General features: G+C 40.3%; 1 long non-coding RNA gene across 1 annotated transcript; it reads right to left on the bottom strand.

The window, feature by feature from the left end:
* Nucleotides 1-23,997: 23,997 nt before the first annotated feature.
* Nucleotides 23,998-58,496, bottom strand: LOC147916193 (uncharacterized). Its single transcript, XR_015553502.1, has 3 exons — nucleotides 58,267-58,496; nucleotides 26,935-27,172; nucleotides 23,998-25,369 (listed from the first exon to the last, which is right to left on the bottom strand). It is a non-coding gene; the product is annotated as an uncharacterized LOC147916193 (long non-coding RNA).
* Nucleotides 58,497-72,089: the final 13,593 nt, after the last annotated feature.

Genomic DNA, 72,089 nt, shown 5'->3' with positions numbered 1-72,089 from the left:
CAAGGCCAGCCGAGATTCAAGGGGCTGAGAAATGGATTCCACCTCTTGATGGGAACCGGCAGAGCTCTGTAAGCATCTTTAGTCTGTCACAATAGCTAAGTCAGTTTTATTCCACTGGGTCATTTCTTTTCTGTTCATTAGTATTTGGAGATTTGGTAGGATCCATTTGTCAGGCAGAGAGATGGACTGAATGCTAATTTAGAGGTGAAGGAAGTTTTATAACTCTACTAGCCTACCAAGAAAAAAAAGAAAGAAAATTCCCATATAAGAATGACTATGCCAATAAATAATCAGAACCTAAATTTCTGATTGTAGATAAGTTATGTCCCAGGTTGTTCACTTCTCCTTTCCCGAGTCTGTTGGTACCTAAGGCTTGTTTCCTACTATAAGACGGCATCCTAAGATATAAATCAGGAGTACTTTTATTCCTCAAGTAACAGAAAACCTAATTAGAGTGACTTACATAAATAGAGGCTTTTCTCGCAAAACAAGCAGTCCAGAGGTAAGTGGCTGTGGGCATTTATTCAGCAGCTTAGTGACATCAGAGCCAATGATGATTGAACTTTTCTGGCCTTTTTCTGGGGCCAGATGACTGCAGCATAGTCAACCATCATGTCCACTGTATGGCAGAAAGAATCAGATGGAGTGAGGGAAAGAACAAGCGATTGAATCAGCAAAGCAAAAGCTTCCCCAGGGACAGAGGGACTACTGCTTATGTCTCATCAGCCAGAACTTGACCACACGGCTCTTCCCAGCTAGAACATGGCTTTAGAGGAAGGGGCTGATGAAGGAGGTTGGGTGTGACAGGCAGCCTCCCTAGACGGCCACAAGGATCCCACCTCCTGATATTCAGGTCTGTGTGTCATCCTTTTCCTCTTAGTATGTGCTGGACCTTGAGACTCACTTCTAATGGATGGACTATGGCAAAAGTAATGACACTTCTGAGTCAAGTAATGTCGCTTCTGAGATTAGGTTTCAAAGAGACCATGACTTCTATCTTGGGCGTGTTCTCTCTTGCTCTCCCTTCAAATTGCTTGATTTAGGGTGACCAGTTGCCACGTTGTGAGATAATCCTGTGAAGAAGCCCATGTAAGCTTGGAAATGGATCTTGTGAGGTCTGCTAACAGTGGTGGGAGTGGCTTGGGAAAGGACCCTCCAGCCCCAGTTGAGCCTTGAGATGACCGCAGTGCTGGCTGACAGCTTGACTGCGACCTCCTGAAAGAATTTGAGCTAGACACACCCAATTACACCACGTCTGATCCTAGTGCACGGAAACTGTGAGGTTATAAAGGTTTGTTGTTTTAGGCTGCTAGGTTTTGCGTTGATGTGTTACACAGCAATAGGTAACTAATACATTGGGTCAGTCAATTAACCATGTCAGTTATATTTATATGTAATAACATTCCAAAAAAAAAAAAACCCAAAAAACTTCTTAAAAGCTTATCAAAGGTTTCTTGAAAGCTTAAATAAATTAAGTACACTAATTCGCCTTGCTCTCATTATTTATCTCTTCAAAGAATACTAGACAAATAAAGCATCATATAAATTTTGTGGAAATTATGTTATCACCTAACAGGAATGGTAGTTTAAATATTTCATGGGTATGTTCTCTACTTCTAATATCAGTGTCCATGTCCAGATTCTGATTTCTTTATTCACAAGTCTCTGCGTCTTCAGGAGGCCTTCTCATGGGCGGAAATTATTCTGACCATCTTTCAGTCATGAGATTTTTGTAATAATATGTAATACCTTTCTTTTCAGCACAGTTTAATCTTCTAACATCCCAGTGACTGCTGTTTTGGCCTCAAAATTTTATGCGTCTCAATTTCTTAAATATCCAAAAATAATTTTTCTCCAATATACTTGAGCCAGGCTGATTTCCTTCTTCTTTCTAAATATGCTCTCTGTTCTTCCTTTAGGCTTTTGACCATTTTATACTATCATGTAAATTTTCCTTGCATACCAATCTCCTCTCCTCTACAAATCTCATCCAAATCTTTTAAACTCACCTCCAAGGCATCGCTAATCATATCCGTCCATGCTAATCTGTTCCCCGACACGCATTTGGCCCTCAGCCATCCTTCCTGCATATAGCAAGTACTGAGTATTTTGGAATTAAATTTCAAATTTTTAAAGGAGTTCTGGAACATTCTTTTTTCGAATAATATTAATCTTTCTACTTCATTTATGGGGAGTTGGGGTGAGAGGTATTAGTGCTTACAATGTACCCGGTATTCTCTGTACCTTGTATAACAACCTATTACAAAAGCATTACACTCTCCACCTTACAAATGAAGGCAGTGAGGTGTATAAAGGTTAAATAACATTCTTAAAATCACTGTGATTGGGACAAGATTAGAACTCAGGTAGTCTGAATCCGAAATCCTTGCTCTTTCCTCAAAACCACACTTTCTTCTTTTAGATATGAAGATTGTGCTAATACCGTTCTCAAAATAAACCAAAATTGAGAATTAATTACCTCTGTTCTTTCCTTTTAATCCTTGAGCAAATCCTTTGCACTTAGGATCAAAAGTAGTTCCTCTGATTCTCCTGTTGGACTTCTGCCTTTTTCGGTTTAAGAACCTTTTATTATTGGTTTCACAGTCCCTTGTAAGGTGCTCCTTGAATTCATCTTTGGCATACTTAATTTCTAGTTTGAATTTGGCATTTTACACTTTGTAAGTTTTGCTGTTTACACTTGGGTATTTTTTTTCCCTTAAAAAAACCATCAGCCTTTTTTTTTTTAATTGAAATCTTAAACTAATGCATCATTATCTCATTGATGAATTTCCCGTCAACATCTCTTTGTCATGCTTTAGGAAATCTAATAATATTAAATATGTTAAAAAATAATTTTATTAATGCTCGGAAAAGGCTATTCAACAATTATAAGAGAATCAGATTTGAGTTGCGTCAATCTGAAATTGGTTGACAGCTTTTGCTTGACACTCTTACTGCAGAGCAAGTCACTGGGTTGTAAACAGGATGACCAATTTTGTTGAGATATGTGTTCTTGTGCCTAGACATAATCACAGTCCAGTTATTTAAACTCTCCTAATGCATATTATTAAGTGAGAAAGGAGAAAGTTAAGGGAAGGTCATATTTTCCAAAGTAAGTCGTGGGAGTTGATGGAAAAGAAAAAGCATAGGAAAAATTTCATCTCTCCATAAGTGGATAAAGTGAATATTAAGAAACTTGATTATTGATTGACCAAAACATTCATTAGTGTAGGTGTCCTGAAATTTTCACTCTAGGATGCTTAGCAAGCAGAGGTTTTGAAAAGTCAAAGGGCTGGGAAGGATTCTGACAAAGTTCTAACCTACTCAAGTGAATGTTTCACAGCACAAAGCACTTTGAGAGAACTCCAGGGAATGTGTGGTACAGTTATGTTAAGAAAGTATTGTAGCTATGTTTGGTTCACATTGAAATAAACTTTTCTAAAATTGACAATTATCCCAAAGAAGGGATTTGGGTTGGGACTTGTGAAGAGAATTAGTGGTTACTGAGGGTCTACTATAACGCACTTTGTCAAGAAAGAGTACGGGGCTCTTGTGAAATGCAAGAGTTTAGACTGCCTGGGTAAACACCTGGCTCCGACATCTAGTAGCCACACGACCACCGATGAGTTTCTTAACCTCGCTGCATCATAGCTTCCTCATCTGTAAAAGGATAATAATAGTACCTGCCTAATCAGCCTGTCAAAAAGATCAAATGAGTCAATAAACACAGGCACTGAAAATAGTTCCTGGCACATAGTGAGCACTCAATAAATGTTAGCTATTATTCACAACTATTACATCATTTAATCCTTCCTTAAATATTGTCATGTCAGTATTATTATCCAGAATTTACAGATGAAGAAACTCCAATGCAGAAAGAAAAGAAGTTCTCCAAGGCCACATATGAACTATTAACTGATGGTTTGGAGCTTTGAGCCAAGATTTGTCTAATGCCAAAGCTCGCATGTCTGTTTAAAGTTTGTGAAAAATGTTTTGACAATTATAAAGTACAATTTCAATTTTCTAAATGAAAAATTGTTTTCATTTGATCAAGTGATTAAGAAGTAAATTTTCCTGAATATCTCAGGAAATTATCAAGTCAAAGATTTACCTAAAGACTGATGAAGTGGAAACCAAAAAGATTAGCCTGTATTGATGAAAGAAGCACAGTGCCTGGTTCAGTAGAATTCAGGTGTGCAAGTAGCAGACAAGTTCTCTGAGCACATGTGTTAAGAAGTGAGATGAGAGTTACAAACTACATCTACAAAGTAACAGCGATACATCACAGACACCAATTAAAATTTAGTGATTTCCTCTCTTGTGTACAAGCATCTCAATCTTTCCATTTTTACTGTTATAGGCTTTGTTTCTCAGAGGACATGGAGACAGGATGGATAATACATTGAGGTCAGAGTCAGAATCTCGAAGTCCTCAATTACCTGAAATTATTGATTGGATCAAATTAGGTTAAAAAGTTGCTCAAGTTTAGAATGGAGAATGCGGGACGAGCATTAGGGAAAGTAGGAGTTCTCAGCAAACATTGGGTCAGCATGGAGTCATCATAAAATCTGATTAGGAAACAAAACCTGTGACATATCTTAGGCTGTTTGCATCTTATCTCCAAATTTTCTTTTCGTAAAGTGGTCCGGAGCAGGCTTTGTATGACGAGATTCTAAACTTGATTGAGAATCAATCTAGTTCAGGTACTGACATACCCAACTATTGTGGATAAATTGTAGGAACAAAAAGAATAATAGACTCTTGGAGACAGAAGTGATCTCTACATCTTCTGGCCCAACTCTCTACCTGTGCTTATACCTAGTTTTTTTCCAATCTCATTTTGACAATCTCTAGTGATAGAACAGTTACTATTACACAGAAAAACATTACATTTTTCAGATGACTTAATGGCTAGAAAAATGCTTTCTTAGAGTTGGCAAAAATCTATTTTTAATAACTTCTACTATCTCTTTTCTTTCAACCCACTGAAGGTACATTTAATTTCTAATATCTCTTTCATACTTGGCCATGATATGTTCCCTAAAATGTTTCTTCACGTTGATTATCCCTATTCTTTCAAAGGTTTCTTTGTAGGTCATCTGGTTTTGAGACTGTAAAAGAAGTGGCCACTAGAAACTTTCTATGTTGTTGACATCCTTTTTAAAGTCTGTTTTTTCAGAACTGAATACTATTCTCCAGAGTTGCCTCCACTGATAATGTCAGAGTGCTACATGTCTGTCACTCCAGAATATGTTGCTTAAGATCCTGGAAGCTTTTTTGGCCCCTATTGAACTGTTGAAACTTGTTGAAGCTAACGGTAATTACAATCCCTTAAGTCTTTTTTATGACTAGTCTTGTCTCCATGGTCCTGTATCATCTGTGATTTTTTCTCTCCCTTCCGCTCTTTCTCCCTTTCTCTAGTTTTTTCTTCCTTCTTTCCTTCCTTCCTTCATTTATTTCTTTTCTTTTCTTTCTTTCTTTCTTTTTTTCTCTTTCTTTTTATTTTTTGTCAAGCTAAGTGCTGTACAGTACTTATCTCTATTATATTTCATCTAGTTCAATTTGCCCCATTTTGCCAGACTTCTAAGATAATTTAGGATTTTATCTTTGAAATCCTTCCTAGCTGCTCTTCTTATCTGAATTTGCAAGTTTGATCAGTGTGTTTCTTACATAAGGGCAAGCTATCATGGGCTGCCAACTGAGTCCCCCCGAACCCAACCCTGGAATGCGACACAGGTGAGGGGGAGCTTGATGGCTCTGCAAGATAACATTAGAAACTTGACAAAAACTGAGCCCTGGTGTAGGGGAGATAAACATCAGCCCAAACAAGGTCCCAGGATGCCAGATAGGTTAGGGGCACATTTTAAAGCACACCTATCAGGATCGCAGAGTGGTGAAACAAGAGCGGAGGGAGGTGAGCCTGTGGGAACACATGCCGTCTGGAGAGGGCAAGCACCCCGCCACGCTCAGGCTGACTGGCTGACTCCTAAGCGTTCACCTCTCCCTCCACTCTTCCGTGCCCTGGGGCGGAGCAGCCACCTATACCTAGAGAGAGAGTACCTAAACAGAGCAGAGTCAAGGTGGAAATTTAGACTCAGACATAAGACGCTCCCCTTTCTGGGGAATTCCTTCTTCCCCAAAGTCATCAGAAATGCACAAAGAGCAGCCTGGAATTTATCTCCTTCCTCCAGGTACACATTACCTTAAGAGGTGCCTAATACTCTCAGGAAATATATGCTCACAGGGGATAATAATGAAATATTTTCGGATTAAAATCTCTATAAAGGAAAGGCAACAAATAGAACAAACTATAGTTATTAAGCAGCATTGAGAACCAGAATAAGAATAAAAACAAAATATAATAAATACCTTAAAAGAGACAAGAGGTAATATGAGGAACATGAAGCAAGAATAAAAAAATCAGAAATAAGAATCATTTAGAGCTATTGAGTAAGAAAATGTAATAGCTGAAATAAAGAACACAGTAGATGAATCAAATAGAAGAATAAAGCTTAAAAATGAATTAATTGGCTGGAATGTTTTGTCGAGGAATTCTCCCAGTTAAATATCAGCAAAGGATAAAGACAGAAAATATAAAACAATTGTTAAAAGAAGAAATATGGAGAATAAAAATAGAAATGTCAAAATATAATAGAAGTCAAGAAAATGAGAAAAATTGAAATTACAACAACAGATTATTTCCCTCCATAAGAGAAGGATGGAGGACCTCAGATTGTAAATCCTGTTAGAGTGCTGTAAACTAAGAAAAACCCCACACTTAGATACATTGTAACGAAATGTGAGGATATCAAGGACAACGAGAGGATTCTCAAAACTTCCAGAGATAAAAAGCAACTCTTGTACAAAGGAACAAGGATCAGATTGATATCAGCCTTGTGAGAAAGACGATAGAGTAGCATTTTCAAATATTAAAGGAAAAGATCTTAACATCTAATTAGAATTTTATATTAACTAAACTCTCAATTTAAATGCAAATAAGTAAATGGGGATAGTCATAGGTGAGGAAAACATCAGAAATTTTACCAACTACCTTTTTTGAAAATCCTTTGTGAGGAAATATTCTAGAAAAAAGAGATAAGTCCAGGAAGGCACTATTAGATGGGAAGTAAAGACAAGATGATTGTTGTTACAATAACCAATCTTTTAAAAAAACACCCACAAGATATGCCCATAATAATTTTTCAGATGATATCAACAAGGATTGGGGGCTGGTGGCGTAGTGGTTAAGTTCATATGTTCCACTTCGGCAGCCTGGGGTTCGGGGGTTTGGATCCCGGGCGCAGACCTACATACCGCTCATCAAGCCATGCTGTGGCAGTGTTCCACAAACAAAATAGAAGAAGATTGGCACAGATGTTAGCTCAAGGCCAATTTTCCTCACCAAAAAAAAAAAAAGATTAATATCAATGGAAAGATTGAGTTGGGGGTGGAGGGCATTTTTGCAGAGCTAAGGGGAGACTGGAACTACTAAGTTATTGTCTTGTTGGGGAATGGGGTGGCGGGGGGAGCATTAGCCACTGAGAAGCCTAAGAAATTGGCAGTGGAAACTGAACAAAGTGTGACAAATATGAAACAAGAACTGAGATATCTAGAGATCAAAAGATAAGGATATACAGGTTGGATAAAAACCAAACTTTAATACTTATACAAATACATTCAATAAGGTTAAAGGGATTGAAAAAGATTTACCAGACAAATATAGACTGAAAGAAATATGTTACATATTGATAAAAAACAATAGTTTTCAAGAAAGTCTAATAAACATGAATATGTATGCATTTAAAAATTCCCTTCAAAAAATAAACCCTGAAAGAACTATGGAGATAAATAGACAAATCAGCAGTTAGGATTTGCTATATCAACAGAAAAAGTAAAGTCATCAGAGTTGAATAACTAATAGATATAAATAAATTCACTTTCACTAAATAGCGAACATACTTTCTTAAACCTCAAACAACTTTTAGAGAACCAAGATCATACACAGTACATACTCTGACTATAAATGTAGTGAAGTAGAAAATCAACAACAAAAATAACTGAGCAATCACATAAGTTTGGAAGCTAAAAGAAATCTGAATATTTGAAGAAGAAATTATAAGAGAAATTTCAAAATAGAACAAATGACACAGCTGAGATACAGCCAATGAAGTTCTTAGAAGGAGATTTATAGCTTTAAATGTATTTTTTGTTTTTGGAAAACAAGGAAGAATAAAAACAAATTTGATCAGCTTATAATCCTGTCATTGTAACAATGTTGAAGTGTACTAAACACAAGGCCAAGAGTCATAAGACTTCAAAGACCTTCCTCTGTTCAATTGATCCATTAATCAGAAATCCTGGAGTGGGTATCAGTCACAGTTCAGTCAAACTCAGGCAATAATTTTTTTATATCACATAAAGATATCATGGATATTTTTGTCAAATGACACTCAAATATCGATTTATGCTGTCTACAGCATTCTCTTTTGTCTTCAGGCAATTTTCAGAACAAGGAGGAAGACGAGGAAGAGGAGGAGGAGAGGGAAGAGAAGAAGGAAAAAATGAACTCTCAAGACATGATTATTGTGAATCCTTCCTGACTCCTGATGACTATCTCTTTACTCCAAAATTACTCACACATTATTTATTTATTAATTTGTTCAAAATATTTTTTCAGCTGAACATCAAACTTGCCAGCCTCTATAGTTTGCGTTACCAACTTTCTCTTCCTTTTTGAACATTGCAACATTTATCCATCCCCAGTCCTGCTTTTACTTGTGCTTTCCGTTAACTCTTCAAAGTTTCACAATCTTACATTTCTGTGGCAGGTAGTAAGGTGGAAGATAGGGGCAAGGTCGAGGTTCAATGAAAATTAATCACACCAGACTCTTAAGATGATGGTTTTGATTGATTAGTTATAATCATCATAAGAAAGAACTCTGGGAACTATAATTTTTTCTTTCTTGATCCTAAACACTCAGTGTTCAAGAAAGCCAATAGGTAGGATCAGGACAGATGTTGAAAATGAAATACTTAATTTGTTCAAGCAGAAAATAATTGCATTTGTGTATAATAAAGTATTGTTTTTACTCTGCACACATGATTGCCTGCTCCTACAGCATCACTGTCCTGCACGCTCCCAATCAAGAGAGGCATTTTTCAGTTATTTATTGCATGAACCACATGAAATCGCTGAAATTCAAACTGTTTAACTTACAAAATGGCAATTTCATGTGGTGTAACTTAATACTTTCAAATTTGGACATTTTTGAGAGTAAAAGGGGGCACTATTAATAATTATGTCTGAACAATAGGGCTGTTAAGGGCAAACCAGGATTTGTGGTCTCCCAACTTAGAGAGGATATGATAGATTTGTAGTAATAGCAGCTGCAATAGATGATGCCCTTTCTTGAAATTTCTATATGCTAAGCACTATAATAAGCACTGAGCACGCCATTTCTCTTGCATCTGACAACAGCCCCATAAGACCAGATACTGAGGCTCGTAGAGGCTCCCACAGCTGTCAATGAGGAGTGAGATTCAAACCCATTGGAATCCAAAGCCAGCGCTCTTAACCAGGGTGCCCTATCATAGTGGTTATAGGTGGGTGTCCTAAGAACTCAAGTTCCAGAAGTAGGGGACTCTCTGGAAACTTGAAAGAGGAAGTTTCTGGACAGTTAGGGAAACTGAGATTTTACAGAATGGCTAGTCAGCTTCAAAAAGGCATTATGCCAAAAAGTGATACAAGATGAAAATGTGAATAAGCCCAAGAACGGCTGAAAGCCACGGAGCCTGCTCAGTGACAAACGACTCAGGGAGGTCGGGAACATGGACAGAGAGCGTACAATCTTTTTATGCACATGTCATGAACACCAGCTACGACGTCTTCCCATGTATCTTGGACCAGTGGCCATCAGCCCTAACTGGCATTTTTGATGTTTGTATATATTTGATAAGTAACTGGTTCCTAAAAGATGTTAAAAGATTCACAGGATTGCAATCATTTCACTAGACTAGTTTCAATTGTCCACCTGTCAACCCTCACATCATTTGTCCAGGGCACTTGCTGTGTACTGTGAGCTTTTTTGGGCTAATGATGTAAAAAGAATTTGAACTTTCAACAGTAAATATCTGCTAGATAACAGCGGCTGGATGGATGGAGACCATCTCTGGTGCCATGAACGTCCTCCCTCCTGCCAAGCATTTTTGTCCTATGGAGCATCATCGAGAACTCACTTTACGTCCTGGAAACATTTCCTGACTAAGCAGATTTGGTCTCAGTGTTCTTATCTCTCATGTGATGAATGTGTTTCTCCTTCTAATGTGTGTTTATGTATATATGTATAAAAATGAGAAGTTGGCAAGAAATTGATATGGACTTGTATAGATAGGCTGCCTCTGTTAGTGATAATATTTATTCATCCATCTTGCCTCACTCTGGATTATTGGAACTCTCTATATAGAAACAATCCCTATCTCAAATTATAAAGAACATTTTAGCACTTATCATAGTGTGATGGAGCTAATAGTACCTCAATAAATGCTCGTAGAAGATTATGACTTTCAAATCTCTGTTTTGTGGCGTCTCTATGTGATTTCAACATAGAATCAATTGAAGTGATTTTACTACTTTTATAATTAAGTGCTAGGAAAAAGAAAAGAATTGGAATGTACGTGTTATGATACAATTTCCTGCAACAACGTAGATGTCAACTTTTCCCTTTTCCAAGTGTAAAATGGCCTGAAAGACTAATTTCACTAGGTCACAAAACTCTTTGTTCTTTTTAAATAAAAATGGTTTCTTTTCCAATAAATAAGAAAGGAAATTCACTGGCTTCAGGTTATGTGAGGTGAGAAAATCAGGGGAGGCTATCCTATTCAAAAGGATAAGAACATGTGTGCTGAAAACAGCTAGAGAGCTCAGGTTTGGGTTGGCACCACTTTTATCCAGTGCGTGACAGCAGGAAATAGGGTTGATGAACGTTGCTTCTTCAGGAGGATTGAAAAAGTACATTCCCATCAATCTCTTCAGATCATTGGATGTTCTGATTATTTTCTGACTCTTTCTACTTGACACTTGTTTTTACTTTCCAAGGAAATTCTTTTCTCTTCCCTCCAAGGTGGTAGTCAGTATACAAAGAATTCCCTAAGTCTGGGATGTGCAACTATTTTTCAAATTATCATTATCATAATAATTGTTATTACCACTTTAAAGGTATTGTTGTCCAGATGCTTTGACTATTACAACAGGGACCCTCAGAATTATTAAACTGGTGACTTTGGATCCCTATCCCTAATGAAATATTAGGTCAGTTGATTCAAAAGAGGAGAACTCCAACTGAAGTCTTTAGTGACTACAGGGGAAGTAAAAACAGAACAAAAAGAAAAAAAACTCAACAAACTCATAACCATAGAAGAAAACTCCAGCGTCTTGTATTGGTATTTCAAGATAGTACAAAATAAGTTTAATATTATAAAATCCAGTCTCACCTCCAGGACTGGTTAGTACCCACCCACCTATGAAGTTGGACAAGAAGGTGTTTAGCTTGTCTGGAAGGTTCCTAATGGTATTAGCTACTCTAACATTCAATCCTCGAGTAATTATTTAATTTTTCAACACACACACACCATCATCATCATTTCTCTGGTATTTTTTTATTTGTGGCATGAGAATAATAACTTGAAACTTTGCACAGTATTATCTAATAATTAATCCAAGACCTGAAAACATTTCTAATTAGTGTTTTCCATGAAACCTTTTAGAAGCAAAAAGTTCAATTAGTTTTTTGAGATGTGAATGTTACATTCATTTAGATCTCCTGGAAAAATAGATGTGCTATGGGCAAAGCTAACATCTCATTGATGTTGGAAAAACTTGCTCAAGTTCAAAATCTTTCAAGGAAGATAGTATATTCACTGGATGTCATATGCAAGTGGGAAAGCTAATTTTATGGGGTTGCTGTTTTTAGCTTTCCTATCTCAGACATCCCTTGGAACTAAATATACAAACTCAACATCTAGTATCATTAAAATATTTTCTTTATTACAATAATATAATTCCTCATGTAGTTTGGTTAATTGGGGTGTGGCATTAACTTCACCACTTCGAATGGAAGAATAAGATTGGTCACCCTGTCATATGACTTGTCATTCCAAGCCACCTGCTTTTTGGCATTGTCTCTCCCAGAGAGGGTAGAGTTTAGACTTCTAAAGGATAGCATATGATCCCCTACTCGTCCCTCAGGCTAAGCTCACTGAAACGGAAACCGCGTTTGTCATTTTGTCATTAGCATGACTTAGTATTGCGACCTCAGTCAAGGTGTGGCCTTGCCAGACAGTAAACCTAGAAAAAAAATACAACTTCCTTCAGGCGGGAAGTTAGCTGTGACCAAGACGGGGCTGGAGACTGAAATCAAAGCATTTGTTCGTAAGGATCTAGAAATAATCTACAGTTTTCATTATAAAGATGGCTCAGTATGCGGATCTGTGGTCCTGGTAAAATCATTTTGGGTGCATATGTGGCTCCTGGTTCTCTGTTTTAGAATTCATCTGTAGAAGATGCCCATGGTTGCTCAGATAGCAAAACTCTTCCCCTGGTAGATGAGTAGATTTCCCATTCCTGGAAGGTATTAATTTAAAAAAATGAGCAAGTAAATCAACCTTTGGAAATTCATATTTTTATCCTGAGCATAGAGGCAATTTGATCATTGGAATAATCTACATGTTTCTGGTATTCAAAGTGCATGTAATACTTAAGAGAACTTGATAGAGAATTTGACCACGCCTCTCATGCTGAAAATTTAAAATGTGTGATTAAGCAATTGATTTTAGACTTGAGATATTGAAATGTGTGCAATTGATTTTAGACTTGAGATATTGAAATGTGTAAGAGAATTTGACTAAATTCTAAAGTATTGGTTATAAATAGTTTATAAGATTTGTAAGTTGAACTTAAAGCTCATGGAAAATTGTTTTTTGCACTTTTAATTTTAATAATTTGAATATTAGCTTTAAAAATCAGGTGACTACAATTCATAGTCTGTGCACAAAAAGCTCCCCTTTAACATCCAAATACTTGTAATGACACTTTCTATTGATGCAGAAACAGAAGTCTTGTCCATCTAGAAAATGCTGCCTTCCTTCTCCCAGCCCTGCCCTGTCTCCTTCTCTGGAAGCCTTTTCCTGATATACCTGTGCCCGGCGGAGCCACTCCCCCCACAGGTCACCATTCTGCCTTCAGCCTGCCTCTATTGAGTTACTTTCTGTGCTAGACTATAATCCTTCATTTCTGTATCTATCACTCATGTTACCCAGTACTTTCTTAAGTGTTTATTCACATTTCTATGCCCTCTCCCTGCCAGAGTTCCTCTTTATTCTTGTCGTTGTGCTAGGCTCTCTAAGGTGTCATGTAGACTCTCTAAAGTGTTGTATAACTTGTTCTATAACTCAAAAAGCTTTACATTTTAATTTGGGAGCTAAAGCTCATGTGAAGCAGCCAACAAGTGGTACTATAGGGCTCCTGGAAGTTCTGATTTACTAGTTCAGAGTGGACCTCAGAAATCAGCACGTTTAAGAAATCTTTAGAGGATTTGGCTACTGCTGGGTTAGAGAGAGGTGATTAGAATCAGGGAGACCAGTTTAAAGGCACTAGACTTTTAAAACTAACACTCTGTTAATGCTCTGTGCTAATGGCTTAGCTTATAGGTAATGAGTAGAGCAAGAACATGATGGTGGTTTCCAATGCAGATCCTCCCACTCCATTCCCAGTCCTGATTTCGTGTCCTTCCTAATGGCTATTAGGGCCTCTGAGCACCCGGTGCACTGGAGGCTCCGGTTTCTGGGAATCTCAGTAGAGAGAATGAATGCAGATCTTTCCCTGCTGCGATGGGAAAGTGTCTGGAAAACCGCAATAAGGAGCCTGGGGTGAGAGCCGGAAAGTAGCAGATCCTGGAAAGAGCTTGGCTCCGTGAAATATGAGGCTGTTTCTGTCAACCACAGCCCCACGAGATTGTGCAGGGTCTCCTTGGCCTCCACGAGACCAGGAAACAGCCGGAGAGGCGGACTGGGCCTTCACCGTCCAGAGGCAGGCTAGGGACCTTGGCAGGGACTGGCGGATTTTCTGATTTTACACGTGTGACTTAGAGGGGAGTGAGCGCTTTACCTTCCATCACCTACAAGGGCACTACCTTCTCTCCTGTGCTCTGTCAAACCACACTCCCATCCACACAGAAGTCCATGTAAATGTTCAGAGAGAGGAAGATGGCTCAGAAGTAATTCAATACAAGCCTAGAGGAAAAAAAAAGCAACCTGGTAGAGAAGTATTTAAGTTGAAATATTAAATTAAAAAGAATACTTAACTATCTAAACTTGAAAACATGATTTCCTAAGTAAACAATTGATGAATTAAAGATGAGATGGTTACAGGTGAGACTCAACCTTAAGAACTAAAAGTTGAAGTGGATAAAATATCCCAAAACAGAGCATAATTATAGAGAGATGGAAATAATGAGAGAAAAAGCATTTTGGTGCAATCCATCTTTAAGAGTGAAACACTACATCATGGTGGGGGAAATATTTGGTAATTTGTTTTCAAAAAGTAGTTGAAAATTATGAGAGATAACAATGGAATAGAAAAGACTCACAAATTACAAATTACAAATTAACCAGAAGAAATTACAAATTAACTAGAGGAATTTACAAATTAACTAGAGGAAAAAGAATAATTAGAAATGATCAAACTAACAAAGCCAAGGAAAATTTAAAAAAAGAAGAAACAACAACTTGAAATATTTAGTTATCATGGAGTAAGATAGAGGACCTATAATCAGATATATTTGCCATCACGGTAGATGCAAGTGGGCTGAATGCTGTAGTTAAACATGACTGCTATGTTGCATTATAATACAAAACCCAGTGATACACTATTTATAATAATCACACTTAAAACAAATGAATAGCTTGAAAAAAAGATAAGAAGAGAATAAATGAAAAAACAAACCAATATTAAACAAGATAAAACTAATAAGACACCTACCAAAAAATCCTAAAAAGTAGAAATCTGGGAAGGCAATATATTAATATATGATATAATTAATATTGTAAAATGTTAAAATAATAATTTCTCATTTAAGGTTAAGCATTAATAAGAACAAAGGGATATTGAATAATCATAAAAGGAAAACTAACAGTCTGATATCTCTATATGTAAAACATATATGAACTAAATGTGCAAGACAAAAACTATGCAAAATGCTTTATGTGATAGGAGCATATCTATAACAGGAAACTTTAATATGCCTTCTTCAAAAATGGACAGATCTAGTAGACAAACAATAACTAAGGCTTGGAGAAATTGAATAAAACAATCAACAAACAAAATAGCTGTGAACATAAGCTTACATCTCCCAAACAGAAGCTGTACTTTTTTCATATAACTTTCACAGAAAAAAGTGTTCATTATTTAGCCATGAAGAAAAACTTACTAGAGATTGTCAAGCCACAGAGTCTGTTACGAGGTTACTAAAAACATCTTACTACTTGAGTACTAAGAAACACACTCCCATAAAATCTTTGGATCCAAGACAGAATAAAAAGGGAAGTCACAATCCCGCTAGAAAGCGGTAAGGAGAACACTGAATACCAAATGTGATAGCACACAGCTAAGCCCAGAAGAACACGTCACAGCTTAAATACCTTTGTTTTTAAGGAATAAACACTAGAAATAAAGCAACTAGGGAAAAATAAAAACAGGAAATCACCCTAAGGAATTACAAAAGGAAAAACACAATAAACCTAAGAAACTAGGAAGAGAGAATGAATAAAAATCAAAGCTGAATTTAATGAAATAAAAAACACAAAATAAAAAATTTCACAAAAAATAATTTAATCCAAAATCTGCTTGTTTTTGGAAAGACCAATAAAATAGAACTTTGCCAGAGTCCTGATTCACGAAAAAGGAAGAATAAAAAGCAAAAAATGGGCACATTTTGATAGACCATTCATTACATGTTCTCAGTTTGAAAAAACATATTATACAGAGGGAACTAGAATGGAGTATACTTTGGCCTTACAGCAGTAGACCTTGACTAAGGAAGGTTATTTAAAATAGGAGAGACAGCAATTTTTCTATGGATAAGCATATCTCTCAAAGATTTTTCTAGCTTATAATATGAAGATTCATTGACCATCGTTAAACTTTAAAATACTTTTAAACTTGAAAAATGGGGGAGTCAATCTGTTTGTTTATAGTAGTGACAGTCAGTATAATAGTTCCTGATGTGCTACTCATTCAAGATGCTTGAATAGAGCCTGGGCAATCTGTAATGTAAGGTTATTAATGTCACCCACAATCCACATTTCAATAATTTCCTTTCAGTGTGTGTTTACATTTGAAAATATTGCTAAGTTGGGAGAGAAGATTAATATTAGTCAAGATAGATATATAAAGCAGAGAGCCGTAAACTATTTAGCAATATGATAAGGATTAAATCCATGAGAGTTCTCTGATTTTAAGCAGTAGCAGGAACAACATGACTTGGAACCAGATAAACATGTACGCTATGTCACAGATGAAAGAAGCAGGTTGCTATTAACACATAGCATTCTTATTCTATATATGATGCTTATTCATCTAAAATGAAACTTGACCTTTGAAGATATTTGTATGAAAAATAAGAATGACCTTGTGTAACTGGAAAATAGAATTTAGGAAAAGAGGTGAAAAGTCTTGATTCAATTCCTTTCCATACCTTCACACTTCTTTCATAAGACACTTCATGAAGTCACCATCTAAAAGAAAATAAAACAAGAACAACATGAAAAATTTTTAAAGAAGCATAGAGATACAAATAGTAATACGTTAGTTCACCCACAGAGCATTTGACCTCAGTATCTCATTTGATCTTAAAAACCCTGAAAAGCACATGTCGCCTTAGTTTTCTGGGCTGTAGCCTCGGTTTCCACAACGTGGTGTGGAGCCCATCTCATCTGAGGCATTTGACATTGTCCTAGATAAAACACTGGCAGTCCCAGCCGAGGGGGTAAGCGTGCACTGGTGAGAGGCTGAGCTAACAAGCTATTTCTCTGATTCTTTTTTGACATTATAGTGAATACACATCCTTTATTTTTAAAACACACACACACCTGTTACATCATTTTTCCATGTGGGTAAGAAGTCAGTGTACACTACTGTAGTCTGCTCTACATGGATGAAGTAGTTCAATTAAATAAATTATGTGTTGCTGAATTTCCTGGTCTTTAAAGCATTCGCTAAGTTATGCTTTCCGCTTATGAGTTTTGAGGATGAAGGATGAAGTTTTTTGAGGAAGGGCAATGTCACTTCAGAAGAGAGAAGCTCTATGTTAGATATTTCCACTTCCTTTAGTTTGATTTCCAGTATCATTATCTGTGACTGGAACATATATATATGTATTTAAATTTACTTGAAGCACCTAAGGATTCTCACTAAATTCTTGCTGTCAAATTTATGACTCTATTACTTAAAAATTATTTTTTATTTTTGAGATGAAATTCACATAACATACAATTAACCATTTTAATGTGTACAATTCAGTATTATTTAGTGTACAATTGAGTGGTATTCATTGTATTCACAACGTTGTACAACCACCAACTCTCTTTAGTTTCAAAACGTTTTTTCATCACCCTATAAAAACATCCTGCACCCCTTAACTAATAATTTAATTCCTCTCTCTCCTATCCCTTGGTTTATGTCTCTATGGATTTGCTTTGTCTGGATATATCTTACATGATAGTTAATTTTATGTGTCCACTTGACGGCCATGGGATGCTCAGATATTTGATCAAACACTGTTCTGAGTGTTTCTGTGAGAGTGTTTTTGGATGAGATTAACATTTAAATTGGTAGAATGAATAAAGCAGATTGCCCTCCCTGGTGTGGGTGGGCCTTATCCAATCAGTTGAAGGCATGAAGACAACAAAAAGGTTGACTCATTTCTGAGTAAGAGAGAATTCTTCCATCTGATGGCCTTCAAACTAGGCCATTGATTTTTTTTCCTGCTGTTGGACTGAAACTGAAACATCAGCTCTTCTTGGGTCTTAAGGCTAACGGACTTTGAACTAAAACTAAACTATTGGCTCTCCTGGGTGTCCAGCTTGCTGATTCACGCTACAGATTTTGGAACTTGCTAGCCTCCATAATCTCATGAGCCAATTCCTTATAATAAATCTCATTTTTTAAATATATATCTCCTATTGGTTCTGTTTCTGGAGAAACTGACTGACTAACGTATCATATAATTGGAATCATAAAATATGTGACCTCTGTCTGGCTTCTTTCACTTAGCATAATGTTTTTGAGGTTCATCCAAATGTAGTATGTATCAGTACTTCATTGTTTTTCATAGCTGAATAATATTCCATTGCATGTATTTACCACAGTTTATTTATCCATTCATCCATTGATGAATATTTGGGTTGTTTCAAACTTTTGGATATTTTGAATAATGCTGCTATTTTTGTGTACAATTTTCTGTGCAGACATATGTTTTAATTTTTCTTGGGTATATACCTAGGAGTAGAATTGCTGGGTCATATGTTACTTCTATGTTTAAATGTTTGAAGAATCATCAAACTGTTTTCCACAGTGACTGCACAATTTTACATTGCCACTAACAATGTATGAGGGTTTCTAGTTTTCCACACTCTTGCCAAACTGGTTATTTTTCATTTTCTTCTTTAAAAATATCGTAGTGGGTGTGAAGTGGTATCTCATTGTGGTTTTGATTTGTATTTCCTTAACAATCAATGATGTTGTATATCTTTTGATGTGATTGTTGATCATTTGTATTATATTCATTGGAGAAATGTCTGTTCAATTCCTTTGTTCCATTTTCAAATTGGGTTGTTTGTCATTTTGCTGTTGAGCTGTAAGAGTTCTTTATGTATTCTCTACACTAGACCTTTATCAGATATATGATTTCTCACTATTTTCCCCCTTTCTGTAGATTCTTTTTTCACTTTCTTGATAACATCATTTGCAGCACAGTTTTTAATTTATTGAAATCCAGTTTATCTATTTTCTTTGGTTGTTTATACTTTTAGAGTCATAGAATCCATTGCCAAATCTGAGGTCATAAGGATTTACTCCTACATCTTCTTTTAAGAGCTCTATAGTTTTAGCTCTTAATTTTAGGTCATTGATCCATTTTGAGTAAATTTTTGTACATGGTATTTTGTATATGGTAGAGGTCTAACTTTATTCTTTTGCATATGGTTATTCAATTGTCCAGGCACCATTTGTTGAAGAGGTTATTCTTTACCCATTAAATGGTCTGGCACTATTATTGAAAAATCAGTTGGCCATAGGTGTTTGGGTTTACTTCTGAACTCTCAGTTCTATTCATTCTTTATGTGAATGTCTGGTCTGTCCTTACACCAGTACTACACTGTTCTGATTACTGTAGCTTTAGATCAAGTTTTGAAATTGGGAAGTGTGAGTTCTACTTTATTTTCCTTTTCAATGTTATTTTGGCTATTTGGGGCCTTTTGTAATTCTATATGGATTTGAGAATTAGGTTTTCCATTTCTGCAGAGAAGGCAGTTGGCATTTTGATAGAGATTGCACTGAGTCTATAGGTTGCTCTGGATCACCATTTGAACAATAACTATTGCCATATTAACAATATTAATTCTCCTAGTCTAGGAACATGGGCAGTCTCTTCATTTGTTTAAGTCTTCTTTAATTTCTTTCAGCAATATGTTGTGGTTTTCAGTGAACAAGTCTTTCATCTCCTTGGTTAAATTTATTCCTAGGTGTTTTATTCTTTGGATGCTATTGCAAATGGAATTGTATTAACTTCATTTTTGGATCCCTTAGAACAGCCCAACCACCGTATCTCGGAAGCTTGGAAAAGTACAAGTTATGACTTAGTATGAGGCTTTTCTCTTCCAAAGAAACGCTGTTCTCTCCTGGAGCACGTGTCCAAGTCAGCAAGCTTCTTGAGAAGAAGAGATAATATTACACAAATGAAATTATAATTGTCTCTAGTAAAACACACCCACTTCTTGGAACTTCCACTCTCTGGAAATAATTACAAAAAATGCCTTAATTTGTGGTATTTACCAATTTCTCCTAAGTTTTTAGTAAAAGAAATATTAACAAAATATACATTTTAGTATATACTACTTATAACTCTCCACAAGGTGAACTGCTATTTTTACTTTCTGATTATTGACAGGGAGAGATCAATTCCTGACCTAGGTCTAATAGAAAATGAATTTAAAAAGTCTGATAAAAGAGGGGGAATTTAGAGATCATTGAATTGAACTCTCTCATTTTATAAGGAGACACAAAAATGCTAATTGAATAAGAATCCAATTTTATGTTTTATTAAGTAAGCACAACTTACTTCTTAGGTCATTCTGGTTTTAATTATAAAGTATATTGTGCATTTTATTTTATTTTATTGTTTTTGTGAGGAAGGTCTGCCCTGAGCCAACATCTGCCAATCCTCCTCTTTTTGCTGAGGAAGACTGGCCCTGGGCCAACATCCATGCCCATCTTCCTCCACTTTACATGGGACGCCGCCACAGCATGGCGTGACAGGTGGTGTGTCGGTGCGCACCCGGGATCCGAACCAGTGAACCCTGCGCTGCTGCAGCGGAGCGCGTGCACCCAACCGCTTGCGCCACCGGGCCGGCCCCTATTGTGCATTTTAATATATCAAAATCACAAATGTTTTATATAAAATTGCTAAAAATATGAAATCACATCTAAATTTAGTTCTTCCCAATGAATGTGTATATATTTAAATCTTAAAAACTCCCTTGGCACATCCACAATAAATGCAGTAGACTATAATTTGAAAACAGTAAGAGTAATAAGCATAAAAGAAGGCAAAAGAATAACGACAGATTTAGGGCTGGCACATGAGAGGTCAGATGATGAGATATTGAAATAACATAGAGTCTCACTGTGCACAAAAACCCAATAATTTTGTTAAAATTTCATAACCTGTTCAGCATTTTACAGGGAAGAAATTTTGATAAAATTTCTATAAAATTAGGTCCTGCATTCATTAATTCTTTCGATAGCAAAGGTTTCACTGGAGGCAGTTATACATCTCACATGTGTGTCTCAATTAATTCCATGGTTTGAAACATTTTATCCAACTTGATAAAAATTACATTAAGTACACAGAATTAAAAATATCATAAAATAAAGGTTCATTGCAGGTATTTATAAATCGTTTTCTATTCAGTTCTGTGCCATTTGGAATGTTTACAAAATTTTATGAAGAGATAATTATATAAATGCATACATATATGTATAAATGTATTTGTACGTGCATATATAATCACACATACATCCATATATGTATATATTTTAAATTCCCTTTTCATAGAATGGGGAAAATATTAATTTGGCTTAAAGAAAATCGTAATTATCCCATGGCTCTTGACGTTTCTTTAAAGACCCTCCTGGCAGTGTGGCCGGTCTGGGTAAACCATTATGCGGCAGGAGCTTCTGCTACGCGTCAAACTGGTTCTGAAGCTGTTAAGTGAGAGGGAAGAATCATTTAATGGGGAGACTATGATTCTCAGCTTAGAGACTAGTTTTCTAGCTATTGCAAATGTGTTTCATCCCCACTTTGAGCACGCCGGGCAAGAGACAGACTCAGCACTAACAGGCTGGTAGAGCTCATTGCAGTTCCTTCTCTGAGAACGTCCACCTTTGTTTTTTCCTTCGAGACGTGAGTATGATTCCTAGGGCTCCTCTAGGAGCTGTCAACTTTTTGTTTGGGTTTACACCATCTTTGAAGCCTTCCTCTTTTTGATTCACAATTTCTTAAAAAGTCTCTGTGAATTTCTCCTTTTTTGCACGTTGGTATCCAAGATGGCAGCCAGTGGCTGGCCACAGCAGCCTCAGCGGGTGCTGGGCTCAGGAATGTGCACAGCTGCAGGAACCGGGCGGCTGCATGGAGGGGATTTTGCAGTTGCTCAGTTGTGCGATCCGATGAACACACAAAATATTCCAGTCAGAAACTAATACTGCTTTAAGGAAAACTTATAAGTGGAAGGAAAACAGGTGAGACCAGATTATCTAATCCAATTAAAGCCAGGAGAACTTTCTTTCTTATCTTCAAATAGTTTACTTCTAAACATACCACAGTCTGACTTTTTCCCTTCCTCTACTGTGACACAAGGAAGTATTTTCAAGTTATATGCACTATGAGGTGCCAAAAGATCACTACGGGAGTTGGTGGAATGTATTTTCTTCAGCATTTCCTGGGCTCAGTATGGAGCAATTTTGCTTGAGAATTGGAGATCCTAAATGAACTCTTGAAGTCTCGTCTTGGCACTTTTATAAAGTGAGAAGTGGGTTTCAGCAGAGAGTCAAACTGCAAGGGGCGCTCAGGACAAGCTGTGGGTAACGATATGGAGAAACCTGCCTCTCCGTCTTGCTGCTCCTTACCCTTGGCCTTGGCTCCAGCTCTTTGTTTCACTCCCTCTTTCTTTCTCTTTCTCCCTTTGACTCCCTTTTCTCCTCTCACGAGTTAGAGAGTGTAGCCTGTTTCTCCTGACCCTTTTCCCAGACCATTTGTGTTGCATTTCTGTATTTATTGTTTTTAGGAATCAACAAAAAATTCTGATTTAATATGTTGAATATGACTGAAAGGAAGATGCCCAAGTTGTGCTTAAAGAAGAGCAATGCTTTCTACTTTATCAGAGAATCTGGTAATTTTTGTGAACTGTATAACAATAGTATTGATATATAGTTTCACAAAGGTAGATCAAGCCCAGAGTCAGGATCCACAGCTAAGGAGGAGTAGGTGTCTGGGGAATTGATGCCATCTCATCTCCTCTGCCCTCCAGTCTGGAAGCTCACTGACTTGACAGTCTGGGAGTGCTTCAGAAGAGGGAAGTTAGGGCCTGGGCTGCGTGATACCTTTTCAATTTCCTTTTCATACAAAGTGGGGATACAAGGTCATACAAGATGGGGAACTGGTTGGAGCTGGGCAGCACTGATGACCTCTGAGCTTTGGAGTGATGCTACAGTGAAGTGAGAGTCTTGAAGCAATCTGCATGTGCAAGTTATTAGCTATTTTACTTGGTTACTATCTTATTTTCCTGGAGTGAGAAGCTTGGTTATTTTTGCTTGTTCTTGGTGTTATTACAGAAACTGGGAAGTATTTTGGACTCGTTCTTCAGCCTGCATCATCCTGTCATATGTGAATCCCATTGTGGAGGATCACAGTTGTTGACTTACATCATATGTGCATCCCATTGTGGGGGATCACAGTTGTTGACTGACTTACATCATATGTGCATCCCATTGTGGGGGATCACAGTTGTCGACTTACATCATATGTGCATCCCATTGTGGGGGATCATAGTTATTGACTAATTTACATCATATGTGCATCCCATTGTGGGGGATCATAGTTATTTGCTTACATTATATGTCTTTTCCATTAGGCTGTGAAAAGTTAATAGCATATTATTTTTTATCATGATAAGCATGTTGTCTGGTGGCAATTTTAAGGCAAATTTTAGAGTGAAATGGAGAATATAATGAGACAAAAATCCCTCAAAAGCCTCCCCACAATTTGCCCCATAATGAAGTGCTGTGATCCGAGAGTTACACAGATGACCAGAAAACCTCAGCCTTGGGGTGACTCCTGGTGGGTGGGGCTGGCAGGATTTAATAGCGTTTTGTGATGGAGGTGAATGGACAACACTGGTCATTTCTGCAAGGATGTGTTTTGTCTGAGGTTGCTGTTTCCCCTCATTGCAGGCCAGCTGTGGAAGACTCAGGTACTTCTGGTCTCAGAGGTCAGCAGGTGTGTTCACACCAGTTTTCCTGAAATTTGCATGTCATTACACAAACTCAGATTTTGTAAACTCTGCTAAACTATGTCATTTACTCAGGAATAAATACAGAAAGACCATTCAGTTTACTAACGACATTTATCAAATGCTTATTTTGCAGGACAAAGTAACAAGCCCCTGAAGATCCCCTACAACTACAGACATTCTGTTGTTCCTGAAAGCCAGCTGTGCCAGGGTTAGTATTCTAAGGCCATGAAACTATATACTATAAGCAAAATAGGTTAATAACTCAGTTTACGTACTTAGATTCATTTTCAAAAGAAAATATGATTTATTTTTTCTTGCAAACGAGGGTCCATCCAGAGAAGCATAAGTAGGATGGTGAGGGGTCTGGAATCATGTAACATGGAGAGCGGTTGGAGAATCAGGCATTGTTAGCCTGGGGAGAGAAGATGTAATAGGGACAAGAGGGCTGTCTTTAAACCTTTGAGAAGCTGTTAGATGGGAGAAGGATTAGACTGATTCTGCGAAGCTCCAGAGGGCACACATACGGTGGAAGTTTCAAGGAAGTAGGTTTGGGTTGAAATAAATTTCTAACAATTTGAGTTACTCATAAACAAGTGATGAGTTCTAAAACACTGTGGGGCGTGTTCAAGGAAGGAATTTCTGCACCAATTAATCCATGGACATTTGGATTAGATATTTCTTAAAGTACCTTTCAACTCTAAGATTCTATGATTCTTGGATATAAAAATCCCACTTTACATGGAGTCAGTTTTGTTTATCACAATCAGTCACAATAGCAAACTTATAGATGTCCCAGTGTCCAAACTTAGACATGGCTTAAGGGACCCTGAGACCTGACCGCTGCCCATCCCTACCCTCATTCAACAATACTCTCCTCCTTGTCCTCCAACAGGCAGCCTTTCTGGTGGCTCTAGACTCCTTTTTTTGGCTCAGAGCCACCACACATGCTAGTCCCTCTGCCTAGAACCCCTTCCTTCCACTTCTTCCTGAGTTCACTCCATACACCTCAATGCAGACGTCTCTCTTTCCCAGGGAAGCCATTCTTGATGCTGCAGGTTTGCTTCCACTGTCAAAAGCCTGCACAGCACCACGCATTTCCCTTTTGTAATTCTTCTCACTCCATTCGAGAATTACTGTTCCCTGTCTGTCTTTCCTGCAGGACTCAAATCTTTATAAGGGTGGGAACATGTCTCTGGTTCACGGCTGTATCATCGGTACCCTAGCACAGTTCTGAGCACAAGCTTTCCAATTAGAAATATTTGCTAGATGAATCTTATCCTGATGCATTTAAAAAATGCTCGTGTGCATTGATTTTGGATTTACTTGTAAGTTTTCAAGAACTTGTGCATTGTGTGTGGTACCAGAGTGTATCTATGAGGGGAAGGTGAGCTGTGAAAATTCAGAAATTGGAAAGCTTTTGAGTACTTTGAAGAGTTTCATATCTTTACAATGCTGCAAGATTTCTTTCACAGCAATGCCTTCAGAATTCTTGGAACTGCTCTTCTCACATGTCACCACAACTCTCCACCTAACAGGAACAAAAAAGCATGGTCAGAATTGCCTGACTTGGAGGCAGAGGGAGCCTAGAAGGGAAAAGAAGTGCTAATAGTGAGAAAAGGTGGTAAAGAGAAAAGGCAAGAAATGGCTTTGCACACAATTTTACTTGGTTTACTTTTCAGCTGAAGTAAGAATTTAAGATTAATAGCCCTTCTCCCCTCCCGTTCGACCCCAAGCGCTAATGACCTGAGAACCAAATATACAGGGAACTGTTGGGCCATGACTCCCAGAAGGGAAATTTCTAGCGCTTTATTGCCATCCAGTGATGTTTGCCGTTTTTGTTTTCTGAAAGGCTGTTCTTTACTGTCCCTGCTACTTTTGCCTTAGAAGAGTTAGTTTTCTGTCTCACAGACATTTTTAAGTCTGTTGACAGATTTTCACACCAGTTGGCACAAAAGATCACTGGTCAGTTTTCATGGTGGAGCCTGGACCCATGTTTATCGTTTACGGTTCATTAGAAGTGGTTTCCATGAACTTCTTAGAAGTGGTGGTTTTGAGACCAGATTGATAAGAGGAGTTATTTGTTTCTTTGAGCTTGTGCGACTACATGAAACCATTTTTCTCCTCCTCTCCATCCATCTTCCATTTGCCATTGCTGAAAAAAGGAACCTGATCTTGCTCTCCTGACTGTCCTGATGAAAGGACAGACAATGAAAGGCTTCATTGCCCTTTGGAAGGCAATGAAACAGATGCAACACATGGCCCAGATTCATGGCTAATGTTCTTAGGGTTAACTGCTCGCGGAGGCCTGTAGAAGTCATCTTATTCAGGGGAGAGATGGTAATCATAGTTATGACCCCTTTTGTAGCAATTGCCATTGTCCTAGGAGTATCAGCCCCAAACTGTGGCTTTAGTAGCGAAAATGAAAAGAAGGTACAGCATCTGAGCCACTGTGGTGAGTGCAGCCCAGAGGATATGCTGGACCCATTTTCAGTGGGGAGTGGATTTGGGCTGTTCTTTCCAGGACTCAAGATGCATCTCTGCTGAGTCATCCTTACTCTCAGATGGTTAGATTCAAGTCAACAAATACTCCCTGAGAAATTGAGAGGGATACTAAGATGAGTAAGGCTCTTACACCAAGGGTCTTCATGGGATTAAAGGTACAGACAAGCTGGGCCTGTGGGCATCATTGCATTGTTTGGGGACACCTGGATTGGATTTGTGACCTTAGTCCCATTAGCAAGGTGCTTAGGTCGATAGAGCCAACAGGTGTGTGTGTATAAGTCACATCATAGAATAATAAATTCTTGTGGTTGTCTTTTATTTTAAAGCAGTAACTAGAACATCGAAAGGGGAGCTTCTAGATGAAGTCGGGGTGGGCAGGGGTCGGTCGGTCGGGAGTTGATAACAGCTGTGAGGAACGTGGCTGCTACACAGCAGTTCGGCAGGGCCGAGCAGTTTAGGAGCTTTGTAAAGCACCCTTTGGATCCTGCAGTTTGAGGAACACTGCAATAAAGTCAGATAAGGGAAATAAATGAACATTGACCAGTGAGAATATTGTTAAAATAATTGTCCTTGAAAGAATAAGCAATACACCTGGCTTCTGAAGGAGCACCTCTCCTCACCGACTCCGAGTCTGTGCCGGTGCCCTTCCCTGCCATGACCTCAGAGGGCAGGCGATGCTGCGCAGAGACCTCATCCCCAGTGCGGCTCTATCCAAACTGCCGGTGTGCACCTGTGCATTCCTGCAGAAGCGCAGCGAGGCCTGTCCTGGGCCACACCTGAACACGAATCCTCGTCTCCAGGACTGTCAGGCTGTCACATTTGATGAGTCCTAGATTTGAAAAAAAAAAAAGAAACAAAACACTCACATCAAACCAATATGCAAGAGCCAGGGCTGAGAAAGAAAATAGGCCACATGACTGGACTTCTTTCTTTCTCTGTCTCTTCTCTCTCTCTCTCAGCAAAAAAAGCAAAAGTCACATGAATTCGAAGTTGGAATAAGACTGCATCCTCCACAGTGCCTGCCTCATTGAAAGCCTTGGATGTCCGTGGCTCTGCCGCATTGCTCAGTCTGGCAAAGACAGCGGGAGGTGATTCAGGACAAATTGAAGCAGTGCGGGGAAATCTGGCACTAAATTTAGCAAGATATCCTGCAGTCTGGTGGCTGGCTGAGTCGGGTGCTGGGTACGAGCCATCCACACGGCTCCTTGGCCCTCAGGGACAACTGGCGAGCGCTGGCAGAGAGCCGCATGGCATTGGAAAGGCTTTTCATCTCCTATTCTTAGTTTCTGAAGCTTGTGCACTTTTTCATTTTTTTAAAGGCTGGAAAGATTCCTTTGCTATTGACCTTCCATCACCTAATTAAAATAAGAACAGTGTGTGAGAAAACTGTAACATATAAGAAGAAAGTCTCTCTCCTCTTGGGCAAGTTGGACTTCCAAACCTTGTAAGATGTTCCCCTGGAGGGTGACTCACACTCCCAGGATTACCCCTCCCAAGCACTTCAGAGAGAATAACATTTTGTATGTCAAAGGAGGGACGTGCAAGAAGGGGTAAAATTTTCCACAAAAGTACAGCTTTCTGCCAGAGAGCGCACGTGGGGCCCGAACATTTGGGCGTAAACAACTCACGTGTTTGAGAGAGCGAGAATGAGACAGAGAAAACTGTTGAGGAGAAGGCTGAAGAAGGCAATGTATTTTTCAGAATGTGGCAGAAGTCTTCTGCGGTGATCCTACTTGAAGGAAAAATATTAAAGCTGATCTCTATTATGTTAAGCCAAATGTGCCTTCACCTTTCAAGAAAGAAAGTTGAAAAAAAAATGTGGGCAAGAAACTGGAATCCTGATCTTTCATATGACCCTGAGTGTATGATCTAAATATTTTCTTTGTTATTTTCTCAATGTTTAAATGTAAATAACTTTATGAATTATCTGTCTACCTCAATGGGGTCTCTGACGATTAGGAAGGCAAGATTATACCTGTGTCCTCCCTCTACTGTAGAGGGTGTTGAATACATCCTTTCCCAGGGGAGCAGTGAAGGGTTCTCCTGGGAGGAAAGGATGGGTCATCCTGTGACTGATTGAGACTGTTCAGACTCAGTGGGCTAACCTGGGCCAGGCGGTCAAGGGCCAAGAACAGAGTGGGAATGAGCCTGCTTCCTCTTCAGCCTTCCCGTCATAGTTTCACACTATTAACAATAGAGATATTATTAGGGTTGTCTCTCTGGAGCTTCCTATCCCCATCCCCATGTTTCTCTCTGTTTCAGCTTCTGCCTCTCTTGAATTCCCTTAGTGTTGTTTTTCTCCAAGGTGATACCTTGGCTCTTGTTGGTTCTCACTCAATCCTATGTTCTGTGGTGATGCCACGGTCCCTGCCATGGCCTCAGCTCCCACTGAGGGGTCTCAGTTCTCCACTTTTAGCTTAGATTTTCTGCTGGAGCTCCAAAGCCTTATATACAACGTCAACCTGGAGGCCTTGTAAGTGCCTCAAGGTCAATATTTCTAAAATCAAAAGTATTCATTAATTTGCTTATCAATAGCCTGCTATGTGCCGGATCTTGTGGTAGAAATAAACAGCTAAGCCAACCATCAACATATTCAATGATAAAGCAGCTTTAGCAACATTTTTAGGAGCAGGCTTTGGAGAAGGAAAGGTTGGGTTTTGTCACTTTTAAGCTGTATGAACATAGACAAGTTACAGAACTTCTCAAAACTTCAATTTATTCCTCATAAAAAGAGGATAATAACATTACAGTCTCAAAGTACCATTGTAAGAATTAAATGTGATAGTGTTTGAAAGGCATATAAACAACGAATGGTATATATTTGAGATCAGCACATAGTAGTGCTTATGAAAGAGATGTTCAAAATAAGTATGGGGACATCTAACTATTCCTTAGTGGATCAGGGATGACTTCATAGTGACAGAGGTGTTGAGATCATCCCTCAAAGATGAGAAGCAGTCAGCCAGGAGGAGGGGGAAGTGTGTTCCATTCCCCTGTTTGTGAAGGCATGAGGAGTGAACTAGCATGCCACATTCAGTGAACAGTGAGCAGCGTAGTGCTGAGAGCACAGAGTCTGTGAGGATTAATGAGGAGAGATGAAGCTAGAACATATGCAGGCATCACATCAGGAGGTATCTTGTGTGTTAAGCTAAAGAGTCTCAACTTTATCCTGGAAGCTATGGAGAGCCACTGAGAGAATTTAAGCAGGAAAATGACATGATCAGATCTGTATTTTAGAAAGAACATAGTGGCAACTGTGTGAAGTAGAAACTGGACCTGTGCCAGGCTTGCAGCAGTGAGAGCAGTGAGAAGGCAGTTGCAGTAATCCAGGCAAGAAGTGATGAGGGCCTGGATTAAGGTAATGGCTTTGGGGATAGAGAGAACGGCATGGATGTGAGTGGATATTAAGGAGGTAGAATCTGCAAGACTTGGTAACTTGACCTGAGGGTTAAATGAGAAAAAAGACTCTGGGATACCTGCCAAATTTCTGCCATGGGCAAGTGGGTGGATGGTAGTAACATTCAATGAGATATAGAACACGGAAAGAGGAAAATACTTTTATAACAGGTCCAGTTTGGGACCTAATGAATTTTCTATTAGATTAATTTAAGGACTGATGTCTAATGGAAGTCGGAGCTTTTCTTCCAGATGTAAGGAACCAAAATGCAGGAGATGATAAGTGGTGCAGTGTGTTCAGAAGAAGAATCAGGGGTCAAGTGAGAAGAGCCAAAGGCAAAGACCCGGGGAATAATGGCCATTTAAGGAAGGAAGATGACAAATCAGTGACGTAGTCTATAGGGACAAGTCATGGAGCTCAGAAGAGAATCCGGAAAGGTTGGCGTCACAGAAGGTGAACAACAGAGTGATTTACACTGTCACAGATGTAAATGTATCAAGTTAGAGAAGAGGAAGCCGACCATTGGGTTGGGAAACATGGGGCCATTAGTGACCTTGGTGAGAGCAATTTCACTGGAGTTGTGGAAGGAGTGCCAGCATGTAGTAAGTTGAAAAGAACATGGGAAGAGAGGAAGGGTAGATCTCCGGTACACTCTACAGTGTTAAGAAGCTTTATTGTGAAAAAGGGAGAGAAAGAGAGAATAGAATTTAGAAAAGAATTTGAATTTGAAGAAAGTAGTTTTTTATTTTTAGAGCAAATGTGGGAGAACACTGTGTGAGTGTGTGTGTGAGGGTGTGTGTGTGTGTGTGTGTGTGTGTTGAGAAAGAAAGCCAGTAGAAGTAGATAGATGGAAGATAAAGTAGAAATGAGTGATGGAGCACTGCCCTTTGGGGAGGTGGGAAGGGACAGGTTGCAGAGCATGAGTGACGGCAGGGGCCCTGGAAAGAAGGGTTACTTTCTCCACTGAGACAAAAGAGAATGAGGAAAGACCAGTGCATGCATAAATTCATTTTAATGGAAGGAGGAAAGAGTTCTTGCTTGATACGCTGTGTTTGTTTCTGTTAGGCAGGGGCAAGTTCATCCATTGAGACTATGGAGGAGGTAGGCTTGAGGACAGACATGGTGCTTTAAATAGCTGTTGAGAGGAACGGAAGAGGAAATAGCCAACATTTATTGAGTGCTTACTGTGTTCTAGCCAGAATTTTAATTACTTTAAATTTAACTCTTTTAACCCTCACAATAACTCTACAAGGCAGGTACAATAATCATCCCTATTTTACAGATGAGGAAACTGAAGTACTGAGAGACTTAAATACTTTGACAAATACCTTGATAGAGGAGGGCTTGACTCAAGATTTTGACTCCACAGACCATCCTTTTATGTATTAGAGTATATGTGGAGCACTGATATTTCATTTATTCATTCAGCAAATATTAATCAAATGCTTTGTTTGTGCCAAGCACTTGTTTGAGTCCTGAGGGATGCACTGACAAGCAAAATAGTCAAGATGCTTATGTTCATATTTTAATGATGGGAGACTGACAAGAAGGAAAATAGATAAATAACCCGTATAGTTTGTTGTAGGCGATAAGTAGTATAGAAAAAGGGGAAAACATAGAGCAGGTTGAGGGGCTGGAGGTGGGTTACAGATATAAGTAGGAATAGGACTCATTTGAGATGATAACATTGGAGCAAAGACTCAGAGGAGGGGATGAGTTAGCCATGCAGATATCTGAGAGAAGGGCATTCCAGTGTGTGGACATATGCTTTCATTTCTCGTGGAGAAATACCTAGGAGTTGAATGACTGTGTCAGATATAGAAGTATGCTTCACTTATCAGGAAACTGCCAGATTGTCTTCGGCAGTGTATGCGAGTTTCAGTTGCTCTGCAGCCTCACTGGCACTTCGAGTAGACACTCTTAAATTTTATCAGTTCTAGTTGACATCTAATGACATCTTGTGGCTTAATTAGCATTTCCCTAGTGACTAATGATGTTGAGCATCTTTTTGTATGCTTTTTTTGCCATCCATATATCTTTTTGGTGAAGTGTCTAAGTATTTTTTGCCATTTTTTTAATTAAGTTGTTTGTCTTCTCATTATTAAGTATAAGTGTTTTTAAAATATTCTTTATATAAGTCCCTTGTCAGTTATAGGCTTGCAAATATTTTCACCCAGTCTGTAGCTTGTTTCTTCATATTCTTAACAATGTCTTTGGAAGAATAAAAGTGTTTAATTTGGATGAAATCCAATTTATGGATTTTTATTTTATAGTATTTTTTTGGTCCTATTTAAGAAATCTTAAGCCAAAGGACACTAAGATTTTCCTCTTATATTTTCTTCTAGAAGATTTGTAGTTTTAGCCTTTACATTTGGTCTAGAATTCATTTGTATATGTTGCAAGGTAAGGGTTAAGGTTTTTTTTTTTCTTTGCATATGGCTATCCACTTTTCAGCACAATTTGTTGAAAAGACCATTCTTTCCTTATTGAATTACTTTGAGACATTTGTTGAATATTAATTGATCATGTATGTGGGAATCTACTTCTGGACTTTGTGTACATTGTCATTGATATATCTGCCTACCTGTGTGGAGGACCACTTTGTCTTGATAATAAGCATTTATATAGTACATGGAGATAAAATAAGTCTTGACATCACATAGTGTAAGCACTCCAACTTTGTTCTTTTCCAAGTAGTTTTGACTATGATAGATTACTTGCATTTTCATATAAATTTTATTTTATTTTATTTTATTATTTATTTTATTTATTTACCTTTTTTTGTGTGTGAGGAAGATCATCCTTGAGCTAACATCCATGCCAATCCTCCTCTTTTTGCTGAGGAAGACCAGCCCTGAGCTAACATCTATTGCCAATCCTCCTCCTTTTTTTTCCCTTTCTCTCCCCAAAGCCCCAGTAGATAGTTGTATGTCATAGTTGCACACCCTTCTAGTTGCTGTATGTGGGATGCTGCCTCAGCATGGCCAGAGAAGCGATGTGTCAGTGCGCGCCAGGGATCCAAACCCGGGCTGCCAGTAGCAGAGCGCGTGCACTTAACCACTAAGCCACGGGGCCGGCCCTTCATATAAATTTTAGAATCAGCTTGACAATTTCTACAAAATCCTGCTGAAATTTTGATTGGAAAAGCCTTGAATCTAGGGATCAATTTGCAGGAGATTTGATCTTAAGAATTGGGTCTTAAAAACCTTGAAAATGGTATTTCTCTATTTAGGTCTTTAATTTCTCTCATCAATATTGTGTAGTTCTTAGTGAGCAGGTCTTGCAGATCTTTTGTCAAATTCGTTCCTAAGCATTTTGTATTTTTCTATATAAATATATTTATATAAATATAAAATTATAAACATATTTTGAAACTATAGTTAATGATATTGCTTTTTTATTAATAACTTTATTTTTAGAACAGTTTTAGATATTATAGAAAAATTGAACAAATACTTCAGAGAGTTCCCATATACCCACCCTCCATATGCAGTTTATCCTATTAATAACATTTTATATTAGTATGATAGACTTGTTAAAATTAAAGAACCAATATTTGAATAATACAATAATGATGTATATTATTATTAACTGAAGTCCATAGTTTATTTAGATTTCTTTAGATTTCATCTAATGTCTTTTTTCTGTTTCAGGATCCCATCCAGAATACTATAATACATTTAGTTATGATGTTTCCTTAAGCTCTGCTTGGCTGTAACATTCCTCAGACTTTCCTCATTTTTGAGGACTTTGACAGTTTTGAGAAGTGATAGTCAGGTATATTATAGGATGCCCCTCTACTAGAATTTGTTTGATATTTTTCTCATGTTTAGACTAGGCTCTGTGTTTTTGGGAGGAAGATCACAGGGATAAAGATCCATTTTCATCACATCATATCAAGAGTACATACTGTCCACATGATTTATGAATGTTGATGTGGACCTTGCTCACTTGATTGAAGAGTGTTCGTCAGGTTTCTCCACTGTAAAGTCACTCTTTTATCCCCCCTTTCTGTACTGTACTCACTGGAAAGAAATCACTGTGCACAGCACACTCTTGAAGAGTGGGAAATTATATTCCCTCTCTTTTAGGGTGAAGTAAATGCATAATGTATTTGGAATTCTTCTGCAAAGGATATTTGTCTCTTCTCCTCCATTTGTTCATTCATTCATTCATTGTTTATATCAGTATGAACTGAAGAATATTTATTTTATTCTCTGAGTTATGGTTCAATACTAATTTATTTATTTTGTTCATTAAACTGTTCCAGCTTTGGTCATTGGGAGCTCTTACTGTTGGCCTCTGTGCGCCTTTGACATATCCCCAGCAATGTAGGGTTTTTTGTTTTTATTTTTCTATTTTTTGAGCACTGCCTTACTTTCTGGCACTGTAAGATGCCTCTGGCTCACCGTTGTATTTCATGCTCCAGTTGTAGAATCAACCATTTCTCCAAGGAGCCCTGGTTCCTTTTAATGAAAAACAGTATTAGAAACCAAGATTTGGGGACTAGGTATGCTTCTTGCTACTAGGATGTCATTTCTTTTAGATGATCTCAGGTAACAGAGCAAAGAAATATATGTGTGTATGCTAACCTATATCTGTAAATATTTCCGTCTGTAACCATCTGTTGCAATATCAAGGCAGAGATGAGTTCATACTGATGTCTCCAAGTCTAATCCATTACCATAGCCTTCTCCCATGCTTGTCTGTAAGTTCTCACAGCAACAGCAAAGATTCCCGCTCTCTGCCATTCATTTACTTAACTGTTCAATTTCAGCATACATGGATAGCAGCATCATAACTGTTAACCCCTTGCCCCATGGGGGGCAACTTCACTAACTAGAGTGTAATGCTTATGCGCAGCTCCCTTTGCCTTTAGTCCTACAGGTTCCATTTATTTCCAGAATTACTTAGGTCAGAACCTTTTCCCCCAGCTGCTTCCCTGAGATTGTTTTATATATCTGTGATATAGTTGGATTCTCTTGCCAGTCTGCAGTCTTTCCTTGAATCCCCCAACCTTCTAGATGATTTTTTAAATTTGCATGTAATAAGGTTCACTCTTTGTGTTGTAAAGTTCTGTGGGTTTTGACAAATGCCTAATGTCATATGCTTGCCATTATAGTATCATACAGAATAGTTTCACTGCCCTAAAAATGCCCTGTGCTTCACCTACTCCTCCCGTCCCCCTCTCCTGACAATCACTGACCTCTTTACTCTTTCTATAGTTTTTGTCTTTTCCAGAATGTTATCTAATTGGAATCATATAGTATGCAATGTCTTCTCACAGCTTGATAGCTATTTTCTTTTTATCAATGAATACTATTCCACTGTGTAGATGTACTACAATTTTTTTATCCATTCACTTATTGAAGGACATCTTGATTGCTTCCAGTTTTTGTCAGTTATGAATAAAATGTCATACATATTCATGTGCAAGGGTTTTTTTTTTCTTTTCTTTTTCATTTTTTTGTGTGGGCATAAGTTTTCAACTCAATTGGGTACATACCTAGCTATGTGATTGCTTTATTGTGTAGTAAGACTGTATTTAGCATTGTAGGAAACTGCTAAACTGTCTTCCAAAGTGGCTGCACCCTTTTGCACTCGCACCAGCAGTGAAGGAGAGTTCCTGTTGCTCTGCTTTCTGTCAGCATTTGGTGTTGTCGATGTTTTATCTTATAGCCACTCTAATAGGTGTGTAGTGGTATCTCGTTATTGCTTTATTCCATTCCCTACTGACAATGATATTGAGCATCTTTTCATGTGCTTATTTGGCGTTTGCATATCTTCCCTGGTGAGGTGGTTGTTCAAATCTTTTGCCCAGTCTTTAATTGGATTGTTTGTTTTCTTATTGTCAAGTTTTGAGTTCACTGTATATTTTGGATACAAATCTTTTATCAGATATGTGTTTTACAAATGTCTTCTCCCAGTTAGTGACTTGTCTTTTTATTCTTTTCACAGTGTCTTTTGCAGAGCAGATTTCATTTTAATAAAGTTCAACTTACCTATTTTTTTCTGTCATGGTCCATGCTTTTGGTACATCTAAAAACTCATTACCTAGGTTTTCTCCTATGCTATCTTCTGGCAGTCTTATAGTTTTGCATTTTACATTTGGGTCTATGATTGATTTTGAGTTAATTTTTGTTAAAGATGTAAGTCTGTGTATAGATATAGATTTTTTTTGGCATATGGATGTCCAATTGTTTCAGCACCTTTTGCAGAAAAGACAATCCTTTTGCCATTGAATTGCAGTTGCTCCTTTGCAAACTGAACTGTGTGTCTATTCTGTTGCCAGTATCATACTGTCTTATTTATTTTAGATTCATAGTAAGTCTTGCTGTTGGGTAGTGCCACTCTTCAACTTTACTCTTCTTCAGTGTTTTGTTTGCTATTCTGAGTCTTTTCTTTGCCGTATAAAATTTAGTGTCAACTTGTTGATTTCCACAAAATAGCTTGCTGGGATTTTGATTGAGATTGCGTTAAATTGATAGCTCAAGGTGGGGAGAACTGACATCTTGACAATGTTGGTTCTTCCTATCCTTGTACATGGAATATTTCTGTTTATTTAGAACTTTAATTTCTTTCATGAAATTTTTGTCGTTTTCTGCATATAGACCCTGTATATATTTTGTTAGATTTGTATCTAAGCATTTCAGTTTTTTTGGTGCTAATGTAAATGGTATTGTGTTTTTAATTTCAAATTCCAATTGTTCATTACTGATACATGGGAAAACAATTTACTTTTGTGTATCAACTTTGTATCCTATTACCTTGCTATAATCTAGGAGCTATTATTATTATTTTTGTGAAATCTTTGGGATTTTCTACATAGATAATAATGTCTTCTGTGAACAAAGATTTATTTTTTCCTTCCCAACCTGTACACATTTTATTTCCTTTTGTTGTCTTACTGCACTAGCTAGAACTTCCAGTACACTGTTGAATAGGAGTAGAGAGAGGGAACATCTTTGTCTTGTTCCCAATCTTAAGGGCAAACATCCATTTCTTCACAATTAAGTATGGTGTTAGCTGAGTCTTTTGTAGATGTTCTTTACCAAGTCAGGGAAGTTCTCCTCTATCCCCAGTGTGCTGAGAAATTTTTTTATGGAGGGGTGTTGGATTTTGTTAAAGGCTTTTTATGCATCTATTGATATATCATATAATTTTTCTTCTTTAGTCTGTCGATGTGATGGATTACACTAATTGATTTTTGAATATTGAACCAGCCTTCCATACCTGGAATAAATCCCACTTGGTCATGGTGTATAATTTTTTTTCTGTACCCAAAAATGAGTATTAGTCACATGTCATTTCTAATGTAAAGTCCTGCCTGAACCCCTGGGGAGTTAATTGCTTTCTACTTTGGGACTCACACAGCACTTCGCTTCTGCCTTTATTATAGTACTTATCATGATATAGTTTTTTACATTTTAAGTTCTATAACCAATATGGTGAGCATCTGAGAACAGAATTGTTTTCTAAAAATTCTTGCACTGTCTTTGTACCTATAGACCCCAAAGTGTTACTTTTTTAACAATAGTTATCCTTATTATTCTTTCCATCTCTAATGCTTACTGCTCTGCTTGACATGTGTAATTATTCATAAAAATTTGTTGAAAGCAGAAAACTTGACATAGAGCATGTTCCAAACACAGGGTGTCTTCCAAATCCAGCCAGTAAAATGCTGAAATATTTTAATGATATAAATCTAGTGCTGAAAATGATATATCGAAAGGAATCTCATTTATTTTTAGTGACATTTTAAATTAATAAAAATAGACTTTATCAGTAAGGCAGCTACAGATTTCTAACTGGACCCCTCCAGGCTGGGAAAGGTAGAGAAGGTAGTATTGGGACTTCATCACTCATCTGGGCCCCCAGAGACATCAACTAGATGTGTATACTGCTGTATAAACATGTGACATTGCACAAGATATTTAGGTTGTGTCAATGACCCTGTCTTGGCTCTGCGGCCAGCCTCTCTTATTCCATTTCCAAGCTGGCCCCTCCTACCTCAGAGTGGAAGAGAAAAACAGGAAAAGGTGTTTTGTAAAATCGCTATTTGATTGGAGACGCCTAAGATAAGTAGCATTGTCTCAAGTCTGTGGAATGAATCAGGGCAGGAATAACAAACAAAAGGAGTCTTCTTTTTTTTTAAAGTCCCTATGAAATCATATCAAGAAAGAAGGGACAATTTAGGCCTTTTTCATTCTCTTTTATTGCGAGTCAGAAATTTTGGAGGCCTCTAACCATTCCTACTCTCAAATGAGGATGCCAGTTGTAAAATGTTAGTCCCAACCAAAGATCATGGCCATGTTTCTAGAGTATTCCTTACTGTATGTGTGACGCTTTGAGGTCTTGCTGTTATCATTGGGAATGCTTCACAGCAGCCATGAATGAATCCTGTAAAAGCCCTGACAGAGTCAAGCCTGAAACAGACCTGGGCTTTCATTGATATTTATCAGCTATTTTGATGAGAACTTCCTCTCCAGTGTAGTCAACAGACATGAAATCTAGTCTGCTAGTTGCAGTGAATTGCCTGAGCAGTGCCATTCTTGTCTTAAGAAACCACTGCCCTTGCCTAAATGAGCCAGGCTGTTCCTTCCCGAAGAATTACTATTTTCTTTCCACCCTGGTTCCCTCCTGCCCTCTTTGAGTAAACTCATTTTCTAATCCTATTTATTGCTATTCTCACTTTAAAGCTTCAGATATACATAATTGCTTTCAAAGATAACAAAATGGTATAGAATTTTTTTTACAAGTATTTTCACTTATGATTTCTTCACTATTCCCATGAGGTAAAGGTTGAGAAACTGAAGTATAACAATATGATTTTTAAGGTCACACATTTGTTGGGGCTACACTTGAAGGCAGAGCCTCAGCTCCCTGTCTCCTACACCTGGGTTGCTCCAAGAAATGACAGGGAATTGAACAAGTGTGTGCCAGCCACTGTGCTACGGACTTTGCCTACATTAACTCATAATTGTGAGGTATTATCATTATGTCAATTTTATGTATGAGGAGATTGAGGCTTAGAGAGATAGAGCAATGTTATCCAGGTGATACAGTAATCAATTGTACCTAGAGATGATTGATTCCAAACTGAGCTATGTTATAACATCTACGTAGCTTGATCAGAGCTGTTTTTCTATGACCAGTGTCACTGCCTTTGGCTGCTTAGGTAATGCCCTGTGCAAAAGTGCCTGGCTTTGGGGATCAACCCAAGGTTTACTGGCTGCATTCATCAAGCCTTGGGCCGCGGCAAGAGGCAGTGCCATCAGGGAGGAATATTAAATTGGAATATCCAGCAGGGACTTTTTTCTACTTGGTTTGTTGGTGGGGTGCCTTTTCTACTCCATTCAAAGATGCCGTATGTGCTGGCTATGAGCCTGCTAGGATCAGTCACATACATTAGTACCTTGGGATTGATGGGGTTCAGGGCAGGCCTCCCCAAGATGTGCCACTCTGGTATGCAGATTATTTTGAGCTAAAGACAATAAAGGCTCAGAAGACTCAGAAAGAAATTTTGACGCCCCCCTCCCCCCATCCCCACTAACTGCCTAAAAGAATTTAAGATAGAAGTCCTGTCCCCAGGACAGGCCATCACCATGGATAACTCTGGGTATGGATAGACTGGGAGTGTCCTTGCTAAACCCATTCTTATCAAAGCTCTGAAAACCAAGTAAAAGTAGAAGTTACCCTTTGTAAGAGACATTTACATTTATAAGAGAAATCTCCATTTGTAAAGATGTCTCCCTTTCTGTACCAGGAAGAAGAGGAGATGACCTTATCTCTAGAAACTCTTATCAGTACAGAAGGCGAGGACTTAAATCTGCATATTAACCTTAGTCTTGTTTACTGAGCTTTTCTGGTAATCTCCTATAGCTGACTCCCCCTACCCCCAACGTCCTCCTTTGTCTTTAGCTGAAGATAGTATTTAAGATGAGAACCTACACCATTTTGTTGAGTTAACCAGTTTTTTCTGGGTCTCTCCCATGTATAAACGTTATAATTTTTTTTTTGATTTTTCTCCTGTCATTCTGTCTCATGTCAATTTAATTCATAGCCCAGCCAGAAAGGATCTGGAGTGGGTAGAGGATAGTCTTCCTCCCCTACATAATCATTACCCACCTGTAAAATAGGCCTGGGATATAGCCAAGCCTTAGGAGGAAGGAATTCCAAACTTAGTTTATAACTTTGTACCTACTACATGGGGAAAAGAAAAAGCTATTTACACTGGAAATGGTGCTATCTCTTTACTCCAGTCAGGTAGAACTCAATATCTAGGTTTGAGATTGTGTTCTTTTATAAAGAAGCTTCAGAGCTCATTGAAAATCTTAGTTACCAATTTACTACTGATGAAAAAAAGCTATACTGACAAAAAGCTATAATATTTACTAAGCAGTTAAAATATCAGCCCACAAACTGTGAACTTTCCTAATACTGATATTTGGTGTTTCTGGTGAAACTCAATTCAGTGCCTGAGAAGACACCTGGAAAGTCCATAAAACTTCAAAGATCTATAAACAAGTCAACTTAACTGCTTCAAATATCCTAACATGCCACTTGTACTTCAGCTTTTCCACGTTTACTGAGAAATAAAATTCAACTCATGTGGGAGTCTGAAGCCATGTGGGTATGTGAGTTGGGGAATTTTGAGCTTCTAAGGAGGATGTAGGATCATTGAGTTTCTGGATTACCCAGGAGAGGTTGACCTTGTAAGCTTGTACTTCTTTTCGGTGAAGGTAATACGTATTGAGGAGTTCCTTTGGATAGAGATTGGTTTAACAAGTGCTATTTAAATGGTAAATATAAGGATGGGTATGACTGCCTTGATATCAAGAAAAGTCAGGGAACTCAGTAGTTAACTTGGCCACACTGTGCATTTGCATTAGCCTGGTAAACTTAACGCCTATTGCAGGAATGGAAGATGCTACCAACACATGAGTTAACGGTTGCTGTGAAAACCATAACTTTGAATTTATTGACTCTGGTGTATTTAAGGTTTTACTTGTTGTGTCAGCATGTTCAATGTAGGTGTGCAGAGTAGAATTCATGCCTCATTTTGATGAAGACTAATTCAACTTTAAACATTTTTCTTTTCCGAGCAGTTTCTCTGGAGCTATAGAAAGCTGTCAGAGACTTCCACTCTGGTTCAATTGCTCCAGTTCCATTGGCTTGACTAAGAAAATACATCAGTCCTGTGTCCAACTCACACAATTTAGACCCAAAAGGAAAAATAAATTCCTTGTGAGGTCATCCCTCTAGTCTGAACACTATCTGGTAGACTCCTTGAGCCACTAAAATGGCAAAGATCTTGGATGACTGCCCAGCTGTTAGAGAGAATGGAAGAGACAAGGAGAGTAGCCAGGAATGGTGGCACATAAGAGCACTGAGCCTCAGCAGGAAAACAGCAGAGATGGAGCAGTGCAGCATATTGATTAGAGTTACTCATATGGGAGCAGAGAAAAGCAAATCCCGTGTGTGTGTGTGTGTGTGCGTGTGTGTGTGTAGGGGAGGGGGATTGATGAAGACCTTTCAGAGTAAAACAAGATACTTACTCATTTCTTTATAGGTATTCAGTCACAAAGAATGTCACAAAGTCCAAGAACATAGCTGTTTGCTTTTTGTTTCCAAAAGTCAAACAAAAAGTTCAAGAAATAGAAAAAAGTAAGGGCAGAGCTGCGATGTCTGTGAGTGTATTTGGTAAGGAGATCTGGGTGTGAGCATGCGTCTGCAAATCCTGCTGGGTCCTCAGTGCCCAACTCTTGCTCAGTCTGCATTCACAGCCAGCAGTCTGCTTACTGACCTTTAGAGAAAGAGTCTGCTGAGATGGGGAAATTTCAACGTTTATTAGTCAGCTCTAGGCTGAGGGGACCCTTCTTGCTGCAGCTTTGTTTTTTCAGATAGAATAGTCAGTTATATCTGAACGAACTTAAGAGGTCCAGTAACTCTTGAGTCCTAATCCTGTGAACTGGAGATTTGTTTTCCAGTAGGGTTCTTTTTAGGCATTTGAGAATATTGAGAACATATCGCCATGTTTATTTTATTTTATTTTTTCATTTTTCTAAAAAGCAATTTGATACATTTGTATTTCTCTCTGGATAAAATCATGTGAAATTATTTTATATTGCTTGACAGGCTGCATTGTTAACCCTCATAGTGTATAGTGTGTGCTGAGGAGTGTATTACACACAGCACACATTTATTGGACACGCTGTAGTCTCTTAAAATATGAGAAAAAGCTGCTGTAAGCATCAAAATATCTCTGTTTTCCCAAGAGCAGTAGATATTGGGTTACTGCCTGTTAGTTTAATAGATACAGTTTAAACACTTACTTTAAATAAAAATACACATAAAACAGAGCACATTCTGGATCACCTTTGATCTGTAAGTGGTACCAAAAGGAATAAATTTTAGTGGGAATTCACCTATTCTCTATCAAGTTGATTGACTATTCACATATTTTTGTAAAAGACAAATATTTTGTTCATCTCTTGAGATTAAAAGAAAGTTCCATACAGGTGTTTCAACGTATGTTTTCTTTTCAAAAATATTTTTCTGGCTTGCTAAAATCTTCCATACTTGCAGAATTTCTCTCTAGAGAAATTTTTCTCTCTAGAATTTCAGCTGAATACCTAATCGAAGCTGATGTCCACAAGAGAGCGTTAATGAACCTGTGAATCAAGGGTCTGTGAACACTTCCACTACCAGGGTAAAAAGCTTTGTTGGTTTAAGCTAGATCTTGTACATTATAGGAGTCACAATATGAAAGCGTTGACTGAATCTGTATTTCTAATTTTTCTTTGCTGAGAACTCCCATTAAAATTCATATTTTTGAAGATGGAAAAAACAATAATTCCCAGGTCTGGATTATGTTCTGGATATGTTCCTAAGAGTATAAGCATTTCTCTGCCCATATTGGTGGGGAGAATTAGGCTGATAATGGTTTATTCAAAAAATTATATGTCATAAAGATATTTAAAAATTACATAAATCTAAAAATATTATATATATATAGATAAAGTTGTATGTATAATGCTAAAAGCATTTACATATTTATATTCATACATGCATGAGTCTGAAAGAGGTGGTCTTTTGTTAAGAAAAATACCTTGATTGGTCATTTTGGGAGACAAAGTCAGGCTCCAGGACTGTCTACAGTGAGAGAGGACGTGAGAGCCTTGTAGAAAGCTGAAGCAAGAGTGGTAAGAACTAAGCACATTTCTAGGAATAAGTAGGGCTTCTATGCAAATATTTAAGTAGTTTGCATTGCTCTAATGTAAAGCTTGTTGTGTGTTCAAACCTTCAATAACTTTGGCTGTTCACAAGATGGAAATCAAGTAAAAGGGGCCCAGATCCATCTCATGGAGACTTAGAACCCAAGGTGCAAAGAAAACACATTTCTTACCCAAATGTGAGCTAAACACATTTCTTACCCAAATGTTGCTTTGTGTACCATGAGTAGGCTTGGTCACTTTAGTGTAAACAGACAGGTTTCCACATGCAGGAGAGAAAGGACCATGTTCCATAAAGATGAATTTTACTGGGAGGGTTCTTAGGTTCACAGATGTAGACATGTTCACCTTTCTCTGGGATATCTATAATGTAGTTGTGCATCTGTGTTAAGTTAGATTTGAAAACTTTCTGCTAGTATAACAGGTTTTAAAATATAGGTTGCTAATATTTTTTATTTCAAATTGATTTTAGATAATCAGTTCAAACTTTTTATTACTAGGATTTTTAAAAATCTCTTCTGAACAGATAGAGGTAATTGTTTTCATTAAGTATATTAGAAATAATGTATTAAATGACTTTATAAAATTGGAATAAATGAATCCTTGTTTGGGGAAAATATGTCATATACACATACAAATAGAGAAAAATTTTTTAAATTTGCAACACACACTGGGTCTATGAAGAATTCTCTGTAAATGTAAGTGTAACACTTAGTTACAGCTTCTTTTCAATAAATTATGTTGGATTTAGTGATTTCTGCAACGCAATGGGAAGCTGACACTGTAGATATCAAATCGTGACTCTGTATAGAAGGCTTCTTAATGAATTACATCATAGATAAATGCCAGATTGAGGAGGTTCCTAATCTGTGTTCCTTGGTAAGGTTTTAAAAAGTAGTTCAAAATCAACTACATAATTTTACTGAATTAAATTGATTGTTTCAATGATTGTTCAAGTAAATACAAACAAAAGAACATGCTTGAATTATTAAATAATTGAATCTGCAAAGAGCCCTTGGTGAATAATTCAGACATTTCCCCCAAATTTGCAAGTGTATTTTGAGTGGCATCCAGTAGGCACTCACAAGTTTTTGTTGACCTAATTCCCCATCTTTTGCCCCAGTTGCAGGCCGTTGTGGTGGTTCTCCAAGTGTCTGCACATTGGAAGCCCTGAGAGAGCTCTGCTGATCAGAGATTCTGCCTCTGTAGATCTGACGTAGGGCTTGCTCACTGCATTTTCCTTGAAGCTCCTGCGACATTCGAATACATAGCCATGGGTTGACAGCCACTGCATTTGTTGACTTTTTTTTTAAATCTGTTTCTCCAATTCAGCAGTCAGCTTTTTGGAGACAGGGACATTGTCATGGACTGTACTCCATGTCCCTGGTATACAGTCTGGTTCACAGTGAGCAGTCAGTAAGTGTTTGTTGGATGAATGAGTTAATGTGCTAAGTCTTCTAAGATGATTACATTGACTGTCAAAGCTACACAACTTCTAATAAAACAGCTCAGATATTAAGCTGAACCACTGAAAAGTAGAACCAGTCAACTCAATCAAACATGAAGACAAAAGAAATCTTATCAAAGGCCCCAACCAGAGTAGTCTCAGTAGAAGGTGAAGGAAGGGGCTCTAAACTCAGCACTCAAGGGCATGAGGTTCAGAAGATTCTGGAAGGGCCATCATGATCCAGAGAGCCAGGGATCAGGGAGGACGCAAGAGAGGACCAAGGAGGCACCTGTGTTGCAATGGTGTGTAGCTCAAAGGAGGAAATGAGGACCTGAGGACCCATATCCAGGCTTAAAGGAACTGAGGGTCCCCCCAGATCCAATGACTGCCCAAGAACACCCCAGGCAAGAAGCTTAAAGATATTTTGTAGCTTCTAACCCAAACAAATTTAGACCAAAACATTATCAAGACATAGATATTCATCAAACTGAACCAGGCAAGCCAAAATTTATGAAGGATTGCAAACCTGGTAATAGGCAGATTTTGTTTTTTGGGTTTGTTTTATTTTGCTTTTATAGATTTGAGCTATTGACGCATAGGTGGGGTTAAGTTACTTACCTAAGCTAAAAGAGTTATTATGTGACCTAGTTGGCATTTGGAAGATGAATGGATGATGGAAATGCAAAGCACATGCCACCTTTGCAGATCCATGTTATCTCCCCATCACATATAGGGGACAACAGAGACTCCCACAGGGCCATCTCCTCACCTCTCCCATCACAAACTTGTATTTTCAAAAAGAATTCTCTGAGGTACAAAGATGTGAGCACTCGTTAATCAGCCTAGAAACCTGTTTCTTTAATAGCAACTGTATTAATGTTGGTTCAATTGTGGTTTTTCCCCCTACCTATTAAAGTGCCTTTTCCACAAAAGTTCTTATAATTGGCAGTAGGTTAGTCTTTAGAAAATCCTCAACTTTTAACAAATACTTTAACACTATGTAAGCAAAAGATAAGGAGGAAGAGTAATTTTTTTGCCAAAAAATTAAAATAAATTTGCTTGCCTGCTTTGTGCAGATTGAGCCTGAAAATACAGGCTTATGAGATTGTTCTGTGCCCTCTGGTATGTTTCACGTGTTGATACAGTTAGATGTCTTCTATCCCACCTTCTAGCTGGTCTTCAACTGTCAAGTTCTTCCTTATCCTGTCCTGGATATTCTATGTTGAGTCTTTCTATTGCTTTTGGGATAGTTGTAGGTTTTATACAACTCATCTGAGTCTTTTCTCTTTTTTGGGTATTTTTTCTTTGAAACCCTTGGTAGCCATGAATTCAGTTTTCATTGACTGGCTTATAATTGACGGTTTGTCACCTTACGTATCACCTACTCTGGTTCTTTGATTTTCAGTTCAAAGACTATTCCTGAGCTCGGTCAGAGTTCTGCACAGCCTTGTTCTGACCCTTGACGTATTCTTCTTTGTTTTCATATCAACAATGTCTTGTCTATGAAAATGCTTGTTGTAATTTACAATTATATTTACTTTATGTGCTATAGTTTTTAGTTCATCTTCTTCGGTATTAATTACTTGATCAACTCTTAACAACATAGAAGGAAGTCATCCTGAACTAGATGCTTATAAAGGTGAAAAATATGAGTGTAATATTTTAGCGATATTTGGCAAGAGCAGCCTGAGACATTGAACACTCCCTTGGATCAGACACCCCATCCAACCTGGTCCCTGTGCAGAGAAGAAGGCAAAGAAATTTAACTTTTCACATTAACAATGGTTTCTGCTGCTGAACAACACTGCAAATTCTAGCAGGCTAGGTAGAATTCCATGGAGAACTATCTTCAACTGTCATTCTGAATGAATAAGAACAGTATGAAAGTGCCAGTCTGTCCACAGCCACCCCAGGGCTTCTCTCCCATCTTTCCAGTTCAAGGCAAGAAAAGGCTAGAGTGGATCTGCCTGTAGGAAAATCCAGAGGAGAGTAGTGAGCAAGACAGTTTGGCCCAAATGGAAAAATGAAAATGGCTTAGAAGTCTTGTTAAGATCCTTCGTGGTTGGGAGAGGAACTTGGGAAACCAAGGTATTGCTTCCCAAGCCTATCCTACTTAGGCATATTAGAAAAGAGAACTTTGAAAAAGGAGAAATAGATGATCCACTCTGCCTCATGTATTCAGGTATTCTGTTCCTCCAAGAATCAAATAAAAGAACAGAATCAAATAAAAGAGTGAAAATGAAGACTGGCCAGGCTTCTTCCTTCCTTGTGAGAATGGTTCAGCCCAGACTTTGTACTCCTTCACCTAAACACACACACACACACACACACACACACACACACTGAGAGAGGGAGAGAATAAGACATAGAGAACTAAGTAAAAGGAGATGGCTAGGCCTTCTCCCAAGGGAAGTAGAACCAACTTCTCTTGATACCTATGAAAATAATCCTCATGTCTTCCTCCTTTTAACTGTATGAAAACTTCATCTTGGTAGAATGAGGAGTTTATCCCTAGAAGCATATTGAACAGAAGGGCCTGTGAAGGGGAAAGGAATCTTCAGTTTCCTCCCCACAGATACCAGTGAATTCCATTCCATACTATTTTTGGTATAGAGTGGTTGAGAGAAAAAAATACCTGTCTGCTCACTTTTTTCACTCCCCACTCCTTTTTTTTAATGCCATAGACTTCTTTGCCAACCCTGTGAAACCCAAGGACCCTTTCACAGAACAATGCTTTTAAATACATAGAATAACTTTCAGAGGATTAGAAATAAAACCTATCATATAGAAATAGACTTCTACCAATGGATTCCTTGGGGAGTCCGTGGGGCCCAGGTTAAGAATCAGTATTAAATAGGGCTGTGCATAAGTCAGGGTCCCTGTAAGAAATAGGTGGCACACTCAAGTTAAGATAATTTGAGGATTATTTAATCAAAAGATATTTACAAATCATGGGTAGGGTGCAGGGAAACCACATGGAGTTGTGAGGTACATGATGCCAGAAACTGCGAGCTGTTATTAACAGCAGAGACAAGAGAAGAGGGGAGCAGTGTGCAGGGAGCACACCTCAAGAAGAGTGACTCAGTCTTGGGAATGGGCCAGCCACAGGTGACCTTATGGGGAGGGAGCCAGGAGCTCCCTGACCTGACCTCATTCCTCCTGATCCCCAGCTGGGGCTCCCCAGAGATGCTGTACATTAAGCAGACTTTTAAAAAATGTAAATCAATTTAGGTCTCAATAATTCTCCTGCCCTAGAATCAGAGACCCCCCAAGTCCTTCAACTCCCACTTGGCCGTTGTCCTGGGTCTTGTGTTCTGTTATAATCAGGAGCATCATCAAAAGGTAGGATATGGAAGCAGGTAAATTTCCATGCACAGATGACGTTGGTAAAATGTTCATTTACCACAACTCAGTCTTTATTTTTGTTGGCAAATATTTAAAAATACTTTAAACCATATGTGGAATTAAAGTAATTGATTTTCTCTCCTTTTTGCTACAATAATTTTTCTTTTGTGATTGATTTAAAAAACAACACTCACTGATAGGTTTTTCAGGAAATCTCATTATTTGCAGGTTAGTTGGCCAGGACGTCAGCTGTCTGTGCTAAAGGAGAAATCCTTTACAAATTTCATCTTGAGAAATGGTTCAAGTCACCAAATTGTTTGGGAACAGCTAGCTATTTCATCTTTGAAAATGTAGGTGGAGTACTTGGGAACTATTTGAAAAGTCATTTGTTCCAAGGGTTTGTATTGTCATTCTACAAATTACACAAAACTATTTGAAAAGGAAAAAAAAAGAATAATTATCAACCCACAGAGATTCATTGAGAACGTATGCCCAATGTTCCGTGATGGTTTTCCTTTTGTAATAGTAGAGGACTAATGAAGATCTGCCCTGCATGTCGAAGGTCCAGGCAGAGAGGCATGTGGTCAATTACCTTGGTGTGAAGGTAGAGCCACTGCAGAGATGGAAATCATTTGCTCTGGGAACTCAGCCTGCACTGCTGTGAAATGATTTGCATACGAATGTACCAGGAGTTCCCAGAACTGCGTTCCTGGGTGTTCCCCTCCTCTCTTTCCACTGCTGGCTGCCTGATTCTGTTTGGGTGTGTGTCTCCATGTGTCATAATATTCTGTTTTAAAATACAGCAAAGTTCAAGAAGTTTTGCTTCCTTAAAAGCAATCTTGGTGCCTAAATATGAAATACTGAACTACTTTCCACAGGGTTTTTTGTTTTGTTTTGTTTTTGAAGTACAAAGCAGTTCTCTAAAACTGATCTCCCCAAACCGAGGGTGGGATGGGAAGTTCTCTTCTGACACTGGCTTTTCTAAATAGCAAATTCCCCACATTGGTGTTCTCGAGGCTTCTTTTCCTTTCCTGGACGTCCAAACACGGTGGGTGACTTGATGAGTGGAGAGGGTATTTGTACTTGGGGCTCTTTGCAAAACATTCCTTTTTTTTTTTTCAGGCAGTGATTCTCTGCAGAAGACTTTTTTTTTTTTAAATGAATTCTCAGAGGGCGGACAGGGAAAAGGGAGGAACGGCTGAATATTTCTGCTAGTGTTTTGACCAGAACAGCCCTAAAATGTTCTGTTTATTAACACGGGGGAGAACGGTTTGTGTAAGGTTAACGTTGGAATCACTTAGCCTGGTCACTCCTTCTGTAGAGTGTCTGCATGAATTAGAAAAGGCTGCCAGGTGCCCATCTGTTAGCAATACAACCCTAGCCACAAACACAACTGTCGTGACAACCACACCGAGTTAGTCTTTCAAATAAAACTTGTTAAAAGCTGCTGCCCTCCAGCCTCCACCCACTGCAGTTAACTGAATTAAAGCGCCCTCTAACTAGTAGTTATTTTCTTAGGCCTTCCACACTTGTGCAGCTGTGCCATGCCGGCCTTCAATTTAAAATAACCCCACCAGGATGAGTGTTTACAGTCCCCCAAGGTCAGGATGTGTTTAGGGTGATGTCTGAGAGCAGTGTCCCACTTGAACTTTCTCATGCTGCAGGGCCTGCATCCGGGGCCCTCTGGTCTCCCCTCTTACATGGTCTTTAAGTCTGGGAACTGATGGATCAGCTGATTTTTTCCAAATGATGGCGAACCACAGAGACACCCTTAGAGTAGGGCTCTAGTGTAAGGGCTGGAAAGGCTCACCCTCAGGCCATGCCCCTCCCTGGCCCCCTGGTTTTCCCATTTTGATGAACTTGGGTGGCAAAGGCAAGTTTGGGCTAATTTCAGCTCACCTGTGAAATCTGAGTAGAGGAGGGAATCAAAGCTATAACTGAGTCCACTGGCACTGGGTTTCTTGTAGGATGCATTTTCTTTTACTTTATATGTTTGAAATGTTAAGAGATCAAATGGACTAGTGACCCCTGGTATGATTCTTTTATCTAAAAGCAATTTAATGCTCTCAACGTGCTCTCTGAGGAGCTGTGTGCTTTTAGAAGACCTGCCCATAGTGGAGACGTATCTTCAGTGTAGGCTGTGAAAATGGGCACTCTACTTAAAAAAAAAAAAAAGGCTAGGGTAGGAAAAGTGAAATGATGGTGAAACATACTATGTATTTCTGAACTCTTTGTACCTTTTGGAAAATGAAAAAGAAAAGAGCCCTTTCTGATTGTTAGGAGAATGCCCAGAGGCCATGCCTATATCTGAACAATGTGGTCAGAGGGAAAACAATTGTGCTAAAAATACTATGAGACAAACAGTGCCCTTTAAAATACCAAATTCCAGCTCACACAGCTGAGGTGTTATGGACATTGAGGGAGTCTACAGCACCTGGTGCACACTCATCACCCACAGTATTTGTTGAGCGAATGAGTGGACAGACAAGAAGTAATGATGATGGTGATAGCGTCACAGGACAAACTTGAAAAGAGAACAAGATCATGACTCTCACACAAATAGAAGATCAACATGTCAAACATCATAGTTAGTGTATTAATGAAGAAAGCAGTAAAATGTTATTACAACTGGTTCAAAAGAGAACTCAAAGGAGCCCACATTTATAGCGGATAAGGATGCTGAAATGAATTTACAAAGGAGTGTAAACTGGCAACATCGGTCCACATCCACAGGGTGAAAATCAGTTGTCTTCTATGGGACACACTATGCTTTTCTGTGGGCAGAATTGTTTAACTATCACTTTTCTACAAATTAACTTGTATCTCTACAGAGTTGTAAAATATCCTAGTCAAAGAAAAACAAAGGTGCACATCCTATAGAATCAAATCATCCTTGTAATCCCAGTCTTCCCAACAATCCCTTGACCAATTTCAAAATCTCCCGCAATCCTGCTCTACAGTAGCTGACGTGCGCGTAGGGCTTATGTACCGAGCACTGTCCTGGGTTGTACGCTTTACCTACAAATTTACCTAATCTTCACAACAACTCTATGAGGTAGGTACTTTTAGTAACCCATTTTACAGTTGGAAAAGCAGAGAGAGATTAAGAAACTGGCCAGAGGTTACAGAGCAAGTAAATAATGGGCCAGGATTTGGACCCAGCTGCCAACTCCACCGCCTCCAGGCTCTTTCTGAGCTGCAGCCCCGCCTGAGGATGGATGTGGTCCAGGAGGTCAACTAGCCCAAGAGAGAGGCTCTTGTTACTGTTGCTCTTGAATTCACATGAGATATGGGGGGTGGGGGGTGGGTAGGGCGTTTGAGGCTCTCCTGGATTCTCCGAGGGCCTTTGGAAGTAGAAATGGGTGCATTGTGTTTCTTGATGTTCCTTTGTTTACTCATCAAATCTGCAACTGGTACAGCCTTTTTACCTCACCATGATTTGCATGTCCGTAGACTCTGATGTGATGCCATAAGCAGTGGTTGTGACTTAACAGCTTCATGGCAGGTTGAGTGGAATCCAGTAATTACAGCTAGATATCTGCCTATTAAAAATCCAAGCAGCAAGTGAATTTGGGCCAAACATTGGTCAGTTGTGTTTGCCTCGGGACCTGCCTGTCTGTTTGCTCAGGTCCACTGCAGTGAGACAGGCCCCGTAACGAGGCCGCTGGCCTGCTCTGCCCCATCACAGGGCAGTGCTTGGCGGCACCCCACGCGCCGCCCTGAAACTTTATCCTCAGGGGACCAGGCCTAGTTTTGTACAGTGGAGTGTGACAAACACAGAGAGCTGTGAATTCCCAGACTGGCAAAGTCTGTCCTATCCATTTTCTCCCCTAGTTTTACTGCTTCATATGAAAAAAGAAGGTCCAGGAAATATTGAGTACAGTCTTACCACTGTGCCCTGGGAGCTGTAAACCTTTACTGGCCTTGGCCTCCTGCTATCTCTCACTCTCACACTCCTTGAAACTGGGGAGAGGATTCCGGGGAATGTCGCCCCAGCACTGTGTTGTGCATTTGCACGTTAACTGCAAAGGTTCCAGGAAACGACGAACGCCTGTGAAGCTCCCCTTCCTTCTCGGCCATCGCCTGCCTTGAGCCAGGGCAGCCGATTCCACAGCCCAGTTGTGCCCAGAGAAAGAACCCAGGACGGGCTCTCCTCGCTCAGCGCGGGGTGCCCTTCGCTTTAACAAGACCAGAGTGAAGAGAATAAGTCATCTACAGTTTTGGAGGAGTGTGATTTTCTTTTTTGCTAGGTTTTTGTTTTTAAATGAGCTTTGGCCCTTCACGTATAAGTAAAGTTTGGGCAGGAACTGATGTTTTATGTGACAAAACAATGTCATAATGATAATAAAAATAAAGTCGGTCTCATTTGTTTAATTGCTCTGTCTCTGAAAATGTCCTTGTAGAGAGATTTGGTGAGGGAGGAGTATTGGGTCACATTTTATCTGCAAGGGGCGATGTCAGAAAGACAGCTCCGCGATGGCAGGGAGGGTGGTGATGATGGCTGTTACTGATTCGCCCAGGGCTGTGCTGGAGCCAGGGCAGACAGCAGCACCTCCTTTCCACACTCCACCTCATCAGTAGCCTGAAATTGGCGAAAGGATATTCACACCACGGTAACTGGCAAACACTACAAGTCAGGACTTCCCCTGCTCCCACCAGAGTGCCCTGGTTATTAAACGTGTGCTAGCACACAGCTTAATAGACCCCAAGTACCTAAAGCAGTGCTTGGCGTACAGCTGGTGCCCAATAAATACTTGTTGAAAGAATGAAGCAATGAATATTGTTGACAAGTTATGGGAACCTTGAAGAAAATTTCACTCTAGTTAAATAAATAATATCTTTAAGGTATCTAAGTTTAGAATTTTATCTTGGGTTTCCTTAACAATATAATTTAACTTATTTTTTGGTAGGCAATATACAAGCTGTTTTTCATACTTTGCTTCTTTTAGTCTCCAAACAGTCTTATGCAAAGTGGGAATTTTTCTCATTTTATAGAGAGGAAATGAAGATTCAGAGTAGGAAAGTGAAGGGCACAGTGCTATTGAGGGGCAGAGTTCACCTTCAAACCCAAGTCTGGGTTGACTTCAAAGCCACTGCTTGGCCATGAGACAACAATACCTCATTTTAACAGGGAGACCTGTGTCATACAGTGAAGGCAGAAGGACTCGCCCCACTACTTCAGGAGCCATGCCCAGGGCGCCAACGCCCTCCTTCAGTCCTCATGCTGCCTCCAGAGCGGAGTCCGTGACCTTCCAGCTCAGCACGTCTTCCCTTATTCCCCATTGGGAGAGCTAAGAACAGACACATATTGGGGGCCCTGGCAGCAGTCAGTGCATTCCGGACTCAGGGCAGGAAAATTTAGCCCCCTGGTTCCGCCTGGGGCTGTCTTGAGCAGTGCGTGGTGAGTGTGTTGGCTGAGCAGAAAAGACACGTGATGTAAAACAGCTACAAGATGTGGTCTGAGGCGGGAAGATGGCTGTCTTGGAATGTAAGCCTTTACTTGGCACAAGGACTTCAGGATACCCCAGAGTCTCCTCTGTGGTCCGAGGCTTTGGGATACCCGCTGTGCCCCTATCAGTTGGCAGATGGCCAGCAGGAGGAGAGACGAGAGAAGCTGGTCTCAGCCCTTTGAACATCTTTGATGAAAAGGCTGAGATGATAAGGTGTTTAAACTCACCCCCAGCAGCCCACCATACCTGGTCCTGTTCCGCCATTGGGAATAAAAGGACAGCTGCCGGCCCACCCACTCTCTCTTTTTCACTAATGCTCTCCTTTGGGCCCTTCACCTGCCCACTCGCTGGGACCAAGTTTCAGCCTGGCTATGGAAAGGGAAATAATGGGGGACCACGTGATGTGGCAGAACAATGGCTGGTTCTGCCAGGCCCACATTCTATATGAAAGAGAGAAATAACATGGCTGTCACTGGGAGACCAGAATGCTTGTGGGGGAAATACAATAATGAGAAATGTGCCTATTCAGCTGCACTGAATTCATCTGAGCTAAAATTAGGATTGGAGGCAATCAATCCTACCCATGTTGCTACAGTCTGCTTTGAATAAAATTCACAAAAGTTCAGAAAGAAACCCTGTAGTGCCACTTTCCTGAAATTTCAGTGCCTTCATCAAAAAGGATGTCTGCTATTTCCTGTCTGTGGAAGGTGGTTATTTCTAAAACTTAGTTTTGCAGGTTTCTGGCTTTGAGATTTTTTCTACAACCTTTAGCCTTTACTCTGAGGCATGGCCCTTCCAGTTGGGCTGGCCAGGTAAAGCCCTGGATGAGCTTCCCCTTGCTGAGGAGGCCTTGGCATCGGGAACCACCTGTGGGTGATTATTTGTGATCTTCTCTGAGGCTGCATAACGCATGGCTATTTCACTCCTAAAAGCCAAAAATCTAGGAAATATGTGCAACATATGTAAAAGAAAGTTAATGCTGTTACTACACAAAGAGTTCTTAAAATCAGTAAAATGTAGATAAAGCTGTGAGACTGAAATAAAGTTCCTGTGTCTTGGGTCCAGATTGCCAGGACCCATGGGCTGGGAAGGATGGCCTGGGCAGGTCGGGTGGCACCATGGTCAGGGGTATTCAGGGCCTTTGACGTTCTCCCAAGTGCAGTGGGAACAGAGCGAAGAGTCTTAGAGGGGCTCAGGGAGTGGCTGGAGGGGAAAGCAGCCTGATTATAGCTGCATCTCCAAAGTCTCTGTCTGGAGAGCGGTTTGAAGAGGCTGGGATAACAGCTTGTGCTGGTGACGTCAGGAGGGTCCAGGACAAAGACAATGGTAGCTGGAAAAAGCCTGGAGGTTGTGGCATTGAAAGAAGGTGAAAAGAACTAATACACTTTTAGGAGGAAACATTGACAGACTTGATGATGGTTTGGATCTGGGGATGAGGGAGAAGGAGGGCTGAGGATGACTCCTGGGTCTCTGCCTGGGTAACTGAAGCCTGGCAGCCAGGGGGACCACTGACAACAGCTAACCCTGGAGGAGGAGCAGGGTTGTTGCCAAGCTGGGAGGCGAGAATCATGAGTTCAGTGTGGTTCATATTGAATTTGAGGCTACCATGCAGTTGCGTGGTGACATGACAGAGGAGAGGGCTGAGCTGCAGGTATAAATTTGATTCCCATCTGACCACAGGTACAGTTTGGGGCATAGGTAGAGAAACAAGTGGAGAGGTCCTAGGACTTAATGTTTTAGGAACTTCAGAATTAAATGTCCAGGTGGAAGATGATGAACTTGGAAGCAGCTAAATAAGAAACAGCCAGGGAGATGGGAGGAAAGCTGGATGTCATTGTGTCTCAGAGAGGAGAAAGAGCACTATAGGTCAAAGGTGCTCAACGCTGCTGAAATGGCTGATATGTCTACTGAGTTCAGCAACACGGAGCTTATTGGTAACCTAAGTGAGAATTGTTTAGTTATAGCTACGAGGACAGGGGCCGAACTGGAGTCAGTTGAGAAGCAAGAAGAAGCTAGGAAATGAAGCCACAAATATAGAGAGACCTTTAAAGAAGCATGGCTGTGAGGGGGAGGAGAGAGGGAGAGAGAGACACAGCAAGAGAAAGAACGAGAACCAGACAGAAAAGAGTCAATCATGGGAGGATGTGGGCATAGACTCCAAGACACATGTGCACGATTATCTGAGCCTGGAAGAGAAATGGCTTATTTTGAGTGACAGGAAGAAAGGGAGACTGGAATGCGGTGCAGACGGAGAAAGGATTGTCAACTTGGTATCTGGAGACATTGGGAGTTCCCACGTGATGGCTCCAAGTTTTCTCTGTGAAGTAGGAGCCGGGTGGCTGTTGCTGACAAGCATAAATGGAGGAGCCAGAGGAGAGCAGAAGTGGACAGAAAGAACCTTGTGCAGTGTAGACAGTGGGCTACTGACTAGACAAACATCAGAGTAGAAAATCCGCTCAGACGGCAGACTGCTCTTTTCTCTGCTTCAAAATCTTGTCCACATTGATGTACAAAGTGTTCCCTTGCACAGTAGCTGTCACATAAGGCAGTATCAGATACGGTATTAACCTGCTAAAGCTGCTATAACGAAATACCACGGACTGGGGGCCTTAAACAGGGGAATTTATTTCTCGTGGTTCTGAAGGTGCAAGTCCACGGTCAAGATGTTGGCGCCCTGGTTCCCTGAGGCCTCGCTCCTCGGTTGGCAGATAGCGGTCTTCCAACTGTGTCCTCCCACGTCGCTTTTCTGTGCACGCCCATCCCCCGTGTCTCTTCCTCTTCTTATAAGGGCACCAGTTCTACTGGATTAGGGGCCCATCCTTATGGAAGGCCGGATCTCCACATATAGTCACATTGGGGGTTAGAGCTTCAACATAGGAATTTGGGGAGACACAATTCAGTCCATAACAGGTAAGGAAAGATGAATTTCTCTTTTTAGAAAGTGGCAACACCTTCCTTGCTGTCTTTAAAGTTTTCTTTAAAGGTTCCAGGTGCGGGTTGCTTCTTTCTCACTTATTGTAATGTCAAACACTTCACAGAAATTTTCCGTACTTTGTTTTAGTCCACAAAGATTTTGGTGGAAAAAGAAGGCAAATGAAATTCATCCAATTCTTTTTCAAGTAGATCCAGGGATATGACATTGTTTTCTCTGCTTCTCTAAAAATTCTCTTGAGCAAGTTTGCTCTAAAATACTTTTTTTGTGTGTGTGTGAGGAAGATCAGCCCTGAGTTAACATCTGTTGCCAATCCTCCTCTTTTTGCTGAGGAAGATTGGCCCTGGGCTAACATTGTGCCCATCTTCCTCTACTTTATATGAACACCACCACAGCATGGCTTTGACAAGCGGTATGTCTGTCTGTGCCCAGCGTCCGAACCTGCGAACCCTGGGCCGCTGAAGCAGAGCACATGAACTTAACCGCTACTCCACCGGGCCGGGCCCAACTCATTTTAAAATACTTTTAAAAGGAGCTGAATTAAAATTTTTTACAACAACAAGTCTTGCAGTAAAGATAGGTTAGAAAAAGAAAACAATATTGATATTTTTTACTGTAAAATGAAATAGTTTCACCATTTTTTTCCTGAGGAAGTTTTCAAAATATTTACTTTATCTTAGAAGATTCTGACAAAGTAAATGGAAAAAAATGATTTTTTTTTAAAGGTTAGATTTGGTGTTTCCCCCATGTCTTCCCTCTTTAAGCTTACTGATATTATTATGACATTTGTTATGAATACATAACCCACTTTTCTCTTTCCTAGAACTTTGTATTCAGAGATAAAACTACTGATAGTTTATTAGGATATCTATGTAACTTCAGATTAGGTTTGGCTGTAAGTTACAAAGACCTGAAAAACAGTAGGTAAGACAGGATCGGAAAAGTTTCATGTCCTCATGTAAGTCGGCTCAGAGAAGGGGAGTTCGAGACTGTGAGGTGCCGCTATAGTCGTGGGGAACCCAGGCTTTTTCCAGATCTCTGCCTTGATAAAAATCTTCTCCTCATAGTCTAAGGTGGCTGCAAGAACCCCAGCCATTTCATCTGAGTTCTGATCAGAAGAGAAAATGAGGTAATGAGGAATGTCATATCTTCTCCCTTTAAGGAGTATTTCTAGAAGTTCCACCCACTTCCAATTACATTTCACTGGCCAGAACTTGCAGCTAGTTTCCTGGGATCCTGGAGGGTGTTTTCCTTTAGTGGGGTGCAAGGCTGTCCAGAATAAACTCAGAGCTCTGTTGCTAAGGAAGATGGGCAGATCAGATGCCAGTGGTTACAAAGACTGCCAGTCCTTTGCATACCATGCACAAGCCGTGGCTGCTCTGTAGAGCATTAAGCTGGGGGTGCTGTGAACTCCCTTGCTCTGGGCAGACAGAGGCCTAGACCACACAAGAGCCATAAAGGTAGGAATAAGTTCAGAAAACACACGAGCTGTGTGCTGCAGTTCGGTAAAGCATTGTCGTAGCCATCATCTCGCTTAGTCCTTATAATGATGTTCTGAGGTAAACATTAGCCCAATGACCTGGATGCTCATAATTACTTCATAAATTGTTGGAAATAATATAATCCGTAGGAAGTAAGGCTCATATTCCAGGATCTGGCTTAAAAATCTATGCGCTGTCTGCCCGAGCAGGCTGCGTAGACTCCCCTAATTGTAGCTGAGCACCCTGCCTGGCTCTCGGGCAGGGGCCCCGGGGTCATCCTGGACCTGTCCCCTTGCCCCAGCCTCCCATGTCCATGCTCCACAAATCCCATGATGATCCTCCATTCACATTCTTTTCCTCCGCCGCCACCACCACTACCTCGCCCTGCATCGTTGTGGCAGCCTCACGTTTTATAGGTTTTTGATGCTATTCTCAACTCCTCTCCAAATAATCTCCTAAAATTCAAATCTGAGCACATCACTCACCTCCTCACAATCCTTGTAAGCTTTCTCCTCCCTCAGGATCAAGCCAGCCTCTGGGCAGACACAATTTGAGCTCACTGACTTTTAGTCTGATCTCTTCCTGGAGTTTTTCTCTCTCTCAGGTTTCCAGAGAGTTTGAGCGATGTTCACTTACCTGGTTGCTTGCTCCCTCTGTGTCTCTGTCCTCGCTGCTGCTCTCCCTGACAGATGCCTCTTCATCCTTCGGAGCTTGGTCCAGACTGTTCTCCTGGACCGAGAAGCTCTGACCCTCCAAAGCCAGGCTGGGTGCCTGACTAGTGTGCTCAGCTCTGTACGGCATTTTGTGTTTCTCGTCCCTCTCCCCAGCTGGACAGCTAAACCTCGAGGGTGATGTATTAAGCCCGTCTGTTTACTCTGATACTTTGATGTCTGGGGCCTAGCTGAGCCTGCGGGGACTGCCCCGCCCTGACCATGTCCTAGAGCTAGTGAAGGACTGGTCTGTGAGCACACCGTTCATACACAAAGCACCCAACCAAAACCCCACCCCCACCACCTCCTGTGGCAGCTCTCACACGCTGGCCCACTCTTCCCCAGCCCTGATCACCCCAGAGACAGGTCAGACAACTCAGGGCAGCACCTGTGCCCAGAATCCACTGAAATTATTCAAACGAGCCAATCCTGAGGCTGCTTACCCTGCCTCGCCTGTCCCTCCCCTCGGAAATGGCAGGAAAGGCTCTTCCTCGTGTTTCCCCCACGTCCTCTGCCTCCTGACTGACCCCAGTGCTCCCCATGTGGCCCCCTCCTCTTGGGAACTGTGAATAACACACTGTCTTTTCAGTGTGACTCGCCCTTGGGTCTGTTGGCCTCACCACACCTGGATAACGATAAAACCTACATTTTAAACCAAGAGAAGACTTTGTCTTGTTCACGGTTGTAACCTGGTGCCCATGCAGCGCCTGACACATGGCGGGTGCTCGATGTGTGTTGTTAAGTGACTGCGTGGACTGAAGAAGAGGAAGGTGTGACCAGTTCAGCTGGGGGGAAACCAGGCAGGGTTGCTTAAGGGGTGTCATTTGCTTGGTGCTTACAGGAAAACAGGACTCCCCAGGTGCAGGTGAGTGGGGAGGCACTCTTGTGGGGTCTAGAGCTCCTCCCTCTGCCTGCGTGCTGCTGGCTCTCCCCACCCCTCCCAGTGGTCCACGTGTCCTTGACACCTCAGCTTCTAATCACCTTCCCAGGGAGCTCCCCTGACCACCCAAGCCAGGTAAAAGTGCCTGATGATGTGGATTTTCACAGCACTTTGTATCTCTCTTCTTAGTACCAAGAACCGCGTGTGACTTTGAAATCTGTGACTTGTGAAATCAGATGATGGCTGTGTCCCTTCACTAGACTGTTAGCTCTCTGAGAGGAAGGGCTCTATGCTTGTTCACTACGGTCTCTCTATCCTTAGCAAAATGCTTCTTTTAGTAACGGTTCAAGGTTGGATAGAAGAATGCATGAATGAACTTAGGAAATAGTATTTTGGAGCGGCTAAAATGTACGGTACAAACTGGGACCTGCTAGGAGGTACCCTGGACCTGGGTGGGGTAATTCTGCACAGGGCTTCCAGTCCTGCAGCCACTGCTTTGGCACTGATGATTTTACAGGGAGAAGATAAGACAATTGGTGAGAGTGAAAATGAAGGGACGGGGAGGGGCTGGGGGTGCCTCAGAAGGAGGGAAAGGTGCTCCAGAGTGTGTCTCAACAACTCAGACCAGCCGGAAGGAAGCTGAGGTTGAACCCCTTAAGAACATTATCTTGTTCCTCTTTTTTGGCCTCAGTTGCGCTGCGTGACTGAGCCAAACAGCCCGCAAGCTTTCTTGATCCGATGACCAGTGACCTAGTTTCGGAGTTCAGCATCTGCCCTTTTCTCAGAGCATGGCAATTTCTCACTAGACCTTTTTTTTTAGCCAGAGAAGATACACAAAAGAAAAATATAGTGCTTTCCAAGAAAAGTGCAGCACATTCAAGAAAACACATACAAGCAAAATGTAGAGCCATTTTTTGTTGAGCTGGTGAACTGACGGCTCATTTGCAAGGCTAAATTGTCAGATTCTTTTAATAGAATCTATCATATGCATGTATATTGCTATATAAAGTGCTTATGTTATTAGATTTTAAGCATGGACAGTGTGAAAAGGAGAAAATATGATCCTAATTTTGTGATTTTTAAAAAAATAATGACAAAGAAACCTTTAAAGGACAGAGTCTTAAATTCTAAAATCCCTAATTAAACACACACACACACACACACACACACACACACGATACACATTCATCCACCTCCCTTTGAATGAAGAAAGGCCAGCATCTCACAACTTCTCTTTGCTAACAATTCCGTGTTATCCTTTAACCGGAATGGATTTAATAACTGGGAGACTGAGAGCCATTGAGATTTGATGACCTTTTAGTGGCCTCAAGTTATAGGACAAAAACCAGTGAGGAAATACCTTCTGAGGACTGACTTTGCTTGGTGGTTTCCGTAAACGACTCCACTTTAAATTGCTAGGATTGTGTAGCCTCCTACAATTACTGGTGTTCTAATTTCCTGGGACTAATTTTAGAGGGTGGAAGATTTTAATCATGGAAAGGAATTGTTTCCATTGTTCAGACTAACTTCAGAAGGCGAGTTGAAAGCAGGCGCCCTAGCAAGCCCCCAGAAAATTCCACAGGGAAGGGCCTGGGCGGGCCGAGCCTGTCTACCTCTTGAAAGAGAAAACCCTCCCTGAGCCAGGGCCTCTCTGAGTCTCCCACTGAACTTTTGTCTCTCATGTGACTTTCTTTGTGTCACAGAGAAGCTGTGGAGTCTAAGAAGTTAGTGAAGAGCTCGGAATGAGTTTATGCACAATTCCTCCTCAGGGAGACTCTGGAGATTGAGGAGGCCCCTGGTACCTTCATGTGGCCTTAGGGTGCTGACTTCTATATTCCTGTCAATGGGAAGGCCTTGAGGGGGCAAGAGAAGGGTGGGAGGACGGAGGCAGGGCGGGAGGATTGAAGTGAGCGAGCGCCTCACTCTCTGCCTCGCCGCCGCTGTGCCCCTGCTTAGAGCTGTGTTTACCTCTTTCTCTCCCTGTCACATCCCCGGACCGCGAGATGGGAGGACATACTGGCAGGGCTGTCAACAAAGTGACCTTCCCATTACAGAATATTAAAGGGTTCTTCCCTGACACACCTGGAAACACACTTCAAAGTCTTGCCTGCCCATGGTGGAACTTGTCAAACGTGACCTTCCTGTGCCCTCGGCATGACCTCTTCAGAGTTAATTCCCTTCTTTCTCTTCTGTTGGTATAGACCCTCCCCTACCCCCGCCCCTCACCAACATGCACCAACCTAAGTTTAAGATTTTGAATTTATGGAAAAACAGGTATCCCTCTGAGATATTGTCACCCAGTAAAGACGTGCTGAGAATATAATGTGGTGTAGGGACCGGACAGCCAGTGTCTGTGGCTCCTGTCTGTTCTTGGACTGGACAGTCATACTACGCAGAACCTTCCAGTTGGAAGAAGCTTCTCAATCTCATTTTCCTTGAGAAATTCCTGAGGCTGCCTTCCTGTAGCAGGTCCCCAGGCCCATCTCTGACACTCCCAAGGAATACCTGCTCAGGAAGGAAACACTCTGCTCAACAAATTTCAACACGTACAGTTAAAAAGAAAACTTCTAAGGCTCAGAAAACACCATTAATACAATTTATGCTGAGTGGAAAACCGAGGAAAGGCACCAATAGTGTTTACTCCTAGTAAACTTATTAGTGATTTGTTTTCTTCTTTTTGTTTCTCTAATTTTTCTATGATGAAGTATATTTAGACCATTTGAAAAGAAGGCATATTAGAAAGCATTGGTCCGTAGGAGCCTGGGGAGTCTATTCTGCTTAGACAGCTCTGGTTATAGAATCTTGGCTTTTGAAGAAATATTACAAGTTTTCTAGTCCGGAATCCCATCCAATTCAAGCACATGTTTTCTTGTGAAGCATTTGAGAGTGTTGTTCAGTCCCTGCCCGATTGATCCCAGTCAAGGAGAGATCACTACCTTACCAGGCCACAGACGCCCTTGTTGGGCAGCTCTATTGTTAGAAAGAAAAAGATAAAGAAGAAGAGGGTAGAGGAAAGGAGAGAAGGATGGAGGGAAGGATATAAAGCGTTGTTATTTCATTGAATTCAACTTCTGTAATATCCAGATATTCGACCTGGTTTCCCATTGAAGCAGCACAGAACCAGTCAACACATCAGATGCTTGATAACCTTTCCTCTTTGTTTTATGCTTCTAAACATCTAAACTAAGTTCCTTCAATTATTCATTAAATGGCATTGCTTTTAGCCCTTTACTATTTGAATTACTTCTTTCTAGACCAAATATAGTTAGTCAAATTTTTCTTTAAATGTGCATTTCCCTGGATGGAGCGTGGTGCCCTGAAGTGGGTGTAGGCGATGCACAGTATGGCAGAACTATTCCTTCTCTCCATCTGGATACCATACGTGGGGCTTTTCAGCTTAAGACAGCATTAGCATTTTTAGTGGTTACATCACACTCTTAACTTATATTAAGTTTGTGGTCATCTCAAACCCCTGCTTGAATATCTAAAACTCATCAGGTGAGCGAGTCAGGCCTGGGGGAAAACTTGCACTATGTCTATGCTGGAGATTCAGATATGCAGGTGTGTCAGGTAAGATTAAGGCAGCGACATCGAGGGCTTGGCCCTGGGAGGGGACCAGCAGGGAGAAGGGGCTCCGCCAGCAGGAGGGCCTGAGGGCCATGGTGCAGGGTTATGAAACCCCTTTCCGATCCAGACCCCCTTTGGATAGGTGTGCACTGTGGGGAGGGAAAACTAAGAGCTGGACTAGGGGCTCAAGCATCCCCGCAGTGGGATATGCAAACACAGAGAACAGAGAAACCCAGTGGTCAGAGGCTGTCCTGAAGGGCAAGGTAACAGTGTGGCAGACGGGATGCTGCGGGCTATGTCAAAAGCTGCAGAAGGGGAGGGAACAGAGGCAGGTGCGGATGGAGCGGCAGGGACTTGGCCGCTGTCTAGAGTGGCAGAGTGGACTTGGAGAATTCTGGAGAGAGCAGCCACCTCCAGGGTGCATCAGAAGTTGAGAGCAGCCACGGAGTGGGGGCAGGGCCCTGATAGAGATCTGGCGGCGAGGCATCGCTGTGCGGGTGGGAGCCGCGGTGGGGGTGCGCAGGGCCTGGGCAGGAGGCAACCCTTCATGGTGCAGCTGCTTGCCTCAGGAATGAGGCTGTGATAGGAGCAGCAGGGTTAGTGCCCAGGACAAAGCGACGCTGGAGGTGCGGGTGACAGCCCACGCTGACGCTGAAGCAGATGAGAACCGCCTCTGACCTCCCGAAAGATGCCAGAAGGATGAAAGGGCCTCAGATGGGGCAAAGAAGAGGTCTTGCAAAGGCAGATGACAGCCAGTGCGTCTGTAGATGTGACTTGAGTGGTATCCATAAGATAATCTGGCCTGGCGGGGTGTAGGAGTTTTCTTATACAGAGATGTTTTAAACTAACCATTTGGACGCTGGTTTTAACGGAAGATGTGTGGCGAGAAGTAACAGTAAAATAACCTTTTAATGCTGTGACTTCCTGAGCCGAGCTGCGTCCAGGACAGCCGCTTGTGTGTGGGCCTCTCACTGCCCTGCTCTCAGTGGATGCTGGACTCCAGCTGAGAGCGCCAGACTGGGCCCTCAAGCACCTGGAAGAGAATGAGTCTTTTGAAGACTTGGGGTTAGAACTGTTTGGTGGCCGGGTCAGACCACAGAGGGACACTTCTACAAGAGAAAATCAGATTAGCTTTTCTTGACTTAACAGTTTGAGAAACAGTCCATTTTTATAAGTTTAATCTTAGACTTATTCATTTTGTTTCCACATTGCTTAATTTAACTTTCATAAGCATATTAAGTAGGGGGATTCTCAGGTGAGATTTTCTGTTTCATTCTTTGATATTCCAATCTATAAAAATAGGCAACGGACAATGTTACAGTAATAAAAAAAAGAAAATAGGCAATAGATAGGATCGCCAAAAAGACATCTATTTAATAATGCTATGATAATTTAAGTGTTCCTTTGGAAACCCATTTGAATCATCAACACATTTCTTTCTTAATGAGGATGTACAGATGTGTTGAAAAAATGATTTTACAAACATATCAGGTTGGGATCTGTTTTAATATATGTAAAACATTTCCATTTAGACTTTTTTCAAGAAAGGATTCCTAATTTATACGCTAGTGGCTCACACTTTTTCTTAATTTGCGTCTTATTTTGTGCTCAACTTTGTATCCATTTTCCCTCTGTTATTTTTGTATTTATTGGATCACTTCTGTCTTAATGAGATTTAAATGAAAAGTCCCGGAGTGCCCAGTCCAGGCGTCATCTTGCACCCACATGGCTGGCTACAGCAGGTAGCATACCAGCGGGGACCCCTAGTTGTCACAGCTGCAGTGGCCTCCTAATTGCTTGTGACATGGAGCTGCCTTTTGATCTTGACCATGTTCTCCTAATTATTTAATCTTTGACAACATGAAAACATGTTTAACCACATACCATGAATAAAGATCCAGCCTGACTTTTCTCCTGAGGCCTAGTTCAGACTGCATACTCTGAACGCTAACAGCAGCTAAGGCGAAAAAAATGTTTATTTCCTGCATTCTGCAGAAGGAGAACTTGGGGCTGGGGGTGGGGTGGGGTGGGTAGGAAACCTCCCCGCGGCCTCTCCCACTCTAGACTTCTGCTGATCCATTTCCTGTTGGTTCTGACCCATCCTCGAGTTCACTCAGTGTCTCGGGTTGATATTGACTGACAGTGTTTCCTGGCCAGGAAGGCAGGGAGAGAGCTCACTGATAGACAAAGAAACAAGAAATTGAGTCTGGTGCTCTTGTTTTCTAATTAGGAATATTTACATTTTATTTTATTTAGTTCACAGGTCAAGTGAACTGCAGCCGACTCTAACCTGCTCGCTGGTAGGGCCGTTACTCTTCCCTCAATTTATCACCCGCGCTTGACGAATATTTGCTGAGGGAATGAATGAAGGAGCAACAATCAACAACTTCGTGAATGAACGAATGAATATTAAATTATGTTTGTCTCTGGGGACTTAGCTAATGGCATAAGTGTAGGTAATGAGGCCTCCCAGTGAGAAATTCACAAGAAAATCTGCATCTTTTCTTAATTGCAGCAAAAATATATTCACATGAAGATTTCCATCCTGGCTCTCAGCAATACAGCCCAATGTTCTATAACTGACAAAAGCACTCAAAACTTTCTGCTGTGGTTGCATAACTTTCTCTAAGACACCAGCGTCCAAAGTCCACATTTTCTTTCAGTAATTTTTCACATTTATTTACATGTCCTGGAGGTATTTATCTCAGCTCCTGAACTATTGCTGTTCTCTGGCAGAAACGTTTACTGGAGTGACAAGTCACCTATGTGTTTTAGGAAATCCTCTCTGCTCCATCAATTCATTCTTCCCTCCCCCCTAACCCCTGGCAACCGGTAATTTTTTACTATCTCCACAGTTTTGCCTTTTCTAGAATATCATAAAATTGGAATCATACAGTATGTAGCCTTTTCAGACTTGCTTCTTTCACTCAGTAATATGCATTTAAGATTTCTTTGTGTCTTTTCATGACCTGGTAGCTCATTTCTTATTAGTGCTGAATAATATTCCATTGTCTAGATGCACAACAGTTTTTTTAATCCATTCAACTATTAAAGGACATCTCGGTTGCTTCCAATTTTGGCAATTATAAATAAAGCTCCTATAAACATCCACATGCAGATTTTTGTGTGGACCGAATTTTCAACTTCTTTGGGTAAATACCAAGGAGTGAAATTGCTGGATCATATGGTAAAAGTATGCTTAGTTTTATAAGAAACTGCCAAACTATCTTCCAAAGTGGCTGCACCATTTTGCATTCCCACTAGCAATGAATGAGAGTTTCTGTTGCTCCACATCCTTGCCAGCATTTGATGTTGTCAGTGTTCCAGATTTTAGCCATTCTAATAGGTGTGCAGTGGTATCTCACTGTTGTTTTGATTTGCATTTCCCTGATGACATATGATGTGGAGCATCTTTTCATAGGCTTATTTGCCATCTGTACGTCTTCTTTTGTGAGGTGTCTGTTAAGGTCTTTGGCTCATTTTTAAATCAGTCTTTTTGTTTGTTGAGTTTTAAGAGTTCTTTGTATATTTTGAATAACAGTCCTTTATCAGATGTGTCTTTTACAAATATTTTCTCCCAATATGGGGCTTGTTTTCTCGTTCTCTTGACATTGTCTTTTGCAGAGCAGAAGTTCTTAATTTTAATGAAGTCTGGCTTGTCAATTATATCTTTTATGGATCATCTAGATTTTCTCCTATGTTATCTTCTAGAAGGTTTATAGTTTTGCGTCTTACATTTAGGTATATGATCCATTTTGAGTTAATTTTTGTGAAAAGTGTAATGTGTTTGTTCGTTTTTTTGTACGTGGATGTCCAGTTGTTCCAGCACCATTTGTTGAAAAGACTATCTTTGCGCCATTGTATTTCCTGTGCTCCTTTGTCAACGATCAGTTGACTATATTAACGGGGGGTCTATTTCTGGCCTTTCTATTCTGTTCCTTTGATACATTTGCCTATTCTTTCACCAACACCACACTGTCTTAATTACTGTAGCTTTATAGTAAATCTCGAAGTCAAGTAGCATCAGTCCTCCAACTTTGTTCTTCTCCTTCAATATTGTGTCCTCTAATTCTTTTTTTAAATTTACTTTTGAAATGAAATAAAGTGACATATAGGGAAAATATGACTTTGAATCATCAGAGATCAACATCATCCCAGAATGTTTTAATTTCAGCAGCATTTTTCTGGAACTCATTCCTGAAGTAGACAAAGAACTGGAGTAATGCTAAGGAAAGATTTATGTGCATTTTCTTTCTCTTTTGATAAGTCCTGTGTTCCAACTTCCATTTGTCACACAGAGCTTGAAATCAAGATTATACTTGAAAATCAAGAATGCTACATTCACATACAGACAGAAAGTTATTTTCTTAGAAATTCAAGGAGCAAAATCAGCTGCCAATAAACTTTTAGAAGGAAAGTAAAGGATTGCTAAGAAAGTGAGTATGATAGAACATTTCTGCTAATATTTGACACTATTTGCAGCACCTGTTCTAAACTGAATAAAATATTATATAAAGCATTTAGAGTAACTTCCTTCTGCCCACATCTTTTGTGTTATCACAGAACTACAGAAAGCACATATTCATATCATTATGGACACATGTGTCAAATTGATCATACTCTAAAATCTCTATGATCAAAAAGTTCTCAAGTAATTTTAGTCCTTGACATAATCCACTTCTCAGTTTCAAGACCTTTTTAAACTGTTTCCATGAATGCCGACTTAAAGTCACCCATGTGTGCAGAATGAAGAATGGAATGAGAAACATCACATGGCATCAGAAAGCAAAGGGATCTCTCATTTCAAAACAAAACCAATATTTGGATTTGCCTTGCCTACACAACTGTACTTTTGCACAAGTGTCTTAGTTTCAGGCACATGGTTCTTTTATTCAAAGGTTAAGAGTAGGGGCCAGGGTCTGTACTGATTTTATGGTTCAATTTTCAAAAATTTGTAAGCTATAAGGAAGAGATCACTCTAACTCCTTTAAACAGTTTCCATACAGAATTACTTATTCTCATCACTTCAGAAAAATGTACTTGATAGTAATCGTTGTTCCAGGTGGGCATCACATAGAACCTGGTCAATGGGTCCAGTCCCACTAAATCCAAGCACCATAATCTGAATAAGACACCTAAATATACCAGAGGCCGAGGATGCCTTGCCTGCTGTGATAGGCTGCGTCTGTCTCCATTTTAATGAAGTCCTTCTTTCCTGTTTCTCCCTTAGACATCCTTCTCAATGAGACTGTGTCAGAAATAAAGTCCAAGCAACACTTCAAAGGAGTGAGTTTTGAGGAGAGTTATAAAATGGACTGACAAAATACATGGACCGGCAAAATAAGTGTTTCTGGTCATCACTGCAAGGGAGGAGTTATTGAGTTTGGAGGGTGTAATCATACAGAGCCTGAAGATAAGATTGTTGGAGATATGGGCACACAGAAGACCAAAATGTGTGAGACAAAGAGGGGTCTTAACCTTCAATGCTTTCGTGATGTAGACAGGTAAACTGGATGTGGGAAGTGGCCAGATATAATAAAACGGCAGTAGGGAGTCTTGCAACATCCTAGAGAGCGTTTGCACCAACTGAAAGGATTACACAATGCACTGGCCTGACAAAAATGTGCCTCGGGACGATGAGTTCACAGCCCGTGAACTGAGAGCTCATTAGGAGCAGGGCGTGTCTCAGCCATGGAACAGCGCGAGTGCACAGACAGAATGTTAGAGCTCTGTGGGAACAAAGGACTATAAATAGAGTGGAGCTCTGGAGTCACTGCTGAATCCTGGCAAAGACATCTCAAGATCACAATCAGAGAGCGGGGCATCCAACCCGGGAAAGGCGGGAGGGACAGTGTAGCAGTTCAAACACTGGGGGAAGGGGGCAGGTACTCGTTATCCATTTACTTAGTCATTCCTTTTAAAAAAAAAAAAAAATAGAAGGTGGTTTTGAGTAATATGCTGCCTGCTTTCATTATTGATATATCTGAAAATCAGGTAGTAGTATCTCTGGGAGGATGTCAAAATAGAATAAAAATGGCAAAAATGATCTCAGGGTTAGAACCTGTACTTTGTTATGCTGGAGTCACTCCTTGCTTCCTGAACATTTGAGAAAAAAATTCTTTTCCTTGCTGCAGAGACTGTGTCTGTTGGACCGTGGGGCCCTGGGGATGCAGCGTTGACATGGCTGCCTCAGAAAAGAGGAAAGCCTCGTCCTGCACGAACAAGGAGAAGGACACGTACAGTGAGTGTCTGACGCCTGACTGCTTTCCGAGGTCAGGTGGCCTGGGGTGACCTCTGGAAGGCTACAGAACATAACGTGGCAATGTGCTGGTACTTTATATCCTAAAGAGTGTGGAAGACACAGGCGAAAATAAATTTCATTTTACATTAAAGAAATAAAAACTTCTGTGTGGGTCCTCTATAATATCAAACCTGAATTATGCTAAGCATTTGATAAATGTCCCCTAGGTGACGAATGTAGCAGTGTGATGGCAATCAGTCAGGGAACGAGATGCAGAACAGAATCTTGGAGGACCACAGATCCTCAGATGGAAATGTCACTTCTGGTGCGACTAGAAACGTTTTAAAGCTGCAGGACCAGCGGGCTTGGCAGTAGGCCTCACGGAGCTCCCCGCTGGCTCTCCTTGCTCTCTTGTCTTGCCTCTCCTTTGTCCCCTGTGTGTTCCTTCCACTTTCTACTGGTTCCCAGGAGACCCAGCAGATTGGACACAGAACCCCAGTGAGTAATTTTTTTCCCACCTTGTGCTACTGATTTTTCTCCGCCCAGGTCTGGAGACCACCTTGAGGGGTGGCAGGGTAATTCAATTTCCAGTCCCATTTCAGTCTTGGTCTCTCAGTGGAGACTGCCCACAAGGCGCCAATTAGGGGAAACAAGAGGCCAAAGGAAAATAGAAGTTTGCTACTGTAGTGCATGTGTGTGTTTTGACATTTAGTTTGAACTTCAACCTGGCCTGTGCTCCTTTGGGAGCTTTTAAAAAGAAATAAACTTCGTCTCATTACCATCAGATACAATGATGGGGGAAATGGGCTGGAAAAATCCTGAATCTTTTCTGAGCCCTATTTTCTGCTCACAAAGAGAAGGGCAAATTCTTTACTGCTGTGCCATTCAGCTATTATGTTTAACAATCTAATTAGAAAGGCCGGCTAGCCCATTCCCATTGTAAAAGCTAAGACAGTACACACAAGCAGATCCAATTAGACAGCTGTCCTTTACAGATCTGAGCTGCCCTCCGGCCAGGTTCTAATGAACAACCCACCACCCCAGCCCCTCCCTACAGCCCCCAGGAGATGAGTTTTGTCCATAAACTGGGCCAGATGACAGTGGCAGTACATTCAGGGCTCCCCATCCCGCGACAGGCAGCACAGTACCTGCTCACTGGCCCACAGCAGGAAGCCCTCACTGGGGCTCCTCTCCAGCCGAGCTCCACTGCGGCCTCTGGCCTCAGCTCCTGCCCCACTCTAGCGGGGTCCTCCTTCTGGACCGTGACACCGGCCCTGCTCAGGCAGGTCAGGCTTATGCTAACAGGTGGCGATAAATCGGAACCGTTGCTTTCACTTTTGTGAATGTTACTTTCTGCACACTGGGGACTTATTTAACTTGAAACAGACCAAAAACTATACCTCGAGCCGCATGCTTGCCATGCTTTTGTTTTTCACCACGTATGGCTTAAATTAAGGCACCCTGTGTTGAGCAGATTGCTCACTGCAAGTCAGTCATCTGTTTAGTGTTTGGCATGTCCCACAAGGCAGTTGTGGTTAGTCACAAGTCTATTAATTAAAAGGAGAACTAGTAAGAGAACTACTAAGTGGGCCGAGGGACTGAGCGGCTACTTCAAATTAAAAGATATATTAAAATGTGCAACAAGACCCTCTTGATTCCCTCTCCGGATCCGTCCCAATCAAAAAAATCAAAAATCAGAGCAATGTTGTCTAAGTTGATAGAATTGACATTGTGTGAAGGTTTTCATTTTTAAAGCTCTATTTTCATCAGCTAATGACTCATTGAAAAGCATACACCTTGTGTTGAAATTGGGCCTTATCAGAACAGAAAACACAAAGGATCTTTCAATTCTGGGGGAAGGAGAGGAACATGTTGTGCCTATCAGCAAAGGTGGGGGACTAATAGAGACGGCCTTTATTTTCCTCGGTATTTCAGGGACCCACGTATTTCTCATGTCATCCTGTTTATTCCCAAAGCAATGTCACAAAATTCCTGGAACCAATTTTTTTTTTTTTTTTTATAATATTATTTATTTATTTATTTATTTCCCCCAAAGCCCCAGTAGATAGTTGTATGTCATAGCTGCACATCCTTCTAGTTGCTGTATGTGGGATGCGGCCTCAGCATGGCCGGAGAAGCCATGCATCGGTGCGCGCCCGGGATCCGAACCCGGGCTGCCAGCAGTGGAGCGCGCACACTCAACTGCTAAGCCACGGGGCCGGCCCCCAATTTGTTTTATATGTGATGAACTGAGTGATTAAATAGTTTTGCAAACTTACCCAAATTAATTTTTCCACCTACAGTCGTGGCAGAAGCGGGAATTATTGAATAATAATCGTTTGCCTGCTTATGAATTATCAATCTTCTGAAGTCTTTTAACCAGGAAGAATTAGATTTTGAAACTATCCTTGAAAGCAACTGTTATAAAATTTAGATTTACTTAGCATTTTGTGAAAATGGCAGTTAGGTTTTGCAAAGATGTTCTATGTTGGATAGTTTCTGGAAAGACCAAGTAAACTGATGGATTTCATATTAGCTGACGTGTTATAAGATGATTATCCTGGATATCAGACTGTGATCATCCTGGCTGGAACCAGGTTCCCTTTCTGTGGTTTTCAGGGTCTGGATGTTTAGGGCCGAGTTGTAGATGGCATTCTCACAGAAAGCAGCCATGAGAGGGAAAGCCACTGGAGAAAACTGAGGGCCAGGATCATAGCAAATCGATGACACCTCCATGGCAGATCAGTTGGCAAAATGTATACTGACTCGATAAAAATTTGCTGAGCACCTACTCTGTGGAACCAAGGAACGTGCACAGACTTATCTGTGGCTTCCGGTACTTGTCATCTAATTGGGGAGCTAGACACTTACACACGAAAATATCACCAATTATTTAGAATAGCCAGCTCTGTATTCATTGGAAATGGAGAGTACACTGTATACTGTTTGACATGGCAATGGGCAATGACTTTTTTAAGGTTTTAGAGTAATTTTTTCAGTAAATAAAGCTATGAGCAGCATGTTTATCAAGTTGGGGGTGGCATGAAGTTTAAGGTGTAGT

Source organism: Ceratotherium simum, chromosome 10, assembly GCF_057802395.1.
Source record: "Ceratotherium simum simum isolate JZ-2026a chromosome 10, ASM5780239v1, whole genome shotgun sequence".
Lineage (NCBI taxonomy): Eukaryota > Metazoa > Chordata > Mammalia > Perissodactyla > Rhinocerotidae > Ceratotherium > Ceratotherium simum.
This window is presented reverse-complemented; position numbering and strand designations above follow the sequence as displayed.